The sequence below is a fragment of the Hemicordylus capensis genome, chromosome 1 (assembly GCF_027244095.1).
Source record: "Hemicordylus capensis ecotype Gifberg chromosome 1, rHemCap1.1.pri, whole genome shotgun sequence".
Taxonomy (NCBI): Eukaryota; Metazoa; Chordata; class Lepidosauria; order Squamata; family Cordylidae; genus Hemicordylus; species Hemicordylus capensis.
This window is the reverse complement of record NC_069657.1, coordinates 215,647,032-215,719,120: the sequence shown is the minus strand read 5'-3', so window position 1 is coordinate 215,719,120 and position 72,089 is coordinate 215,647,032. Positions and strand designations below refer to the sequence as shown.

The 72,089-nt window shown below is 44.0% G+C and overlaps 1 long non-coding RNA gene across 6 annotated transcripts; it reads left to right on the top strand.

Annotated features, from left to right (window-relative positions):
* The first annotated feature begins 33,793 nt into the window (after positions 1-33,793).
* On the top strand, positions 33,794-62,496 carry LOC128342138 (uncharacterized). Of its 6 annotated transcripts, none has more exons than XR_008314799.1 (3): positions 33,794-34,237; positions 61,625-61,696; positions 62,255-62,496. It is a non-coding gene; the product is annotated as an uncharacterized LOC128342138 (long non-coding RNA). The 6 variants fall into 6 exon arrangements; XR_008314802.1 differs by lacking the exon at positions 33,794-34,237 and adding an exon at positions 35,626-35,699; XR_008314796.1 differs by lacking the exon at positions 33,794-34,237 and adding an exon at positions 57,182-57,502.
* The last annotated feature ends 9,593 nt before the right edge of the window (positions 62,497-72,089 follow it).

Here is a 72,089-nt window from a genome sequence, read left to right as displayed (position 1 = left end):
TATCTACATCACTGCGGGGGTGCAGAGCATGATTGATGGTCATGATTTTCCTGGTCTTACGATCTAGCGTCTCTAGCTCTGCCTGGGTCCAGTCTATTATTCTTGCAGTGTATCTGATAATAGGTATAGCCCAGGTGTTTATGGCTTGTATGGTGCTCCCACCATTGAGTTTGGACTTGAGGATTTTTCTAACTCTCCTGATGTATTCACTTCCAATTTTTCTTTTAACTTCAATCTGTGCGATGTTGTCAGCCTGGAGAATGCCCAAGTATTTGTAATGTTCTTTCTCTTCCAGGTTCTTGATCTTGCTTCCATTGGGCAGTTCTATTCCTTCTGTTTTTCTTATTTTTCCTCTCTTCATTTATTAATGCAGCACACTTGTCTAGTCCAAACTCCATTGCTATATCGCTACTGAATATACGGATAGTGTTTAGAAGTGATTCGATTTCTGACTGGCACTTTCCATACAACTTCAGATCGTCCATGTACAGCAGATGGTTTATTTTACTTGATGTTTTAGATGTTTGATATCTGAGGCCAGTTTTGTTTAGTATTTGTGAAAGTGGAATAATGGCGATTACAAATTCGCAGTCTGGGAGTACTTCTGGATCAACGTATCTCCTTGGTTTCTCAGGTTGAGGTGGTGGCCAGGGGTGCTTTTTATCAGCTCTGGCTGATACGCCAGCTGTGTCCATATCTCGAGATCAATGACCTCAAAACAGTGGTATATTTGTTGGTAACCTCCAGACTAGACTTCTGTAATGTGCTCTACGTGGGGCTGCCTTTGTACGTAGTCCAGAAACTTCAATTGGTTCAGAATGCGGCAGCCAGGTTGGTCTCTAGGTCATCTCGGAGAGACCACATTACTCCTTTGTTGATGGAGTTACACTGGCTGCCAATAGGTTTCCGGGCAAAATACAAAGTGCTAGTTATAACTTATAAAGCCCTAAACGGCTTAGGCTCTGGGTATTTAAGAGAGCGTCTTCTTTGCTAAGAGCCCCACCGCCCATTGAGGTCACTTGAGGAGGTCCGTCTCCAGTTACCGCCAACTCGTTTGGTGGCTACACAGAGACAGGCCTTCTCGGCTGCTGCCCTGAGATTGTGGAATGCGCTCCCTGCTGAGATTCGAGCCTCCCCATTTCTTGCAATTTTCAAAAAACGGCTGAAAACACATCTCTTCAACCAGGCTTTCTCAGCTTTTAAAAACTTGTTTTTAAATTCTTCTGATTATTTAATTGTTGTTTTACGATGTTTTTAATTTTTAATTATTGTTTTTATGCTTTATAATTTTAGTTTTTATTATTAACTGATTTTAATGGTGTTTTAATGTAAACTGCCCTGAGCCTTTTGGAAGGGCGGTATAAAAGTTTTAATAATAAATAAATAGATAAATAAATAAATAAATAACAGAGGGGATAGTGATAAGGGATGATGATGATTTTACATTTTATATCCCACTCTTTCTCCAAGGAGCCCAGAGTACTATATACTTAAGTTTCTCCTCACAGCAACCCTGTGAAGTAGGTTAGGCTGAGAGAAAAGTGACTGGCCCAGAGTCACCCAGCAAGTCTCATGGCTGAATGGGGATTTGAACTCGAGTCTCCCCGGTCCTAGTCCAACACTCTAACCACTATACCACACTGGCTCTGTTAGTTTCTGCGAGACTGCTCCCCCTGCAGTTTATGTTTCAAATGCAACTTGCCTGAATGGAGGCATTTTGCTGCTGTTGAGCAACTAGACTGGAAAGTGCCCTGTCCCCTAAGGGCTCACAGTTGAAAAACTGTGAAAAACTGTTTTCAGGAGCGACTGCTGTGTGGTCACACACCAGTTCACACAAACCTAATTAGGTGGGACAAGTGTCTGCTCATATGTGAGTTAAAAACAAAGTTGGCGGCACCAGCAGTAATCGTGTGCTAAGCAGCAGCTGGGCCTGTCCTATCCAAGAGCTGTATCCAGCCCTTTAATGAGGTAGAAGGAAAGCCCTCTGACTCCGCTGCTACCTAGGACACAGTCACTGATGGTGCCTCCAACCTTGTTTTTAACTTACAGATTATTCGAAAACAGGAGCATGCGCAGTTCAAGAGCCCTACCCTAATTACGACTGTGTGGACTACCTTACCATCTCTGGTCTTTCACCCCACCCACAGCTATTTATGTTGGTAGTCCTTTAGTGTCAGTTGGGGTTCTTCATTGGTCTATTCAACACTGATCATCATTTAGCACTTGAGATCTGATGTAGTGCAGTGGCTAAGAGACTGAGCTACAAAGCTGCGCGAACTTCATCTCTTGCCACGAACTCACTCGCTAGGTGGCCTTAGAAAACCACTCCTTCCTAGCCCCAGCAGCAGTATGACTGCCACCAAGTTGGCAAGTCAGGAACTAGACATTTCTGGCGAGCATGTGTTGTGCGAAGCTGCCAGCTGCTGGTTCCCATGTCACGTTATCGTGATTCTCTCGATGTTATCTACCCCAATTTCAAACCTTAATTACACAATTTGAGTGGAAGTTAGAGCATCCCAGTAATGTGGCATGGAAACCAGTGATTGGCGGCTTTACATGGCACGCCCATCACACTGCATGGGAACATTCGCTTGCTGGGAACTCCCTTTCCCCTGCTTATCGACTTGATGGTAATAGTGTGAACACACCCATTAATTTGCTTACGGGATTTTTGTAAGGATTACAGCAATTTAATTTATGGGAAGTACTTTGAATCCTCAAAAGCACTATAAAAATCTTAAGAATTATCCTAATGAAGTTTTAATTATGCCAAAACATTTAAGAGCTACAGCATATACAGATGAAATACTTATATTTTTTCTGCAGGTAGAATTAATAGATAACTTGTACTTGCTCTCTTCAACCCAATAATAACCTCCGTAATTCAAAAAAGTCAGTTGCACAAGTCCCACTGAAATCCACAAGGCCACAACTAATTTGGGACTGAAGTGTGATTTAGGTAGACTACAGTCAGGAGTCTATTCAATCAACAATGAGTAGTCATTCTAGGGGAAAAAAATGAACCAACCATCTGAATCGCAAGTGTAACATCAGGTATTTAATGTGTAGGGAAATGTTTTCTGGATAATGCACATTAGGGGCCAGTTTACGCAACCGAATAGCCACAGTGGGAATATGAATTGAGTGGATCTGAGCTGAGTTGTGGTTATTTCACCATAACATGTAAGCCAGCCTATGTCTTCCATCTCACTGCCATGTTATTGCAGGTAGACTGAGTGAGTACTTGTGTGGTAAGTGTGATTTTAGTTGTGAATTGTACTTGCAGTGAATCAGTCACAACACCACTTTTCAACAGGCACAATGAAGCCCAGAAATATTCATCTGTGTTCTTGACAAGATGGTGATATAAAGAGTTCCAAATTGGCTGTGTTTTTGCTGAAAAGGTCAGAGCCAGAGCTGGGTACACTTGTTGGATTTCTTCATGGTAGTCTTGTCTGAAATTGTGCTATTTGCAGTGACGGGGCAGAGCCACCATTGAGCGAATGGGTTCAAAGAACCCGGGCTGCTGCCCATCAGGGGCTGTGCTTGGCGCCCCAGCCACACCCCCTGCATCTGACATCAGATGCAGGGTGCACAGCTTCACTTGCAAATTGGGCTGCACCCCCTGTTTTGGATCAAATACCGGCCAGTGCTGCATTCGCTGCGTGGCCGGGAGCTGCTCTCCGTACCTTTAAAGGCAGGGAGAGCATACCTGGCCGTGCTGTGAATGCAACGTTGGCTGGTCAGGGTGAACCTTTAAGGGCAAACCTGAACCTTTAAGGGCGGGGGAGGGTGCACTTACCCCCCCCGCCACATTTCCCCTGCTGGCGCTCTCTTAAAAACTGGCCCAGCGGGGTGGTAGCGTATCTCCCTTCTGTCCCTTTCCCTCCTCAGTCTGGAAGTGACCGGAAGTGACCTTCATTATAACTATGTTACTAGAAAAGTATAATTATGACTTGATTTAAGGTTACTGTGATACATTCTGAGAATTGGTATTGCAATAAAAGATCCAATATCTTGTCAAACTAAGTTCTAATAGAAGGAGGCTTTTTGTTCTTCCAGATCCTTGCTATAAAAGGTTTTGTTGCTGTTATTAGTTGCATAAATAAGCATTAAACAGTACCAACCAATTTCAAATTGTCTAAATAATTTAATAAAATTAACTTTAAATCTAGTTGTAATTGAATATAGGTTATAGATTTTATATATTTCAAAACTCAGAGCCAGAATTTAATATTTACTAAACAATGTTTATTTGTGCAGCCATGCTTTGATTTCCTCCTGTATTGGTTTCTGAGGCTTCTTGTGGATAGATTCTCCAAAGAGAAGAAATTTTAATCATGTCTGAAGTGATTTCATTTTAGCAAACATTTGTAGCTGTTGTGTTGACTTACAGTATGTAACAATTATGCAGTTGCATGTTGGAATGGATTCTCTACAGAGGAATCTAATCTAACTTTAGTGGACATTTGTGAAACCAAATGCAGGTCAGTTCCTTATGCTAGGAACTTGTGCAGAAGAATGTAGCCATTATATGACTCTGGTGGGGGGCACTCAAGAGCGATAGCCATCAGGAGACCATTCCATGATTCTGGTATCAGAAGATTCTCTGACACCAGATCCCTATGCTAATGAACTTCCAGACGATTTGCTCACAATTTGTGGATGTAAAACATGCATTGGAGGACAGTGCCAATGCCGTAGACATGGCTTCAACTGTGGGGTATTTTTTGTAAATGTGGAGCAGTTTGTGAAAACAGTAAAGAAACTGAATGACAAGTTACTGAGATTTTTTAATATAAAATTAAGTATAATTTGAGAATTTATCAAAAAATTGTGCTAACACTTTTATAAAGTATACGAATGTAACACCAATTACTAATTTTTATATTAATAACTAGAATTTGAAAGAGATACTTTTGTCCCTGACTCTGACTTACTCACTTAATTCCAGCATAGAAAATCGCATTAGTTGACCAAAGATTCAGATAAAAGAATGAAACTAATTCCCATTGATAGAAGATTTTATGAAGAATTAAATGAACACATTATTTTTGGTATCGCTTTAATGGGAAATTTTTTTAAAAACTGTAGTATGGTTCAATATGTGTTGGTCAAAACCATTATGGTGTTGTAGCAAACCTTCGCACCAATTGCCAGATGTCCAACCAATTCCCCCCCTTCATTTAGGCACGTCCTTACAGGATCCAGTGAGAAACCTTGTCCACTCTGAAATTCCTACAGGACCTATGGCCAGGGACTTGACTATTAGTCAAACATCATGAGGAACTATTGAGACTTGACTATTGATATTTGACAGGGACTTGACACTTGGTCAAACATGAGGAAACATCAGACTGATCATTTTGGGTTGGCAACCAGTAATTCAACAGTTTTGCCAGAACCACAATTGTGAGCCTTCTTCATTGATTCCAGATGCTGCTACCATCAAATTGACAGGCAGTGCTCCCTAGGTCTGACTGATATGTGGCACACATTAACCCAAAGCTGTCAAAGGACAATGAAAGATTAACTTGTTCCTGACATTAATACTAGCAGTATTAATGCCATAAAGCCTTCAGATTTTGCCCCCAAAGTAACTTCGTGGTATTCGCCATGCAGAGGTGTAACTATAGGGGGGGCAGGGGGGGCACGTGCCCCGGGCGCCATCTTTTCTGGTCACATGGGGGGCGCCGTCATGACCAATTTTTTAAAAAAAATTTTCTAAAAATTTGTTAATACAAATGTTTCCTGTTCAGTGCAGCAGTGCTGCAGCAGTCAAGGGAGCGCGTCGGTGCCCCCTTCCCCACAAGCGGTCCCTTCCGCGCTGCCTGCGCCCCCCCCATTGCTTTGCTGGCGCCTAGCGGCCAGTCAGTGGCCTGGCTTGGCGGCGGGCGCTTGTGAGGAAAAACCTAAGTATAATGTAGTATGTTGGGGGGACCGCGGGCGGGGTGGGGGGGCAACATTTCAGTGCTTGCCCCGGGCGCCGTTTTCCCTAGTTACGCCTCTGTCGCCATGTCTTCCAGTTTTTAATTGAATGTACAAATGTTTTCCAGCTACAAGCACATTGGATGTAAATCATTTTAGATTACAATATTGTGACATAGCATTCACTTTCACAACCTGGGGAAAAAATGTCTGCAAGAGCTGAAGGCAAACCTACCCAAATAAAGGATTTACAAAAATGTTGCAGAAAGACCTAAATTAATCTTCAAGCTTTATGAAGCTCTTCTTAAAATACAGCAGAATGCACAATTGGTTTCCCTGGCTATAGAAATGAGACTTCAGCAAATATGCGATTTCACAAGGGAGCTTCAGCAAGGATGCTTTTAAACGTTTAAAAATAGCAATTTAGATTTAGTTCTGGTGCTGACACACAACAGTACTTTAGCAAACTTAACTTTCCTGCTAACTCTGTCAGTTCAGTTGTACAGAGCACAGAGTACTGAGTAACAGTGAAATATATACTTACAAATTTAATTAGATAGAAAAGGATATCATACCTGAGGGCTTGGGATCCATCCCATGGCATTTAATATGGGATTTGCTTTTAGAAACCTCCTCATTCAACCTGGGTGATAGAACTACATAAGCTTGTTGAAAACTAGTAAACCTTCTTGGTTATAACATTAAGGGTGTGCATGTAGTCTTTGAATAAAACCTGAATGGGGCCGATTCAGGTATCAGACAGAAATATTTTAATCTATCTACTGGTTCATACTGCCATGTTCCTGGACTGCCTCCCACTACTTCCCAGGATTATCTGCTGCCTGTGTACTGAGCACCTTTTAAATACTGGTGGTCTAGGGAGATGATGGTTGTGTCACCCATGGCAAGGCCAAAGGATCCTGGGATTATGGCAACACAGTGGTATATGCATAAGTGGTGAGACTAGGACTGGTGATGAGATGGAATTGAGGTTGGGGGCCAGGAGCACTATTTAAGGGAACAGGAGGGACAGTCCTCCCTCCGTCCCCCACAAACTACTTCAAGCCACATGTAATTATTCCTGAAGGGCATCTACATCTCTGGCTGTTATACATAATAAAAAGTAATCCCAACAAATGGTCTTAAAATACATTGCTTAGGAAAATGTTATTCAATATTCTAAAATCATACATTACCACATAGAAAACTCCCTATTCCTCTAATTCAGGATATTTATTGTTGTTATTCCAGTATGTGTATGAGAGAAGAGGGCCTCTTTGCTTGCTAAACTGGGACTGGAGTTATGAGGTCAAGTGAGATGAGCACTGACAGCCTCATCTCTCATGCTGGAAAGTCGGTGGTAAGGTTTCCTAGGGAGCAGGCTTTATCGCGGGTTTACTGCGAGTCTGAAGTTGCCCCCAAAACCCGAAGCAAAAAGTAGATTTTAAAAACTCCAGATATAAATCAGGCTACACTCTAACACTCAATGAAAAACCCGAATCGTGTGTTAAGTACTCCCTGATAGCCCGCAAGGATTTTGGGGTAAATTTGGCCGATATGTGAATGCACCCCCTCCATTCTAGAGGAGATGCAAACTAAAAGCTGGGTATGAAAAACTTCCTGGGATGAGAGGCTACCTCCACATCCACGGCTTAATCTGAGCTCTTGCCTGGAACTCGTTTCCAACAGTAGGTTTAGGGTGTACCTGAGCATATGAAAAGCACCTTTTCTTCATGGCAGATTCCGTTACAGTTTTTAGAAAGCAAGTAAAATCATGGCTTTTTAACCAGGCTTTTATATGGGCTTTTTCTTGCTGCCTCTGCTGCTTCTGTGTGTTTTATGGTTTTATTGTGTATATGTGTTTCATATATTCCAATTTAACATTTGTATTTTTTAAACTGTTGAATACTTTTACTATTTTTAAAATTTATTGTAAACCACCTTGAGATTATGTTAATGAAAGGCAGTATATAAATCTAACATTTTTTTTTAAAAAGTGTCAAAAGGCACCCACCTTAGTAACACGTCTTTCCTATTACCAATTCTATTTTATAGTACTACGAGTACCATTATCTATAGCAGCATCAAATAATATGTTCTTAAATCAAACAGCAGTACAGAAAGGATCACTTGATTTCCACTTCTGTGTAAAAGGTTAAAAAGTTGTTAAAAATGGCCAGCTTGCCCATTTCATTTGTGGGTTAGGTAGCACACATCATGCCCTACCACCCAACCCACTTTTCTGTCCATAAGACTTGTTACTCATGGGAACAATGGGGTGATATGAGTTCCCCATTTTCCCTATGGCCAAACAAGCAGAGTGCACAAATTTTGCAATCCTGTCTTGAAAAACACTGCGGAACAGGAGCACACAGTCCCTCCCAACACAGAACACCACGTTTTCCCACACACACAGTCCAAAAAAGGCCAAAAAAGAATAACTAATTCAAAATCCACTGCCAGCCACAGTGCCTGTGCTGCAGTAACATCACGGACACAAGTTGCTCTCTCACACAAAATTTTTAATTTTTATTTGCAGTATTTACATAATAACATAGAACAGTATCACATAATAAAACAGTACATTTAACAATCACATTTTCCAAATATCACAAGAAAAATCTAAAATCAGATCTAGTACTGTTAATATGATAAATACAATCTGCCCAAATATGATGGAACTGTGATTCTACTCTCACAGCCTGCATTAATCTAATCTTATCAGTGATCTTTTCTAAGAGCACAATTGACCACACCTTATTATACCACTGCTCAATTGTTAATTGATCCAAATATTTCCATTGTTGAACAATTAGTGTTTTCGCTGCCAAGATTAAAAAAGTTACAGGTTCCTTATTTTTTAACTTGACATTATTTCCTACAAATATATGTAATAAACCTAATTCCGGAGAACACTCCACATTTTGTCTCATTAGGAACGTAGGAAAATAGGAACATAGGAAGCTGCCATATACTGAGTCAAACCATTGGTCTATCTAGCTCAGTATTGTCTTTGAAGACTAGCAGCAGCTTCTCCAAGGTGGCAGGCAGGAATCTCTCTCAGCCCGATCTTGGAGAAGCCAGGCAGGGAACTTGGAACCTTCTGCTCTTCCCAGAGCGGCTCCATCCCCTGAGAGGAATATCTTACAGTGCTCACACTTCTAGTCTCCCATTCATATGCAACCAGGGTGGACCCTGCTTCGCTAAGGGGATAAGTCATGCTTGCTACCACAAGACCAGTTCTCCTCTCCTCATTACCATTCTTATTTCTCCAAATATTTTTTGCCAAAAACATATCACCTTTTCACAAGACTATCATGTGTGATAAAATGCTCTCTTTTGCTTACACCCCCTCCAACACTGAGCAGAATAATTATGATAAATATATGCTAATTTTACTGGAGTTAAATGCCACTGATGTAAAATCTTCCATTGTAGCTCTTGTATGGAAGCTGATAGGAATCCCCCAGATTTCCCAATTCCATTTCCCAGATATCCTTCAAAGCCTTTGACCACTCCCCCCACCCCCGCATTTCTAGTTGTAACAGTAGTATATACATTTTGGAAAGTATCCCTTTGGGCTGATCCTGATAAGACAGAATTAATTTTTCAAAATGTGTAAGTGATCGAGTTACTGAATTTGATTGATTAAGTGCTGTCAAGTCGGTGTCGACTCTTAGCGACCACATAGATAGATTCTCTTCAGGATGATCTGTCTTTAACTTGGCCTTTAATGTCTCTCAGTGGTCTATTCATTGCTGTCGTGATCGAGTCCATCCACCTTGCTGCTGGTCGTCCTCTTCTTCTCTTGCCTTCAACTTTTCCCAGCATTACGGACTTCTCAAGGGAGCTGTGTTAGAAGTATGATAGTTTGAGCCTGGTCATTTGCGCCTCGAGTGAAAATTCTGGACTGATTTGTTCTAGGATCCATTTGTTTGTTTTCCTGGCTGTCCATGGTATACTCAAAAGTCTTCTCCAACTGAACCTACCAAGCAGGCAACTTCTCTTGCTTGGGAGCAGGAACAGGTGCCTTGCTGCTAGTCAAGGACACTCCAGGCCTATTACTGCCAGTAGGAGCAGGGACCCCTGGGTAATACCATCACAGGTGCTGCAGAATTGTTGTCTTTCCAAGATGCTTGGGGTTCTTACCCTTGCTGGCTTGTGTCCTGAAGTGGATGCAGACACCGTGGTGTGGGTCACCAGGGCAGAGTTCAAAGTGGCCCCACACCATACTCAACAGACTCTTGGTCCTGGGGGACTTCAATGTTCATTTCGGGACCAATCTGTCTGGGGTAGCTCAGGAGTTCATAGCAGCCATGACAACTATGAGCCTATCCCAAGTGGTCTCTGGACCAACGCATATTGCAGGTCACATGCTTGATTTGGTATTTTACTCTGATCAGGGTGGTGTTCCATGGGTGGGGACTCCTGTGATTTCCCCATTGTCATGGACGGTTAAGGCTGGACTTACAACCACTTCCCACCTCTGCAGGGGTGAGGGGCCCATTAGAATGGTCCACCCGAAGAGGTTATTGGATCCACTAAGATTCCAAGAAGCCTTGGAGGGATTTAATGTTGGCTTTGCTGGTGATCCTGTTGATTCCCTGGCTGATAATTGGAACAACATGTTCACCAGGGCAGTAGACACGACCCGCTTCAAATTTGGCCCCTTGGTATACGGAAGATCTACGGGGGCTGAAACAGCAAGGTAGGCGACTGGAGCACAAGTGGAGGAAGACTTGACTCGAATCTGACAGATTGCGACATAGAGCACATCTAAAGATCTATGCTCAGGCAATACGTGCGGCAAAGAGGCGGTTCTTTTCTGCCTGTATTGCCTCTGGGAGTTCACGTCCGGAGTTGTTCAAGGTTGTGAGGCAACTAGTATCTGCCCCCAATCCCTTGAACCAGAATTTGGAGTCATCAGTTACGCGCTGTGATGTGTTTAAAGAGTTTTTCACAGATAAAATCTCTCTGATTCGGGCCAACCTAGATGGAGACTCCACAATTAATTTGATGTCTGAACTGGAGGTGCCCAACGACTCCTCTTATGTGATTCAACTGGATTGGTTTCAGTTTGTGACTCCTGGGGATGTGGACAAGCTGCGTGGAGAGGTGAGACCTACCACTTGTTCTCTTGACCCTTGTCCAACATGGCTTGTTCGATCTAGCAGGGAAGTTGTTGTAAACAGCCTGGTGGAAAATCATAAATGCTTCTCTGAGGGAGGGCAGGATGCCTCCTTGTCTTAAGAAAGCAATCATTAGACCTCTTCTAAAGAAGCCTGCATTAGATCCCTCAGAGTTGAGCAATTATAGGCCTGTTTCCAATCTCCCATGGCTGGGTAAGGTAATTGAGAGGGTGGTGGCGTCTCAGCTCCAGGCGGTCTTGGATGAAACTGATTATCTAGACCCAATTCAAACTGGTTTTTGGGCGGGCTATGGGGTGTAGACTGTTTTGATCGGCCTGATGGATAATCTCCAATTGGCAATTGACAGAGGAAGTGTGACTCTGTTGGCCCTTTTGGATCTTTCAGCGGCTTTCGATACTATCGACCATAGTATCCTTCTGGAATGTCTGAGGGTGTTGGGGGTGGGAGGCACTGTTTTACAGTGGTTCCGCTCCTACCTCTTGGATAGATTCCAGATGGTGTCAATTGGAGACTGTTGCTCTTCAAATCTAAGTATGGTGTCCCTCAAGGCTCCGTACTCTCTCCAATGCTTTTTAACATCTACAAGAAAACGCTGGGAGAGATCATCAGGGGATTTGGTGCTGGGTGTTACCAGTACGCTGATGACATCCAGATCTACTTCTCCATGTCAACTTCTTCAGGAGCTGGCATATCCTCCCTAAATGCCTTCCTGCAAGCAATAATGGGCTGGATGAGGGAGAATAAACTGAAGCTGAATCCAGATAAGGCGGAGGTACTTATTGTGAGGGGTCAGAACTCTAGAGACGATTTTGATCTCCCTGTTCTAGATGGGGTCACACTTCCCCAAAAGGAACAGGTTTGCAGTCTGGGAGTACTTCTGGATTCACACCTCTCCCTGGTTTCTCAGGTTGAGGCGGTGTCCAGGGGTGCTTTCTATCAGCTTCAGCGGATATGCCAGCTGTGCCCGTTTCTCAAGATCCATGACCTCAAAACAGTGGTACATCTGTTGGTGACCTCCAGACTTGACTTTTGTAATGCGCTGTACGTGGGGCTGCCTTTGTACGTTGTTCGGAAACTTCGGTTGGTTCAGAACGCGGCAGCCAGGTTGGTCTCTGGGTCATCTCAGAGAGACCATGTTACTCCTTTACTGATGGAGTTACACTGGCTGCCAATAGGTTTCCGGACAAAATACAAAGTGCTAGTTATAACTTACAAAGCCCTAAACGGCTTAGTCCCTGGGTATCTAAGAGAGCATCTTCTTTATTATGAGCCCCACCGTCCATTGAGGGCATCTGGGGAGGTCCATCTCCGGTTGCTGCTGACTCGTTTGGTGGCTACACAGAGACGGGCCTTCTCAGTCGCTGCCCCGAGATTGTGGAATGCACTCCCTGCTGAGATACGATCTTCCCCATCTCTGGCAATTTTCAAAAAACACCTAAAAACTCATCTTTTCACCTAAGCTTTCTCAGCTTCCTAAATTGTGGGAGTTTTAATTTCTGGTTTATTTTAAAATTCAAAACCCGATTTCGGGGGTTATAATCACTGTAATTGTTTAATTGTTGTTTTAAAATGTTTTTAAATTGTTAATTATGTTGTTTTTTAATTTGTTTTATCTCTTTACTGTTTTAGTGGTTTGTTTTAATTGTAAACCGCCCTGAGCCATTTTGGACGGTCGGAATAAAAATCAAATAAATAAATAATAAATAATAATACTGGTCTTGGTCAGAGACTATTTTGGTGGTGGTACCGGGGTTGCTGGCTCCTTTGGACTCCCCCCTCGCTGCTCCCTCTCCCTAGCCATTGGGAGCACTGTTGCTCATGTCAACACTTGATTTGAATGAGAGCAAGCTAACCAAGAAGCAAGGATATCTTAAGCCAATCAGGAAAACAAAACCATAGACACAAAGCGGCACCTGCAACGCGAATCAATTGAATCAATTTACATTGAATTGGGGCTGATTCAATTCAGCCTCAAATCAGCCCCTTCATTTAAGGGGCAATTCAATTCGTGGTTGAATATGTGAATCACCCCCGATTCAGTGCAAATAAAATTGCATCTCTCTACTATTTATCCATTGGGAGATTATATAGTTATTTAGTGTTTTTTGACATTTTGTATTTTACATAAATATTTCCCCATTTTCCCCATCCCTCCCCCCTGCCCCCGGGCCCATCCTTCCCTCCTCTAGCCAGCCTTTGTGCACTGCGCTGGCTGGGGGGAGGTCAGAAAAGAAAGGAGATATAGAGGGAAAGAGAAAGAAGGAGAAGGGGAGCAGAAGGGGAGGGAGATGAGAGGGAGATACACCAATAGATGTGGGTAAATCCAAAAGGTTTTTTTTTTAAATTCTAAGAATAATTCAATAAAGTTATCCCAGATTTCTGACCATTTATCCAGTTTATTTACTTTTATGAGGGTCCATTTTTCATGTGCTGCTAATGCGAGCAGATCATGCACCCATTCCTGACTCCTAGGGGGAGTGGGAGATTTCCATTGCCGCAGTATTAATTTCTTGGCTACCTGTAAGCTTCTCCATAGCCATTGTTTAGGACCTGATTTTAGTCCCCACTCAGGGGATATACCCCAGTACTTCAAACAGATCCTTCAGTGCAAGGGATAAATTCATCTCTAAATTAATACACGTAATAACGTCCCTCCGGAATCCTCGCACTATGGGACAGTCCCAGAACATATGATTAAGTTGGCGTGAGGATTATTGCATCTCCAACAATTACTATTTGAGGCCATATTTAATCGCTTATGGTGTAGAGGGGTCCAATATGCCCTGAAAATAATCTTCTGTTGGATAAGGCTCAGTATAAGATCCACTGAGCTACATTTCACACTACCTAACATATCTTGCCACTGTGCTGGTGTCAGTTTATGTGTAAGTTCCAGGTTCCATTTGTCCCTAAGTATATCTAAGCTAGGGTCCATGTCTCCATACATGAAGGCATACAGATATTTATTTAGTTTTGAAAGAGGGGGCATCTTAATGGCATGCACTAATATATCTGGAGTTGCTGGGGCCACCAGGATGTCGGGTCCGAATTGAGCAGATATACTATGTTTCAGTTGCATAAACTGCCAGGCAGTGAATGGGGGTAAGTGGAACTCCTCTTGCAGGGAAGCGAAGGGTGTGTAGTTCTCCTCCTCATTTATCAACTGTGATAGCCGACTGATTCCCTTTTCCATCCAATGCTTCCATAAAATTGGCTTTTACCTATCAATATGTGTGGGTTTCCCCACAGTGTCATTTCCATGTGGGTGTCATTGTCTTGCCAGTTCCTTCCAGGCATAATGAGCTACTTGCATTGTAGGAGGTTGGTAATAGGGATGTTTAAGATAACTGGAGCCCAGTGCTTCCCAGCCTTCGAAGGGTTGCAGTTCTGCTAGCTCCTCTTCTGCCCATTCTGGCCTTTCCCCTTCCATGCTGGATTGCCAATGTTCAGCTTGTGCAATTAAAAATGTGTTATGATACAATATAAGGGTCACCAGGTTAAAGCCCCCTGTGTTTGCAGCAGGGGCGTAGCAAGGTTGGAGTGGGCTCAGGGATAAGATTTTAAAATGGGCCCCCCTCACTGAAGTAAAAGTGTAAATTGTGGACGATGCAAGTCATTTAATGGTACTAGAGAAAGACCTGCTGTTCTGGTAGCTCCAGGTCTTAACACTCACATCAATTTCAGAGGATGAATACAACTGAAGGAAGCCAGGGTGTGTGTGTGCATGGCTGGGGGAGTCAGTCATGTGACTTGCCTCTGGGGGGCCTCCCAAGGCAGTTGGCCCCCAGACAACTGTCTCTCTTTGCCCTATTATAGTTACGCCTGTGGTTTGCAGCTAGCTGGAGTTTGGTATAAGCAATCTGAGGTCTGTTGTTTAAACCTCATCATGACTCTGTCGATTTCTCTGAAGTATCTTTGAGGAATAAGCAGTGGAAGTCCTCTTAGAGTATAAATACATCTGGGCATAACATTCAGCTATCACATTTATCTTACCCCACAAACTCAGAGGGAGGTCAGCCCAGCAGAGGAGATCAATCTTAATCTGTGTGAGTATTTTATCTAAATTAGTTTTGGCTACCAGATTAGGTTGCTTAGTAATCAGAATTCCTAGGTATTTCAGGGAGTCTGCTTTCCATGTAAAGGGCCATGGCATTGCCCTGCTACAAAGAGGTAATTTCCTTATGGACATAGACTCAGATTTGCACCAGTTAACATTATATCCAGATAAGTCTCCAAACTGGTGTAACAATTCCATACGTTTAGGAACAGATTTCTGCAGTTTTGCAAGGAACAGGAGGCTACCATCAGCGTTTAGCACAATATTATGTTCTTGTCCCTCCGCCTCAATCCCCTTAATACTTCCATCTTGCCTCACTGCGCAGGCCTAGGGTTCGAGGGCCAAGTTAAAGAGCAGAGGAGAGAGGGGGCAGCCCTGTCTTATCCCACACTTTAGAGAAATGGGTCTTGTTCGCTGGCCATTGGTATTCACACTTGTTGTTGACACTGATTTGACAGCACTTAATCAATCAATCAATGTACCCAGTTTAGAAAATTAGTTGGGAACCTAAATTTCTCAAGGGTTGCCAGGAGAAAGTTCCTTTGTACCTTATCAAAGGCCTTCTCTGTGTCAAGGGACAGCAGGAGGGCCTGTCCGTCCCTCTGGGATGTAAAATTAATAAGATTGTGTTCCAAATGTATGTTGTCCGCCCCCTGCCACCTAGGTATAAAGCCAGCCTGTCCTGGGTGTACAATATTATGTACATAGCTATTAAGATGGGTTGTCAAAACTGTAGCAAAAATTTTGACATCAACATTTAATAATGATATTTGTCTGCAGTTTTCACATTGGTGTGTAGATCCCTTTGTGGCTTTGGTATAAGAGACACGTTTGCCTCATACATTGTTGGAGGCAACTCATGTATTCATGGCTTCTGTAGCCACCTCTGCCAACAGTGGGGCTAGTTTGTCAGAGAATGTTTTGTACCAATCCAGCCTGCCTGGCTTGTATCAGATTTACTTCATACTGTAGCTTCAGGAGGCTAGTATGAGGGGATGGGTTGGCATTATACTCCAGCCAAGCCGCTTTGAGTTTCTCTTCACATTCCATGTTTCTCTTGAGCTGTTCTTTTTAAAAAATATGAGGCAAAGGCAATAATCCTGCCTCGTATATATGCTTTGAGAGTATCCCAAAGGAGCACATAGCTAATTCCTGGGGTCATATTAGACTGCAAGAATTCTTGAAATTCACACCCAATCATTGTAATAAATTTGGGGTCCTTTAACAGGGTTATATTTAGTTTCCATTGTCTCTGCTTCTGGTTTCCAGTATCTGTCAATAGTATTTTTTAATACTACTGGCTCTAATGATCTGAGATAATAAGCAGGCCAATTTCACATGCAATTACATGTTCCCCCCAAATTGGTGACAGAAGCCAAAAGTCAATCCTTGAGCTTGTTTTATGGGTTTCCAATAAGAAAGTGTAATCCCTGACTTTGGGATGTAACAGTCTCCATTGTAGAGGCCAAGGTCCTCCATTATACCATTTTTAAAAACCCGATATTTTGATAGCATGGATTGTCCCGTGCTTCTATCAATTAGAGGGTTCAGGACCTCGTTAAAGTCTCCCTCATAGATTAGATTTTTGTTCTCTCTTGTAAGAAGCTTAGAGGGTAGTGCTGCAAAGAAGGAAGGGCAATCCTCATTGGCATATACAATGATGGCATATACATTAGCTAATAGGAAGATTTTGGGTCCAATCTGGGCTTCCACAATAATGTATCTTCCTTGGGGATCTGCTTCTACATTAAGGGGGTTAAATGTGATACTTTTATGTACTAAAATTGCTACCCCTCTTGATTTGGAAGAGGACCCAGCGCCTATTACATGGCCCACCCAGCTCCGTTTGAGTCTGTAAATATCTTTTTCTAACATGTGTTTCTTGTAAAAAGACCATGTCTACTTTTGTCTCTTTAAATATCTGAGAATTTGGGTCCGTTTTTGCAGAATTCCCAATGCCTTAATATTTCAGGTAACAAAACGCATATGCCCTGCCATGTGGAAATTGTAAAGATATAAATTGACAATCAATAAATTGACAATTCACAATCCTGGGCAAACACTGAGAATCAGAACAGTTTTCCACACAATGTGGAAGACATACTGTACTATGGCAAGACTTGAAGGATAGACAGTCCTTATTGACTCATCAGCTTACAAACCTGGGATAAATGGAGATATGAGCTTGCTCCACCTCCTTCCCCAATAGCCACAATTTTGGGCCAAGCTCTTTCCCACCTAGAAGACATATTAAAGCCTTTCAAATCTGGAAAATATCCAGTTTATTATTAAAATATTATTAAATATCCAGTATCTTATTATGTGACTTGTTTATTAACATGTAGATGCCATGTGCATGCTGGCGCTGCACAGGGATACCTGGACCAAGCGCTGCCCCAGCAGGAAGTGGCATGGGGTGGTAGAGAGCAGGTCCTAACCTTAAAGCTCCCGCTCCCCACTCCCCTCCCGCAGCACCAAATAGTTCAGACCATGTTCAACTGGTATGGCGCTGAACTGATGCTCAAACCAGGGTTCGTGCACAGCCCTAAATTGGAACTGTATGGAGAAAAAGGGGTCACATCTCTCTCAGAGACTGGTTTGTAAAAACCTGAAGCATTATTATAATGAATAAAGTCTCCTCATCTTAAAAACCTGACAGCCATCATAATCAAGATACCCTGTTTTATATGAGTTGGGAACTCTTTTGGAACTACATAGCATCACTTATGTCTATTGCTGGTGATATATCTATTTTTAAATTGGTAATTGGCAAAGGCTGATGTTAGTTCAGGGGATTAACTTTAGTATTTTATGTTGAAATCGTATCTATTACAATCATATGCTTGCCACTTATATTGAAGTTCTTTCTTCATCCTTTTTGTAGCATATGTGAAAACAGAAAATCAGAATAGCTGGCACTGGCTTCGAGAAGACTCATTCTCACTGACATGCCAATTTTCTATTTGCAGGGAGCTTTTTTATGTGGGATTACTTTAAAACTGGGCCCACCCACCTGCAGTCTGCTGTGGTGAGATCCATTCTAGCCTTCTCTACCACTATTCTCCTGTATGCATAGGCCAGGCAGTTACTGGCTGCACTGCAACAATGCCATGTTTACTTTTTTGAATCACTATGTAAGAAGGAGTCTAATGAGGGTGTGGTTAAAATATAAAAAATTGTTGGAACCTAAAACTCCGTTATGGGTATCTCCGATTGAAGCTCTAACACGTAAAGAAGTAAATATGCAATCGCAATTGTTCTACTTACAGGGATCTGTTATATTTTCAAGAAAAGGATTGTAAGTTAAAAAGTTTAACTGAAGTACAAAATTTGGTTAGAGATTGGTTTCACTACCACCAGTTAAACGAAATATATAAGAAGGATCTTAAAGTTGGATTTAAGGACCAGATGTCGAGATTTGAGAAGGAATTATGTGAAAATGATGAAAAATTAGTTTCTAAAATGTATAAGCTTTTACTTTTGGAGGAGACAAGAGATGAAGTGGTTAAAACGACCATGGTAAAGTGGGCTCAAGATGTGGGGTGTAATATAGAAATGGCAGCCTGGGAGAAATTATGGAAAACTGATTTAAAAATTACTGCATGTTATGCTTTAAAAGAAAATTATTATAAAATGAGGTATAGATGGTATTTGACTCCAAAAAATTGGCATTAATGTATAAAAATGTTTCAAACAAATGTTGGAAATGTGGACACTCTGAAGGTACTTTTTTTTCATATGTGGTGGACCTGTAGGAAGGCCAAGGCCTATTGGGACAATATATATGATGAATTAAAGAAAATATTTAAAATGACATTCCCTAAGAAGCCAGAATCCTTCCTGCTGGGAATAACACAAGGAGTAATTTCTACAACTAATTTAACATTTTTCATGTATGCTTCTACGGTGGTCAGAATAATATATGCACAGAAATGGAAGAGTAATGAACTGCCTTCAAAAGAAGATTGGCTGATAAAAATTTTGGAATATGCGGAGATGGCAAAACTTACAATATTGATAAGAGACCAAAATTTAGAATGCTTTAAAGAAGATTGGAAACCATTCTTGTTGTATCTGAAGAACTATTTTCCTACTATGGATCTTACAGCAGGGTTTGAAATCTAGTAATAATTGCAGGTTGGGTAGATTAAAATCGTGTTTGTAAGGTTTAAATTTATGTTTTGAATTATTATTATAGCAAGGGTAAATTTTATAGCTGTTGATTCACGAAGAGGTGTGAGCGGGAAGTCCATATTTGTTTATCTGTTGTGAATGTTAATTTTAAGATTATTGTTAAAATTAATAAAAATTGAAAAAAAATGTTTACTTTTGGCAAGCCTCCTCTGCACACACCCATCCCATTGTCTTAAGTCAGCTGAGCAAGAGGTTTCTTGTTTGCTGACGTCACTTCACTCCCAGTGATGTCATAAATAAGGGTGTAACCTCAACGCCCTTGTTTCCAGAGGCCTGGAGGCTTTTCACAAAGCTAAGGAGGAGAGAGCAGTGGTGCACAAGGGCTTCTCCTGAGTGTAGAAATTTTAAAAAGCATCAAAGCTTGGAAGATTAGTCCCTTTGAGGACGAATCCTTTCATAAAGGAGCTCCTAAAGAACAAGGGTGTGGAGAGCTATGAGCCTGTTCCTCAGACTAGTCGAGTCAGGAGGCTCACCAAACCACAGGCTTTCAATGATCATCAAGTTTCCAAGAACCAGCCAACCAGGGAACATCCCAGATCTTGCCAATCTTGCTCAAACCTCTTGTGCCAGCATCTGCTGAGCTCGGGGAGAGGTCCCAGTCAGTAGCCCTCCCCAAACTGGTGCAGCCTCAACCCTCCAAGTCTGGTCTAGGGGCTAATAGGACAGATGAGAGGGATCCATGTCGAGTCCCAGGCAAGACTTCTAAGGAACAGGTTGCTTTGCCAAAGCTGCCTACAGCAAAGGCAAAGACAAGCAGAGGCGTAACTAGGGAAAATAGCGCCTAGGGCAAGCACTGAAATTGCACCCCTGTCCAAACAGGAATGATGGGACTTGCAGTCAACAATATCTGGAAATCCTTGTTAAAAGGAACACCGTACCATCTAGACATGGTTGTTGATCAAAACCTGAAAACATGAGCCATCTCTGTAAAAGACTTAGAACAACAGTCAGGAGTTATGCGAGGATTCCAAGTGTCATTTTCTCTGTCTCATCTCATTCTTTTTAAAAAACATGACTTTGTCCTAGAGGATCACCTGCCCAAATAGCCACTAGCAAAATAGGGGAAGAAAAAGGTGGTTATGGTGGTTGTGGGTGGGGTGTGTGTCTATAAACCAGTGAATGATTCCTGCCAGCCTTTGTCTTATGATGACTGTTGGCTCATGATGGGGTATATGTGCATTCACCACACTAGTGCTTGCTTTGACACCAGGAGGGAGGAGGATACATTAGTTTGCCACACTAGATAGAGGAATTTTCAACAGGAGCAGACAGCCAAGTTCTGCCAGGGCCAAAACCAGCCCCTGACAGACTAAGAAATCATTGTAATTTGCCCCTTCCTGTCACAAGCAGTGTGCTGTTCTTTTATTATTGACTCTAACTCTCAAATATCCCAGTCATGGATGAAAAATTCAGGGTCAATTTACAAGAGACACATTTTCTACATGGAAGTTTCTTCTGTGCAGGTGTTGTGCAGAAAACCATGTGTAGTGGGTATAGCCAGGGGCATAGCAAGGTTGGAATGGGCCAAGATGAGATTTTAAAATGGGCCCCCAGCCCCTCAAAGTCCAGGGCCTCCACACATCCCAGGCCCCCAAGGATTTAAGTCTGATATTTCAAAATAAGTATGCTGCCTGGAAATACATTTCACTGAATACTCACATGCACACTTCACAGTATATAGTGATATACATTGAGTACTATATATTTGTGCTACTTTTAATGCCTAGAACACACTAGCAACGCTAATGATTAAAATGGCCCCCTCGCTGCAGATTAGCAAAGGAGACTTTCAACCATGCAGGGTGAGCCTATGTTTGTTTTCTCAGAATTCTGAACAAATTCAGTAAAGTTTGATTCCAGGAGGTTTTTCACATGAGGCTTTTAAAGCCCTTTAACACACATCTCCTCTGGAATGGAGGTGCTACATTCACATGTTGGCCAGATTTACCCTGAAGTCCTGTGAGTTATTGGAGAGCAGTTCACACACAAGAAAAATAAAATACAATAAAAGCACAACACATGCTTCACAGTTCTCACTCAGACCTTCTGGGTTGCAAAACAACTTGAACATGAGTGCATTTATAAATGAACTAGTATTTTGAAGCCCGTTATAATAACGGGCGCTAGCCTTTTCCTCTCCCCTTTACTGTTGTTTTTTTAAAAAAAATTCTGACGATGACGCTGCCGCCGAAGTCCCACCCTCCCTCCCTCCCAACTTCCGAAACCACCTTACCCCTCCCGTGACAGTTGAGAAAAGAAAGACCTAAATTGAAGAGGGAGAGCGGAGCTCGCAAGCAGCGCTCCTCCCTCTGCAAAGGCTCTGCCCGAACTGGCGCTTGGGGCGGAAAGGACGCCTCTTGCGTCCTTTCGGCCCCAAGCGCCAGTTCAGGCAGAGCCTTTGCAGAGGGAGGAGCGCTGCTTGCGAGCTCCGCTCTCCCTCTTCAATTTAGGTCTTTCTTTTCTCAACTGTCACGGGAGGGGTAAGGTGGTTTCGGAAGTTGGAAGGGAGGGAGGGTGGGACTTCGGCGGCAGCAGCATTTTTCTTTGGCCACCACCCACCGCGGCCCGTGTCTCCGGCCGGGCCGGCCACCCAGGGCTCTGGCGGGCCCGCCACCCACCGCCGCTGCGGCTCCAGCAGGCCCGCCGCCGCCGCCCACGGCTCCGGCAGGGCCCTCCGCTGCCCGGGGCCTCTCCCTTGTCGCCGCGGCGTGTCCTCTGGCCAAGGCGGCGGCGGCCAGTGTCCCCCGGCGCTGCTCACCCGGCTTCTTCGGGGCGGCGGCTTCTGGCCGCCCAAGATGGCCACCGGGTGCCGGTGGCGTGTTTCCCTTGCTCTGTTCTGCGCAAGCGCTCCGCGCATGCGCAGAACAGGCCAGGGAGGCACGGACACACGCTTGGTGTCCGTCCACGGACGGACACCAAGCATTTTATTATAGAGGATGAAAGAATGAATGAATAAATAAATATTTGTTCCAGAAGTTTTTGTAATTTTCTGACATAAAACAAGCCACTTATAGGCCTTAGATAGTTTTTGTTTTTAAAGCCAGCACATTTTTCAGTCTGTTTTAAATTAAATATTCAGAGACTTCTCAGTCTCGCCCCACCACCCATATCAAAGCCCTATGGCAAGCAGATCCCTATATACGGGGGTAACCACAAAAAGGAATTCACAGCCTACCTTGCAAAAGCTGTGCTGGATGGTCTGGTCTGCTGCAGGGAGCTCTGCCAGCCTCCTTCCTGGCTTGCTGGGGTCTGCCGAGTTCAGGCTTCAGGGAGGCCTACTCCGAGGCCTCTCTGGAAGCCCCGCCCACCCGCCAATCAGCTGAGAGGCGGGGAGAGAAGAGCTCTGCAGTTTTCAGGCCTTGCGGACCCTAGGCCTCGCCGATCCTAGGCCGGAGCTGGAGGCAAGTGGCTGAGGGGCCCTGGGGCTGGGCAGGTGGGCAATGGGGTGGGGGTGGCAGGAACTGGCATGGCACCCCCACCTCAGTAGCGCCTAGGGCACGTGCCCTGCCTGCCCCCCCCCCCAGTTCCGCCTATGAAGACAAGTGACAAGCTAATGCCAAAAAAGAAACCATCAGAGGGTGGAGCATCTTTATTGCCAGAATGCTGTGATGAGAATTTCAGATATCTGTGGGACAACAAGAAGCTGCAGAAAGGGAAGACTGTTCAGGAAGCAGTGCAGATGATGGATGAGAGAGAGGTCTTAACCATCCTGGCTCACCTCCAGCAGTCTTTCCAGAGGACTCCTGCTACAGACTCCAGGTAAGCTACAAGGAGATTGACAGCAGCAGGCATCTTCGCTGGACCCCCAAAGGGCCCACAAACACCTAGCCAAGATAAGACTGCCCTTTATAACTACTATGGGGTGAAACTGTGGGAGTCAAGAAATAAAGATTTGGTCTGCAAACATTTGCATATACTCCTGCAATTAGCAGGACAAGAAGAGGACAGAGAGGCAGTCTCTGAAGCAGTTGGCCTGGTGGCTTCTTGCCATTTGCCTGAGATACTGGCCATACTTGGGGATTATGGTCACTCAGTTCGTAAAAGGAAATCTTTACAAAAACCTGGCTTTGAGAGATGGATGCGTGCTACTCTGATGCTGTGCTACGGTTACGCAGCTGTTGGGGCAAAGGCAGAGGACATGTTTCCACAAGCAGAACTTTTTGTAGCAGAGATCCTCTTTCAGATGCAAGGCATTGATAAAGATGAGGGAATGAAGCGATGCTTCTTGCGGTCTGTGGTTATGATAACCAAAGCACTTCAGCACTGCGGGAAGGAAGATTTCTGTGTCCCCCATAAAACTGAACTGGCCACAGGCATTATAGAAGTGCTTGATGAAGAGCCACTGGGATCATGCTCCATTCAAGTTCTGCACCAGGCCATCATCACCATCTCCTGTCTGACTGCCTGGAAGCCCCCATTGGACTCAGACATTAGATCTGGCCTAGTGTGCAAAAGTGTGGAGAAGGTCTTCTCTCTGCCCTCTCTGGAAATAACAAAGCTGAGAGTTGGCAGCACCGCACCCCTGCAACAGCATGCTCACTGGCTTGCTGTCTGAGACCCCTAATATTGAAACATTAAGGGATATATTGATGCATACAAATGGCTGGATTGAATCCCCCCCAAAATACGAGCGGGAAAGGGCAGTTAGTAGCACCAACTATATACTGAAGTTTGTCTCTAAATGCCCGGATTTTGATTTCACCCAGGAGTTCTCCTTGCTTGGACATCTGGTGGCAATGCTGTCCCTTCGCACTGCTGACAGCATGAAGGACGCTCGCATGCAGGCTGCAGAGGCTTTATACTATCTCCACGGTATCATCATGGGCAAGCAGGATAGGGAGATGGAGAAGAAACCGAAGAATAAGAAAGGGAACATTGTGAAATGGTTCTGAGAGGATTTTTTGGTTTCTGGCCCCTCCGTCTTCTTCAAGAATCCCATAAAGACTGCAAAGGCTTTTGGAGAGCACCTAGCTCCCAGCCAGATCTCAGAGCTTGTGCTCAAAGCCATAGTCAATCTCAAGCATGAAGAGGTGGCCATCTCTTGGGGGGCAGGTGTGCTGCTGAGCTCCTTCCTGGAGGAATGTGGGGTGGATGTGGATGACCCCCCACGATTGTCAAGGACATTTACCAAAATCTTCCTGCTATTACTGACCCTGTCACCAAAGAGGAGACCCTGAAAGCTCTGTGCAACTTAGCTTTGAAACGCCTGAATGGTGTTTTAGACAGCCTTCTTGAATGCTCCCTGGAATGCAATAAGAGCATAGCAGAGATGTGGAAGGCCCTGGCCTGCGAGCCACATTTGTGCATGAGGCTAATAAGACCACTGCTCAAGAGGCTGAAGGATAAAGAGTCTCTTTCAGACATTGACCAGAGGCGTCACAGCACATCTCTCGTGCCTATCGCAGCTACCAACGCTTTGTGTTTGATCCTCTCCTCAACTGAGCCTGTGGATGAGATCCAGGGCACATTGCCCACTTGCTCATTGCCCTGGTTACTCAGATCTATATGGTCATCGGAACAGGAAGGAGAGGATCCAACAGCTCAAGTAATGCTGAGTTCCCTGACACCCCACTGGGCTCTGCCATCCAGGCTCTGAAAAACCTGATTACATGTGCTGGCTATGGAAAGGAGTACAACATTCTGGGGACGCAAGGCTGTTGGGACATGCTGGCCACCCCAGAGAATTTCTTTGAAGGTCTTTTTCAGCTTATGAGGGTTTTGTTTGAATATAACAAAATGCACCTCAACCTGACTTTCAAACTAGCGAATGCATACTTGCGCCATCCGCACATTAAGGAGAGGACGATTGGGATGGCCTGCTTCACCGAGCTTCTTTTCCACAGAGAGATTGGCCCATTGTTTGTCAAGCAAGACTTCCTGGATGTCCTCTGAGAATGGATGGGGCAGCCCTGCCCACTCATGCAGATCCTCAGTATCTGGGGGCTGGGGTACTTTCTGCAGCATTCCTTCAAGGAGGAGGTTCTGGACCCCTTCATTTCTCTCCTGCATCTTAGATTCCGACAGGAACATTGCTAAAGAGTCCATTAAGACCCTCTGGAGTATGTTCCAGTACTTGGACACAGAGGACTTTGCACCCATGGGGAAGACCCTTATCCCTCACCTCCTGTGGTACTTTAATGCTGATGATAATGAATTGCAAGGTGCCTCCATTGGTCTTTTTGGGATACTGTTGGTATTCTACCAAAGAAAACCACAGGGGTCTGTGGGCATAAGGAGTCGAAACAGACTTGATGGCACACTTTACCTTTACCCTTATCCATTAAGGATATGGACAGTTAGATTGCTGTCTGTTTATAATGTAATTTGTTTAGATTTAATAAAAAGTATTTCTCATAAAAGCGAGGCTTGGCTATGAGAAAATGACTTGTACTTTTACTTGCTATTTCTTATATGGATTCTATTGAGAGGAGGTGTATAGATCAAGATATAATATTGTACAAGAGGTTTATTGATGATACCTTGATTATTACTAGAACTAAAGATTATGCTGATATTAATTAATTAATTTATTTGATTTTTATCCTGCTCTTCCAAAATGGCTCAGGAACAGATAGAATGTTTGGGGAGCTCAATGGGAGCTCATTTTTATTTATTTATTTTATTTTTATTTTTTATTGTTAAATTTGTATACTGCCTTTCATTAAAACAATCCCAAGGAGGTTCACATAAAAATTAAAAACAAGACTATAAAAATGACACAATTAAAATATTAAGCTAAAATATAAAAACAAATCTGACTAAAAAGATTTCAAATACAAGCATAAGAACTGTACAAAATACAAAGAAGCAGCAGTAGAAAAAAATCATATAAAAGCCTGGGTAAAAAGCCAAGATTTAACACACTTTCTAAGAACTGTGATGGAGACCGAGGAGTGAATAGCCACCGGGAGAACATTCCAGAGTCTGGGGGCAGCAACAGAGAAGGCCCTGTCCCGCGTGCTCGACAACTGAGTCTCCCTTATTGTCGGCACCTGGAGCAGAGTCCCCTCAGATGACCTCATCAAGTGGGCAGCAACCCTTGCGAGCAGGCGGTCCCTCAGATATCCAGGGCCCAAACCGTTAAGGGCTTTAAAGGTCAAAACCAGCACCTTGAATTGGACCCAGAAACACACTGGTAACCAGTGCAGGTCTTTCAAAATGGGTGTGATGTGCTCCCAGCGGGCAGCTCCAGATAAAATCCTAGCTGCTGCATTTTGCACTAGCTGCAGTTTCCAAATACCCTTCAATGGTAGCTCCATGTAGAGTGTGTTAAAGTAATCCAGCTGTGACATGACTAAGGCATGGGTTACTGTGGCCAGATCTGCCTTCTCGAAAAAGGCATGCAACTGGCACACTAGCCTAAGCAGTGCAAAGGCACCCCTGGCCACCGCCTCCACCTGAGCTTCCAAAAGCAGAACTGGGTCCAGTAGTACCCCCAAGCTGCGTAATTGCTCCTTCAAGGGGAGTGCAACCCCATCCAGAACCGGTAAAATCTCCTCATCGTGATTGTCTCTCCTACTGACCAGCATTACCTCCGTCTTGTCTGGATTCAGTCTCAGTTTATTAACCCACTTCCAACCCATCATAGCCTCCAGACCCCGATTCAGGATATCCACCACCTCCCTAGGATCAGGTGACAAGGAGAGATATAGCTGAGAGTCATCTGCATATTGCTGACAACTCAGTCCAAGTCCCCGGATGACTTCTCCCAGAGGTTTCATGTAGATGTTAAACAGCACGGGGGACAAAACCTAACCCTGCTGCACCACACAGGCCAATGGCCATGGAGCCAAGTAACAATCCCCCAGCACCACCTTCTGGACCTCACCCCAAGAAAGGACCGGAACCATTCCAAAGCAGTACGTCCGATTCCCATACTCGAGAGGTGGTCCAGAAGGATATTATGGTTGATGGTATCAAACGCTGCTGAGAGATCTAGCAGAACCAACAGGGATCCACTCTTCCTGTCTAGTTCCCGGCATAGGTCATTCACTAGAGCGACCAAGGCAGTTTCAGTCCCATGAATCCGGGACTGAAAGATCTGGGGCGGAAGCCAGATCGAAAATGGTCCAGATCTGTATCATCCAAGACACTCTGCAGCTGAGATGCCACCACACACTCTTATCACCTTGCCCCAAAAGGGAAGGTTAGAAACAGGTCTATAGTTGTCCGGGTTGGAGGGATGGCTTTTTTAATAATGGCCTTACCATTGCCTCCTTGAGGCACGATGGTATACTGTCCTCCCTTAATGAAGCATTAATGATCACCTCCAACCATCTGCCTGTACCCTCCCTGGCAGCTTTTATTAGCCATGAAGAGCAAGGGTCAAGAGTGCATGATGTCACCCACACACTGCACAGGATCTTGTCCACATCTTCAGGCTGCACCAACCGAAAATAATCCAACACAATAGGACCAGATGGTACAAGAGGCATGTCTGCTGGAACTGCTAAAACTCTGGAGTCCAAATCAGTATGGATGCGAGAGACTTTATCTGCAAAGTGACAGGCAAACTGGTCACAACGGGCTGTAGATGATTCCTCCCCCATTACCTGGGGGGATGTGTGGAGCAATGTCTTTACTACATGAAACAGCTCCGCTGGTTTGCACTGAGCAGATGCAATGGAAGTGGAGAAAAAGCATTTCTTTGTTGCCCCCAAGACCACGGAGTAGTCCCTAAAATGGGCTATAGCCCATGTTTGGTTGGATTCATCACGACTCTTTCTCTAGCGTCGTTCCAGCTGTTGCCTGAGTTGTTTCATCACCCTAAGCTCTGAGGAAAACCAAGGAGCAGAATGGGCTCCACCAAGCCGGAGAGGGCGTTTAGGAGCAACTGTATCAACAGCCCAGGCAGTCTCTCGTTTCCAGAGATTCACCAGGATCTTGACAGAGTCACCAGCTCTGGGCACTGGAAACTCCCCGAGGGCCATCTGGAAATCAAGCAGATCCATAAGCTTCCAGGGGCGGACCATTCTAATCGGTCCACCACCCCTGCAGAGGGCAGATGGAGCAGTCAAACTAAACCCCACCAGATGATGATCTGTCCATGACAAGGGAGTTATCTCAAACTCCCCCATCTCCAGATCATTTATTCCCTGGTCAGCAAAAACCAGATCCAGAGTATGTCCTGCCATGTGGGTAGGGCCCGATACCAGCTGAGATAGGCTCATGGTTGCCATGAAATCCTGAGCTGCACCTACTGGGGTTGGGGTAGGGCTCAGCATGGACATTGAAATCTCCCAAGACAATAAGTTTGGGGGAATCCAAGGCCACCTCTGAGACCACCCCCGCCAGCTCAGATAGGGAGACTGAAGTACAGTGGGGTGGTCAGTATACCAGCAGAATCCCCAGCCTATCTTGGAGGCCCATCCTCAAGGACAAACACTTGAAATTCTGGGATTGCCTGGCTGGGCACCTGGAAATGGGAAAGATCTCTCAATAGATGACTGCAGTGCCCCCTCCCAGTCCTCTAGGTGGGGCTGCTGCATGATCAGGAAACCTGGGGGACAGAGCTGAGAGAGACCAACCCTACTCAGCTCATCCAACCAGGTCTCTGTCACACATACCAGGGCAGCATGCTCATCCACTATCAAATCATGGATGGGAGATGTTTTAGTGTTAACTGACCTGGCATTCAACAGCAGCACCCTAATCCTTCAGGGAATGTTCTCAGAGCTCCCTGGGGCCACAGGGTTGGGAGAAGAGCTGGAAAACGGAACAGGCCTCAGTTGCCTGGACTGTTTTCCCCTGTAATGGCCTGCCGAACTCCTACCACCATACCGCCCTCTGCCCGCTACCTGTGATATTGCTGTCCCAAGACCATCCCCACTTTTCTGCTCTCCCAGCCACATCTCCTCAGCCCAGCCAGCCACAGCTCCTCTGTTTGATAAAAACCAGGTCCAGCTCTCATGCAGTCAAACTCTCGTACTGCTGGCTTCTTGATGGAAAAACAAAAGCAAGGTCTTCTAAGGCCCCAGGCTACTCACCTCAAGACTGAGAGCCACAAGGATGAGAGCCCTTTTGCTCTCACCCTTCAGCTTGCGCCCTTGGCCCAGCCTGTTCTTGGTAGCAGTAGCAGCCTCAAAGTCGACACACCTGGAGGGAGGTGGGGCAGAGGCAACACAACAGTCAGTGCCCCACCCAAGCTGTACTCTCTTCCTTTCCCCACACCCTTGGCTCAGCCTGCTCTTTGTAGCAGTAGCACCAGCCCCAAAGTCGACACACCTGGAGGGAGGTGGGGCAGAGGCAACTCAACAGTTAGTGCCTCTCCCAGGCTGCTCTCTCTTCCTTCCCCGTTTTCCGCCCAAGCTGTTCTCTCCAAGCTGCTGCCCCACCCAAACTGTTCTCTCTTCCTTTCCCCAAATTTGAAGTTTGCCAAAGTTCCTACCCATCTCCCCCATCCACACCAGCAGACTTCTGTTATGCTAGGAGATAAGGTTGTCCTTTATTAAGAAGAAGTTACTCTGCCGTGCCCCCGCCCCCCATGTGTCACTGTTTTCATTCAGATTGTAAAAATTTGGCTTTGGTAAGAGTATAACAGAAAGTGAATGGACAGTCTGATAACCTCTACTCTGTGATGTCAACAAGGGGCCAGTTGGGATAATACCATCCCCACCTACGCAATTAGGAAGCGGAGATGCCAAGAGTGTGAACATTCCAAAGCCTTCTTGACACATCTGTTTATCGTGTGGGCAGGGGAGCTGTTCATCTGAATGACAATGAGGGATATAGTGCAACATTTTGTTGTGGTTCCACACTTGTACATGCCTTGTTTCAATGATTCTTAGGCTGGCATGATCATCTCCATATTGTAGGTGGAGTGCTGACATGGAGAGTGTGTGCACTGCATAAGCCAGCTAGTGAGTTCGGAACCTTAGCTTCATACTACATTGCACCAGTTCTGACATAAATGATGTAGGTTATATCCAGTAAATTTCTGAGAGCAGCACTAGTCCTTGCTAACCTTCCACCCACTAAAAAAAATAAAATTGTCACTTTAAATGTGCACTTTACCCTGATTTTTAAAAGTCTGTCTAGTACCAATCACACAAATTACTGAAACTTTCATGCATCATATTCCACTTTGCTAGGGTCAACAGAGAGCTTATCAAATAGGTACAGAAGCAATTGGACTTCCTTACACACAACATAGAAGGCAAGGGGGAGAAAAAAAAATCTTCTAGTCTAAAGACTGCTTGATGGCACTCTAAAATTTCATGGTTACTCAGTCACACCTGATTAGATGGGCACATCTTGGCAGATGAGTGAATATTAAACAGTCCTTGGCCTTTTCACTATGCAGGAGAGAGAGATACCAAAATGCTTGTCATTGATTTAGTCCCTGGTTCATTTTTTGTATTTTAATAGATTCAGCAGCTGTCAGAAAATAATTCCAAAGTATCTTGTAGGTGAAAACAGCTTTTGCAAAATGGCGAATTCAGCATTCACAGTGCAGCAGTCCATTTTAAAAATCCCAGGGTATGTAGTCTGAGGAACCCAGATATAGGCACCTTGCTGAAGCTAAGCAAGTCTAGGTCCGGTTGGTGCCTGGATGGGAGATTTCCATCATGGGAATTTCATGAGAGAGGAAAGTTCCATGACGGAGGAAAGGCAGGATATAAATGTAAAAAATAAAGGTGCCCATAAGTCCTAACATCTGTAACACTCTTTGCTTTTCCAGTGTCCTGGATTGTACAGGGAGAGCCCTGTATAACAGCTGTACATGCATAGGCTCCCTGTGGGGGTGAAGGGAGCTTGCTACTGTGAGGTCACTCCCCCGTCTGTGTGCATACACTCACTATGCTCATGTTGAAGAGTGCTATCTTAAAACTGGTGTTCTGTTTTATATTTTGCATACCTCTTGAAACTGGGGAAAAATCCCAAATGATTTTTATCTCCCTACTTATTCCTTGGTGCTGGATAACCATGTTATCAAGCAGGCTTACAAACTATTGTATGTGAACATATTGTGGATGGAATTTATCACCAAAGGCTAACGGGTGATAATTGTGAAGAATACCCTCAAAAAACAAACTGCATTTGCCCAGGTCAGAATTTTCCAAATAGTGCAGAATTTCTTTCTTTTTTATTGCAAGCTATGTCTTTTGCTTCGGTTTCATGATTCTTTACTTCAGGTGTAAATAATTCTAACAGTTAAAGTAAGGGGACTCCATGTTTATGTGGAAAATCAGTAACCTTCATAGGAAAATCAATTATGTTGTCCGTATAGGTATTTCTGTAGCTGAAGTTCTGTAGCTAGAGTTCCTGCTGTCGTTGCTGATTTAAAAGAACGATGACTGCACTTGGTTTTAAAAAACATGGGCATAGTGTCTGTTGCAAGAAGAGTAAATCTATTTAAAAACTGGCAAGAACGGTGGCACAAATATTCTGAGGAATTTGCTCTGATCTGGAACTCTGAGCAAGGAATCTGATTAGCAGAGGGCTGCTATCACTTTCTCAAACTGAACCATTCGAAAAGGGTCTTCTGTGCTCAGTCAATTTGGTTAATTTCTTTTGCCATTACCCCATAATCCTCTGCAAAATTGGACACAGGTTGACTTCAGAACTGTACTGGATTCACATAGGTTTTGTAGAATTCCGAACTGGATCCAAACAATCCAAATTGGATGTTGACATAATATCTCACATGTCACTAGATATCTTATACCAAACTATGGGTGCATGATAGTGGGGCTGTTCTCATGACCAGCTGGGTTGTAGAGAGGAAACCCAGCTTTTCAAGGTCTTCCACCCACAGGACTACCCCACACCCACCGTGTTCAGACCTGGGTAACCAGACTTTGTTACTGTGGTCCAAACCAATGCAAGAGAAAACAGCTCCTCTCCTGCTTTGGTGTTTGGTCATCTTTGTGTGTAATGGGTTTAAGAAGCAGCTCCAGCTGCTGGTGGCCATCAGGACCATAGAGTGCTGTGTAAAGCAGAGCCAGACAGAGCAGAGCTGCTGCAGTACTGGGGAACACCTCTCCACTCTTCCTGCAATGCATTGTGGAATACTAGAGGACCCACCTTATTTCTTCCCCTCTCCTGGAGTGCACAGCAGCCCAATCGTGTGGGGGCTGGGTAAGTAAAACCAACCCAGGGCTTGGTTCATCTGGGAGGCATGGAGTTGGAGCATGTCTCCCTCTATGCCCATACGCGCCTGTGAACATCAGATTATGAGCCAAGAAAACTTTAAACACTGGCCACATTTGCACACAATACAGAACCACAGTTGAATGGGCCAGCGGTTCCACGGAAGTTATATCCAAATGTGGGCAAATGGGGTTTGGCATGGCAACAAAACCAAGGGTTCAGATTTGGAACTCCAATTTGAACCCTCGAGTTGTAGTGAGTTTTGTCGCCACAACCCGAGGTTCCACACAGCCTGTGGTACGTCCAAATTTGGAATAGCAGGCTGCATCCCCTGGAACCAGAGTTGAGGGAGGAAGCTCCTCCCCATATTCCAGCGTGATTGGTTGTGCGGGCTGGCCTTCAGTCAGGAAGGAAACCTGTACAGCCAGATCCCGCTCCCCTCTGCAATCTCGCTGACTACAGAGAGGACTTCCTCCGTTACATCCAAATTTGGATGGGAGAGCAGGGGAACGGGGTGGGGGAGGGGACCGCAGATCCAGTGGCCTCATTACATGCAAATAATGTGAATGTAATTGAATTACATTCAATTCAGACAACTCTGCTTTTAATCTTTTATAAATTCTTGTTTTAGTCTTTTCCATTGTGCATTGCCTTGGGTGTTTTGGCAAAAATATGGCATATCATTTCAATTCGATTTGTAAATAAGCTAGTGTTGCACTCTGAAATTATTAGGTCATGCTTCTTCACCTGCTTCCCTGCATGCATTTTCAAAGTATGAGCAGGTCAAAATAACATGGGCTTTAGCACCGAAACTCCCCAGACTGTATATTTGTAAGATAGAGCTGTGTGACCAACTTGATTTTTTTTAATAAGGTGGGATAAAACTAGACAATTGGCAATCAGCAATACCACATGGATCCCTCTTCTAGTATACTATTAACACTTCATTAATACAACAGTCACTTTTGACTCCTTTTCTCAAAAAAGAAAGTATGGAGGAGTTGCATGTCTCCTAGCAACAGTCTGTCTCTTTGCTTTAGAACCACAAACTAATAGCAATAGATCCTCTCTTCTCCTTATGAAATATGTCTTTTTAAAATCAAAGCTCTGCTGCTATGAGTCTGTAAAGAGTAATTGAGCTTGAAAGGTTGGGTTCCTTCCACCACAAAAACAATTATTTAGGAAGCCCCAATGAATGTGGATGGCACTTTTACTTCATAAAAAGCAGAGCCCTGCTAAAAAGACAGAATATAGATAGGACCAACTGCTTGACTCCTAGACAATAACTGAATGTCTCCCAAATTACAGTGCCTATAGCCAACTTGGGGCAGAGATGCCAACAGTACAGAAAATGACCCAGGGCAGGCCATCTGTAACACATGCTGTAAGGACTTAATCTGAGCTGGGGCTCAGCCATAGAATCAGTTAAATATAGGTTCCCAGAAAGCCAGCACAGTGTAGAGATTAGAGGGTTGGACTAGGACCAGGGAGACCTGGGTTCAAATTCCCATTCAGCCATGTACTAACTGGGTGACTCTGGGACAGTCATTTATCTCTCTGCCTAACCTATCTCACAGGGTTGTTGTGAGAATAAACGTAAACATGTACACTGCTCTGGCTCCCTGGAGAAAGAACAGGCTATAAATGAAATAAATAAATCAATTGAACCAAATCTGACTGGCCACTATTGAAAACTAGATAACCCCTTGGTATAATTCAACCCTTATATTCTCTTCTGTAAGGCAATTCTTATATTTTCGATTGAGGCATGCTATGACGGTGCAGAGAGAAGGCCTGAGGTGCAAAATGGTGGCCGGTAAGTAACAATGAATATTTACTTGTGTCCTGGAGCCTTCAGATATGTGAAGGTCTTGGCATGCTGCTCCCCTGGCTAGGAAGTTTGGTTGCCCTGTCCCACAGTATTGGAAGGTTAACTTTTCACGGTTGCTATAGCAACAGCACCACAATTCTAATGGTCAAAGTCAGCCACGGCTGCATTCTACAAAACAAACATTTTGCTTCAAGAGCAGGGAGTAGGCCTGAAGTCCCAACAAAATACAGAAGCTTGTAGCAATTGTTTTGGTTCAGGCAGCCAATGTGAGACTTTAAATTAGCACCTAGGACAAATCCTTGTTTGCAAATTAATTAAAGTGGAATGATTAGAGGGTTTTTTGTTTTTGTTTTTTTGAAGTTTAGAATGGAAGCCAAGCAATACGGCTGAGAATTCACCTAGGAATATGATTTCTTACCACTTGGTGTCTCTCTTTATCCACATTTGATCATAACTGATTTGTTTCTATGACAGCAGGAAATGTATGTCTGTAATAAAGAAACCTGACAGGTTTGAAAGGATTCCACCACCCTTATTTTGGAGACAAATTTTGGATGTTCTTGGATTAAAATAGGCTAACTTAGCCAATCTCCAAAGAAGAGCCCCAGAGATAAGCACAAATGCCATTTACCATCCCTTACCTGGGAGCCTACAAGAAGAACCTGGAAAATACTATAAGCAGAATCATTTGATATGTCCATGGCTCTTTTCAGATTGCTTTCTGATTGTTCTATGGATCTGATTTTCAAGTTACATGAGAAACAGAAGAACCTTTCGCTATTAACTGAGCATTTAGGTCACTGCCCTACACCTGGGGCAGAGCTACCAACGTTCCAACGTGCTCAAAAAACATGGGCTGGTAGTGGGGATGAGGCCCCTAAGGGCCCACCAGTGGTCTCCATACCCTCTCCACACTTGCCACTGGGGCCTCTCTGTGGCTTTTTGCAACCCATCAAGGTACCTGCCACCCTTCACCTACTGCTCACTGCTCCTCTTCACTGCCTTCCACTCTCACTGTGACTGATGTCCACTGCTGAGAAACAAGGTGGCCTTGTTGAGTTTCTCTCTCCAGAGAGGAATGGAACGGGGGCCTCCCTGCTCCTCAATGGTGGATATTGTCACTATTGTTCCTGCAGGCTGCTGCCTGCTGCCACTGATTTATACCACTGAGAAGCAGGGACGCCCCCATTTTCCCCATCACCCCCAATAATGATTCTATAAGTTTTTTGAAGTATCTAATCTATATATTTAATCCTCCTGGGTGTGCCTTTAGAATGTGCATCCCGGCACCCAGCTGATTGGCTGGGCGGCAGAGGTGCCTGATAGGCTGAGGCGCACCAGGAGGATTGGTCGCCGGGGTGGCAGCGGGCCCAGCCGTGGCGACCAGAGGCAGTGGCGGGGAGCCCGGCAGCAGAGGCAAGTGGCGGCAGCGGGCCCAGCCGCGGAGGTCAGGCCCAAGAGGGGGGAAAGAAAGTGGGGGAGGCAGAAGCGGCGGTGGGGAGGAGAAGTGGCTTGGTCGGGCATGGGCTGGCCGTGGTCAGGAAGTAGAGACTGGGGCAGAAGGTGTGGGGGGGAGAGCTAACCACCGGCCTCAAAGATCGCACAGATGCTCTGTGTGGGGTCGGCTAGTATTATTATAATACAGCACCTATGAAGGTGGAAGCAGCAGAGAGTTAGGTGAGGCTAGGAGCTCCTTCCCAGGTTCTGTGCAGGTGCCTCCACTAGTGCACTTCTTTTCTGGAAGAGGTCATGGAGGAGGGAGGCGGCTGATGAGATTTGCGGTTCTAAGCAATTCATTGGGGGCCCGTGCCCCAAGGGCCACCCCCTAATGATGTCCCTGCTCTTTAGTGTGGAAGAAAAATATCTAATGGGAAACATGATAGAGGTTTATAAAATTATGCATGGGGTAGAGAAAGTGGATAGGGAGAGGTTTTCCTTCCTCTGTCATAACACTAAAACTCAGAATCATCTGATAAAACTGATTGGCAGGAAATTCAGGACCAGACGGGAAATGTACTTCTTTACAATATAAAATCAATGAATGGAATTTGTTGCCATGAAATGTGATGACGGTCAACTAGCTTACATAGCTTCTAAAGGAGAGTATTACTGTATGTTTGCATTTGTTACTTTTCCAAGCTTAGCTGTAATTTTTTTTAAAGTTGTTTTCTCTTAAATTATTATAGTTTATATATCTTGCTTTTGGAAGAAGAAAGTGGCGGACATGATGCATAAGCCTTATGAAGACAGTAGGGCTTTTGGAAGCAGTGATGAGGCTGGAGATATTAAGCGCTAGTGCTAGAAACGTTACTGTATTTCTTCCCATTATTGCAACTGGGTACATAGGGACACAGGAAGCTGCCTTCTACGGAGTCAGACCCTTGGTCCATCTAGCTCAGTATTGTCAACCCAGACTGTCAGTGGCTTCTCCAAGTTTGCAGGAGGACTCAGCCCTATCTTGGAGATGCTGCCAGGGAGGGAATATGGGACCCTCTGCATGCCAGCATGCAGGTGCTCTTCCCAGAGCAGCCCCATCCCCGATGAAGAATATCTTACATTGCTCACATGGAGACTCAACATGCATTCAAATGCAAACCAGAGCAGTCCCTGCTTAGCAAAGAGGACAATGCAAGCTTGCTACCACAAGACCAGCTCTCCTCTGTGCAATGTTTCTAGCACTACTGCCTAGTCTCTCCAGCCTAACTGCTGCTTCCAGATCTATAGCCATGGTGCCGCAAGCCCTCATCTATGTAGGTAACCCGCTTGAGAACCCCTGCTAAAAAGCAGGTTTGTGGAGCGAGCGCTCCTGCAAACCTGCTTTTTGCAATTGTTAGTAGCCACGGCGCGTCTTTGCGGCATGCCTACTCATGAGTAGACCCCCGGCCGGGGTTCTCCCCAGTATGCCCTGCGCAGTCGTGCAGGGCATACTGGGGCTTGCGGGGGTCGCGCAGCCCCTGCTCCCCCCACCCCCCGCCGGCTCCGTCATTGAGCCGGCCATCGTGTGGGCGGCCAATCCGGCCACCCAGGGCTCCCTGCTCACCCGTTAAAACCGGGTCTCCCTGATTGTGAGACCCGGTCCAGTGTGTTTAATAAACTTCATGTTAAAAAGTGGTCTGGGAGTGGGGATTAGGGAAGGGCTACTGAGTGACTTCATGCTCTGCTTGTGGGCTTCCCCGATGCATTTCCCAACAGAATGTGGGACTTGTCAGACATTTTGGGCTGATCCAGCAGTGCCCTTCTTATGTTCTAACTGGATTTGGCAAATCTTCCAGGATCTTCCAGGATGTCCTCACCCCTCTAGATACAGAAACAAGATTGCATAAACATTATTAAGCATGTACAATTCAGACTCATAGTAATGGATCTTTAGCTTGGGCCAGGCCCACCTGGTAAAGTTTACCTGTCCTCTTCCCAATGCCTGGGCCCTGGTAGCAGGCAGGCAAGGAGAAGCAACAAAAGGCCAGCTGGTGTATAACGTAAGGTACCAGACCCAGGTTTGGGCTAGGTTGTTGCTGAAACCAAACAGCAGCAGAAGTTATGGTTGATGGACAGGCTGTGCATAGGACCAACCCTTCTATGACCAAGGGTGAAGCGGGCCATTTCAGGTGACACAGGTTGTGGGCCAGTTCTTAGGGGTGGCATGGCAGTGCGCCCAGTACCTGCCTCCGTGAATGACTTGCAGAGGAAGAAAGGCTAAATGACGCTTCACTGCTTTTCTCCTTCCCTTCCTAATTAAAAAGGAAGGAAGAGAGAGAGATTTGAAAGAAGAAAGGAATTGTGGGTGCAGTTGTCATTGGAAAAAAGAGGGAGAGAAGGAAGGGGCACTATTTGGTGCTGTGCTGCAGGCAGGACAATGTCAAGTCAGCCCTGAATGCACATTAACTTGGAGTTTCTTAGCTAAGATTTGGGTGCCCGGACCTGTTCCTTTCCTGTATGAGGGAGTACAGTTTTGTATCTATGATGTATGTTATGTTCCTGCCTCTGTGTGTCATATTTGGTGGTCTATGCATTATATCTTTGTGCATGGAAAAATGGGTGTACAAAAGTGTACAAAATCTGTTTTGTGTCCTGTCTGTGATGTGTGGCAGAAGGTACGTCTCCTGGCCATGTGGAATAGTAAGAGAGGTTTTCAGGCTTCCTGACTGCAGGGAGTGGGCCCTCTGTATGTACAGTTGAACATGACCAACAGAGAAAGAAAAGGTGTTTGTGTTTGAGTTATCTGCCACCAGATGATTGATTGTCCTTGAAACTTGTCTTGGTCTCAGAGTTCCTTACCTGTAAATGGGCAACTACTTTCTAAATGTTTAATTCCTTAATAATATACTTAACATATAAGCATTATACTGGTGACAATGTGTTTCTGTGGCTGGGTGGCTCACCTGCTGGAGGGATCTAATCTGCATGCACTTCAGTTCTTGTGACACAGTTCTTGTCTGGACTAGTAGAAGGTACAGTAGTAGATAAGACATTTTGTAAATGTGGGAGAACATTCAGATGAGCAGCTGTCTGAAGTGGTACAATCGATTGTACCAGCTCTGGATTCTGCCATCTCATTCCTACCTCATTTAACTGCGTGTGCAGATCAGGACTATCAATGGAAATAATAAAATCTAAAACAAAGGCTAGCCAACTAGCTTCAAAGGTGCCCATGCATTAATTGCTGATGAAAGTGCAACCTTGTGTGTTCCAAAGCTACAGAAGTCTAGCCTTCCAGGAACTAATTAATTGATTAAATTGGTATACAGCAGGAATTACTCCCCTTCTCCCCTGTCATTGGTTTGTAATCTGAAGTTCCTGGTTATTAAGAGCCACTGTGTACTCCCTGTTCAGCTTTGTGGCAAAGTAAATAGAATAAGCAGGGACAACCTGATCTTCTGTGCAGGAGGATATTAGCCAAACAAAGCAGACAGAAGAGGGTCATCAAATCCTTAAACATTTAACTGTGAAAGACAGCACTATTTTCAGGTGGATTGGAAACTAGCCAGTCAACACTGCACAATGAGAGCAAGCCAGTGAAAATTAGATGCGTCTAAATCCATCTGAAATAAATGGGATCTTTAAAAGCAAATGTCCCATTTATTTCAATGGGGTTTTAGGAAGCTGCTTTATACCGAGTCAGACCCTTGGTCTATCTAGCTCAGTTTTGTCTGCACAGACTGGCAGAGGCTTCTTCAAGGTTGCAGGCAAGAGTCTCTCTCAGCCCTATCTGGATATGCCATGGAGGGAACTTGGAACCTTCTGCGTGCAAGTATGCAGATGCTCTTCCCAGAGCTGCCCCACCCCTTAAGGGGAATATCTTACAGTGTTCACATGTGCTCTCCCATTCAAATGCACAGCAGGATGGACCCTGCTTAGCACATTAATGCCTGCCGCCAAAAGACCAGCTCTCCTCCCATAGACTATCTCTCCACATTCTGCTGGAATGTGTTTGAACTGAAATGGTTTGTCTTCCTGACAGACTTGAATGGTTTGTTCTCTTGTTGTATTTTGAAAATGATCTTTTGCTTTTGTCTTAACGGAAATAATAAATGTCTGATTTAGTATCCTCTCCTGACACTGAGTGGGAGCCCATGAAGCAAAAGACAGTTCTGGAGGTGTGTATGTGTGTGTGTGTCCCAGTCATGAAGAATTCATCAGTCATGGTAGCAGGTAAGGTTGGGCTAGAGTTGCAGGACCTTGGATAGATGCAAGCGGTTGGCACGGAAAGCTCCCGCTGGCATCCCGCATGGTGGAGGCGCATCTCCAGATCTCACCTGGCCGCTTTGAATGTGCAGAGGCCATTTGTGTGGTCAGAAACATATTGCTGACCAAGCAAATGGCCTTGCAACATGCACGGGGGTCAGGTGAGATCTGAAGGCGTGTCGCTGAGGTGCAGGAAGCCAGAGGGAAAGCCGCAGCAGCTTTCAGTCCTGGCAGTACCACTGGTAAGAAACTATGTTTAATTTAATGTTACAGTAACCTCTCACCCCCCACCCCCCCGCACCACCCTCACTATATTAAGTGTTTAAAAAAACATGGAACATTCAGAACGTTCCGAGCGGAACGGTTCTATTCCATTCTGAGCTCAGAACAGGCCCCCTATTTTAGGGGTGTTATGTTCTGAGCTTGGAACACTCAAAATGCCCAATTCGAGTCAGAATGTTCTGTATTCTGAACATTCTGCACATCCCTTCTCCTTACAACATCAGATCTGCACCTGCAGCCTTCAGACATCCACCCTCGAATTGCCATAAATAGATACTTCACTGCAAAAGGGGAAATGTGTGTATCACAAAAAGAGTCTCAATGTTGGATTGGAAGCATCAGAAAGCTCTATGGATAGTCTTGGACCCAAATAGCACAGAACCAGTATTACAGATGATGGGGAATCCATATGCTGATATGATGGCTGATTTTGTGGATGTTTTTGCTGATACTCCTAGCACTGCCATACATTTCAAACATAAGATTCAGGTGAAGGCAAATGCAATACCTGTACAACAGAAAGTGAGGAACATACCCATAGCACTGTGCCAACCGTTTAAAGAGGAGACTACAGCATGCTGACATCACAGAGCCTCTTGATTCATCAGAATGGGTCTTTCCCATTGTTGTATGGAAATCAAATGGTACACTTTGAATGTTCATAGATTTAAGAGATGTGAACTCCAACATGGTAGTGGATTCTCATCCATTACCAAATATCAACAAAATGCTGCTTACTCTGAAAGAGGCCTCAGTGTTTACAACTTTGGACATCTTTGCCTGATCATCAGTTTCTCTGCTCAAAGGTTCTCACAAATACACAGCCTTCATTACCCAAGAGGATCTTTTTCAATTCAGAAGGTTTAAACCTAAAAGTTTTAAAGACTTTGTCACTACATTTGAAATCAATTCAATTCTTATTTTTATAAAGGGGAGGGATCTGTTGTATTCTATCTAGTTATCTTTTACATTTTCTTATTTAGAAGTTTGGCCCAGTGGGCATCCTGTAGAGAGTGTAGGGGGTGGAGTCAGAAGGAAAAGAGGAGAGAAAGAAGGAGGAGGAAAGGCAGTTGTTTCTGAATAAGGTCTTAGTTAAACCTACATAAGATTGCGTTTATGGAGAAAGCAGCTATAAAACACTGCCCCGACAGTTTTCTAAGGCCAGAGCTTGTTCCTTCAGAAGAAGAAGAAGCTTGCTTCTTTGGCCTGGCTTTCTTCTTCTTCAAATACGTGCAGTCTGCAGTATTCTTTTAAGGCAGGCAAAACCAACTCAGCTGCAATCCTGCCAATATAATCCAAGCCTGCTAATAGCCCCCCTCCCCACCCCCCAGGCCCATTCTCAAAAAAAGATGCCCAGATTGTTGAAAGGGAGAGGTAAATGTTATGGAATGGAGCATATGGGGGCAAAGGATCACGGTGAAGATTTGTTCAGGAAACACTGGGCTAATGGGAAGAACAAGTTGGTCTTGTGATACTTTACAGCTTCTCAGCATGACTTGATAGATGTTCCAGAGGCCTCTGGGGGCAAGCTTTCTCTGCTGCCCTCCACACTAAAAATAGTGCCCAAGACTTGTGTGTGATGCTTTCATTTTGCCATTTGCCATTGGAACATGTGAGAAGCATGTTCAGTAGTCCCTTGCTGGCAGCTGCTTCTGGCCTTTGGCCCCAGCTTCTAGTCTGGGATGGGTTTTGCAGCTTTCACTTGTTAAATGGACACTGCAGGTCAACCAGGTAGAGTCCCACTAAACCTTAAAATTTAAGAGAGACAATGATCCAAAGACTGACTGCATCTAAAGCTCACCCTACTGAATAGCTGATGCCATCAGCTTTGACAGCTATACCCCTAGGGCAAGGGTGCACAACTCAAATGGACTGGTGGGCCAGATCCAAATATGACTTAGTGTGGGGGCCATGGCCAATTTTCAGCACATTAATTATTAGATTAAAATTAATTAACAATATTAATGAAAGCAATTGTTAGCTACTTGTGGATCTTTTTGCCCTATCTAAGGACTTATAATTTTAACCAAGGATAGTGGCTAGAAAATCATATCTGTCTCTGTTCAGTCAGTGGGGCACCTGGAGTGCATGCCAGCCCCAAATAAATGCCAAGTCCTCTTCTCTCCCTAAATCACTGCTGCTTTCAGAATGCAATCCTAGGCTTGTTTACTGCAGAGTAAACCTTCCTAGGTACACTGTGAGATAGCTTTCCAAGTAAACATGCATAAAACGAAGTTGTAAGGCAGTTTCCAGAGAGGACAGAAGCTGAGCCACCTTGGAAAAGAGGGAAATTATCGAAAAGGTGACCCCCGGCCTTACTGGGGTGTGCTCTGCCTGTGCCCACCTGATGCTGCCAACACCCTTTTCCAGTCTACTCTATCCATCATTGTTACTGCTGCTCAAGCAATTGCAGCAGCAGCTGGCCCATTCACTTGTTGGTCCATTGCTGCCACATGCATCTCATCTGATCTCAAGCTGCCAGCTGTACTGAGCTGCTGCTCATCAGCAGGATAAGCAAAAAGCTCTTCATGGCTCCTGCTGTTGCTGCTGGAAATTTCTACCTGGGGGCCAGCGATAAGGTCCCTGTGGGCCGGATCCAGCCCTGTGCCTTATGTTGTGCAGGCTTGCCCTAGGGGGAGAAAAGGGTGATGGAAATTAAGAGTCTGACTTTTATTTTTGATTTCTTGTCTTCTATAAATTGTTTGTTTGTTTGTTCGATTTCTATACCGCCCTTCCAAAAAATGGCTCAGGGCGGTTTACACAGAAAAATAATAAATAAATAAGATGGATCTCTGTCCCCAAAGGGCTCACAATCTAAAAAGAAACATAGGATAGACACCAGCAACAGTCACTGGAGGTACTGTGCTGGGGGTGGATAGGGCAAGTTATTCTCCCCCTGCTAAATAAAGAGAATCACCACGTTAAAAAGGTGCCTCTTTACCCAGTTAGCAGGGGTCCCTAGAAATGTGGATATTTAAGAATTGATTCAGACAGGATGTGGGCCACAAGGATAGCCCTTACACAAGTAAGCATTCCACGTGTGCCTGGTCTAATTTAAACGTACTTCCCACATGCACCAGCCAATTTGTGAATTAACATTAGCATACTAGTGATTGATAAACCAGGTGGGTGCACTACTAGTATGCTAATGTTACACACAAATAAGTCAGTGCACAAGGTAAATGCACTTGGACATGACTAGGTGTGTGTGAAAAGCTTCCATGGGCAAAGGCCATGACCCACATCTCATAGTTCAAATTTTATTTATGGTCTTAGACCAAAACAATCTCATATAAATCAGGCCTGATTTGAATGGCCTGGCACCAGTGTTCCCTTTAACAGGGATTCCCAGATGATATTGACTACAACTCCCACAATCCCCAAGCAAAAGCCACTGCAGGTGGGGTTTCTGGGAGTTGTAGTCAACAACAAACGGGAATCCCTGTTAGAGGGAACACTGCCTGGCACATATGAATTACCTTCCACTGCAAACAGATGCTGCCCATATATCTCACTAGCATCCACAAAACACTATTTTACTAGCCCACCTGCCCATACTAGTGCCTGTGTTAGTAATTTGCAACCTAAGAAAGGGAAAAAGGGAGGGATGCCATTTTAAAAAAAGTTTCTTTGCTCAGGGTTATTTTTCATTTGCCACAGAGTGTTATGAATCCCAGTCCCCCATAGCTCTTGCTCCCTGATCACTGCCGTGATATTCTGTACTATTCCTACTGCCATAACTCTCTGTGTGCTTCTTCACCTACTTTTATTCCAACATTGTTTATGCCAAAAGGAGGAAGATGGTTCAAGAAAACAGAACACAAGATTCATTGAAAGGATTACAAGTAACCTTGTGAGATACCTGCTGTGGCTTCAGAGAGATTAGAATAGAAACACACACACACACACACACACACACACACACACACACACACACACACACTGCCCTTCCCCTCTAGGTCCATCTAGTGTAGAAGAAAGTCAGTTACCATGTGATGTATTCTTATGTTGCAAATTGTCAAGGCCACAGCAGACACCCTGTGTATATGGGAGGACCTTTATGATTGCCTTTCGCCCTATCCTCTTCTCTTCTCCCCACCCCCCACATCAGTGATGACGGTAACTGAAATTTGCCAGTGGGCTAGGAGGAACAACGAACAACCTTATGGACATTTATTGCTCATCAATTAAGGCCAAAGACCATGAAGGATGACAGCACCCATCGGAAATATCCTGCATCAGCAGTGGGGTGCAAAAGATAAGGGCACACAGTAGCTGATTGGTGAAGCCCTGTCAGTCTCTTATTTTCATTCATTCATTCATTTATCCTATTTGTACACCTCCCCAAACTTTCGTCTTAGGTCTGGGCAGAACCTCCCCAGTAGGGAGTAGCAGCCCTCGTGTCCAAAGAGCCAGGAGCTATAGGCTGTATTGGCAGCAGTTCCACATATCCCAGTTTTGTTTGGCCTAGGACCGTAAATAAAACTTGACTTGACTTGATCCCAGTTGGCCAGGCAGAACCACCTTTATTGGTGAAGTCCCTTTAGGCCGGGCAGAACCTCCCCAGTTGTAAGCAGTACCTCATGAGCCTTGAGGAAGGGACTATAGTCCAATAGGTTGAGTGCAGCACTCGGTGAGTCTTGGGACCGAGGACCCCAACCCAAAGTTCATAACAAGGTGACTGGTTGAGTGGCAATTTTGAAGCTTCTAGCTTGGTCTGCCATCTTTGAAGTGAAGTATGTGAACAGTATCTTAAAACTTAATAGACAGTGAATATTCTTAATCTTATTTTTATTATATGATATCCCCTACTAACTTCACAAAGGGGCACCATTCATAGTGGTGAGTCTCTTCTAATTAGCAGCGGGAGAGCAAAGCGGAGAATGTGTCCTGGCTCCTTAAGTCTGCAAAGGCGGTCAATACTGCTGACAAACACACAGTCGCCATAGTTCCTAAGGACTGTGCCACTCCTGTAACAACTCTGCTCCCATTATTCCCACTAGAAGCAATATTGCTATAGTGGTGACATGATCCATAGGAGCCATGGAGAATCTGCATATTTGCAGACTTGTGGAGCCTGCACACATGCTCTGCTCTTCTTTTGGCAAGACGCTGCACAATATGTAAGTCAGTGTCCCTCCAGTGACTGTTGCTGGTGTCGACTTTGTGTTTTATTATAGAACGCCAGCCCTTTGGCGACAAGGACTGCTATTCTTCTTAAGTTTCTATGTATACTACTTGAAGAACTTTTTGTGTTGAAAAGCAGAAAAATAATAATACGTAATTAACAAATCCCTTATCTCCAGAGATTGTGCCCGTGTCATGTGGGAGAGGTTGAATCTACTGAACATGTGTTGTTGAATTGTTGTTTCTATAAGGAGTTAAGAACACAATTATTTCCCCCCCTTTTAAGAGATCGCAGATTGACCTCAGGTCAGGAGAGTTTTTACTTGCAGACTTGGATGATTTCATTTCGACAAAAGTAGCCAAGTTTCTTTGTATTGCAAGTAAACTCCGCAGAAGACATGTTGAGAGGTTAGATGTGGGCATAGTATAGTAGGAGGGTGAACAGATTTTATCTAGACAAAACTCTTCATGTATGATACTCTTACTGTACTGTTTCTATTGCAGTTTCTTTTGATGTTTCTGTAGTGACGTGTAGTTTTGTGTGTGGTTTTGTTGTATTGAGAGGCCGTTGGCTGTAATAAAGTAGTACTACTACATACGTAATTAACAATAAACAGGCGCAGTGGTTTTTGACAAGCTCAGGCGACTGTACTCACTCCAATGTAGAAGGAAGCTCCATCTGTGTGCTCCTTTGCGTGCACGGAAGTGCCCCTTCATTAAAGTGAATGGGAAAGTCCTTATGGGCAGGTGTGCTCTGTGTGCCCAGTGAAGCTCCTGCACATGCCCAGAACTCCTGTGAAGGATGAATAACTTTCTATTCATTTTCAGTATCATTCTGCAATTAGCACTTGAAATTGGAGGAGGTGTCATTTATTATCTGCACTTCGTTAATGCCATTCCTTTGATCAGAAGCTTCTTCTATATAGTGTGAAGAGTACTAATGCTCCTTGCTTCCAGTAAATAAGAGGATCCAATATTACTTTATATTGGATTGGGTTATTTCCCCTCTCATGTAATATGAAAGACATCTTTAAATGGAGGAGTTAGTTAATTGGAAAAGTAAATCACCGGAATAAAAGATTTAATTGGTGTACAGTGAATCCTGATGACTCTCTGGCCAATATTTTAACTTTTTAAAAGAACCATTAATTTTGCTCTTAGCAAATCCTTAATATTCAGCCAGCAGGAGCAATAGAGAAGTTCTGTACATTAAATGCTTTGGCCATGGCAGTCTCAGCAGTGCAGGCGCTGTTTATTTCTTCCTGTGTAAGTAATTCTAAAACAAAGCAAGATAACAAGATTTATCATGGGGCTGAAAGTGCAGTGAACGAACGGCATTACCTATTAACATGGTCAACCATTTGCAGAAGGAAAGATGGACTGATAAAAGCTATTAAAAACAGGAATTAATGCATATTTTATGCACTCAGCAGCATTAGGAGGAAGATGAAACTTAAAGGTGGCCATTTCAGGCTTTACACGGCACTTTATAATTTTATTTCATCCTTTGGAGTAACGTGAGTGTAATGCCAGCAGACCAATTATGCCACCCGGATGAAATAACTATCAGAAGCAGCAGCAGTAGTTGTTCTGCAATCAGGAAGCCATTGTCTGAGAATCTCCCTAGTGCTGAAGATGAAAAAGTACAAACACCTGCAGTTGGCTAGGACTGGAATTCAGTGTGTTGATATTGTACACAGGTTTCCTGAGAGGTGGTTGGGTAGGTGGGAAGCCATTCTTTCCTCTTTGGGATACTGAGTGAAATACACATTTTGGAGTTGCTTAAATAAAACATGCCAAACATTCCATTAGACTGTATTTTTAATCATCATCATCATCAACATCATCATCATCATCAACACCAATGAAAGAAAGCAGGCCTACAAGAAAGAACAAGTCAAGAACCGAGCAGAAAAATGGAGGAATAAGCCCCTGCATGGTCAATATTTGCACAATATAAGTGGAAAATCAGACATCACCAAGACCTGGAAATGGCTTAAGAATGGCAACTTGAAGAAAGAAACAGAGGGTTTAACACTAAGAACAAATGCAATAAGAGCAAGGGTCAAAAAATCCACAACAAACAGCAAGTGCCGCCTTTGTAAAGAAGCAGATGAAACAGTGGACCACCTGATCAGCTGTTGTAAGAAGATCGCACAGACTGACTACAAACAAAGGCATGACAAGGTAGCAGGAATGATACACTGGAACATCTGCAAAAAATACAAGCTACCTGTAGCCAAGAATTGGTGGGACCATAAAATTGAAAAAGTTGAAGAAAATGAAGATGTAAAAATATTATGGGACTTCCGACTACAAACAGACAAACATCTGCCACACAATACACCAGATATAACTGTAGTCGAGAAGAAAGAAAAACAAGTCAAAATAATCGACATAGCAATACCAGGGGATAGCAGAATAGAAGAAAAAGAAATAGAAAAAATCACCAAATACAAAGATCTACAAATTGAAATTGAAAGGCTGTGGCAGAAAAAGACCAAAATAATCCCAGTGGTAATTGGCGCCCTGGGTGCAGTCCCAAAAGACCTTGAAGAGCACCTCAACACCATAGGGGCCACAGAAATCACCATCAGCCAATTACAAAAAGCAGCTTTACTGGGAACAGCCTATATTCTGCGACGATATCTATAACAATTGACAATAAAATTCTGGCATCCCAGGTCCTTGGGAAGGACTCGATGTCTGGATAAAATAAACCAGTCAATAACACCTGTCTGACTGTGTAAACAAGAAATAATAATAAAGCTTTAACTGAGAACCTATCAAAGACAAAATGCAAAGTTGTTTCCGTGAATCCAAAATGCATTTCCAGAATAAATGCTTAATATATTCGTTCACTTATGCATGTTATTAATGCACGGATGACAATTTCAGTTGTACTTAAGTTCATTTAGGCTTTTACAAGGACCTAGAAGTGGCAGACGTAAGGCATATTTATTAATAAATGTGTTTGTTTGTTTATTATTTCTCTATTTAAACTGCTTTGGAAACTTTTGTTGAAAAGCGGTATATAAATATTTGTTGTTGTTGTTGATATTATTATTGGCTCACATGCTGCACAAAGATCCATGCAGGTTGCAATGCAATGCAAGAGTGCTGTTGAGCATAGATTATGCAAATGGGTTTGTTTGACAGTGAGGACACAGAGATAGCTTGGTCACAGTTATTCATGCTCTAGTAACCTCTCGCTTAGATTACTGCAATGCATTGTGTGTGGGGCTGCCTTTGAAAACAGTTCGGAAACTGCAGCTGGTACAAAAAAGGCCTGCAAGCTTATTAACTGGGACTGGACATTTTGATCATATTAATTACACCAGTGTTTCATCAGCTGCACTGGCTCCCAGTCCATTTCCGGGCTCAATTCAAAGAGCTGGTTTTAACTTTTAAAGCCCTAAATGGCTTGGGACCAGGTTGCCTGAGAGAGTGCCTTGCCCCATATGTTCCTACTTATACCTTAAGATCTTCTTCGGAGGCCCTCCTCTGGGTGTCCCTGCCAGAGGTGAGGTGGGTGGCTACCAGGGAGAGGGCCTTTTTGGTGGTTACGCCCTGTTTATGGAATAGCCATCCCAGTGAGGTTTGCCTGGCTTCATCACTTGGTTATTTTAGACATCAGGTAAAGACCTTTTTGTTCACCCAGGCCTTTTAAATTCAGGTTTTCAGATTTATTCTGATTTTTAAATAATTTTAAAATGAATTTTTAAGCTGCTTTGTATTATATTTTTCTTTTCACCATTTTTTGTCTGTTATGATTTATTGTGTTACGTGATTTTATTGTATGTTTTAATCCTTTGTTGTGAGCTGCCCAGATAACAATTAGCAAATAAAGTTTTGATGATGATGATGATATAAGGCCCTCACAATTGTAAGCAAAAGGTCATTTTTGTAGGTTCAGCACATTGTATTGCTTTCATTCATACCAGCTGGAGGATTACTGTGACCCTTGAACAGCCTTTCAGTGAATTGCTCCATGTCAGTTTCTGTTCCCATAGGGGTGGGCCAAGTCGGTGGTGGAAGTATTTAATTATTGATGTTTGGTAATTTATTTTTATTTTTCTAAAGAAAAAAGTGTGATTTTGCTTTCACTAGGGAAAAAAGGAAATCAGTACCTAAAGAGTTCTACCTTCTACCTCCACTTCTGCAAGGACAGAAACTCGCATAGGGCAATTCACAGAGCGGCTATTATCATCCAGGCAGGATCAATAGAAGTAGTAGTGTGCACGGATCGGTTCGGAGGCCATTCTACTGGCCTCCGAACCGGTCCGGACAAGGGGTGGTTTTGGTTCGGGAGGGTTAGGGTGGGGGGTTCCATTAAGGGCGGGGGGGGCTTTACTCACCCCTCCCGCGCTTTGCTGCTTTGGCGCCATAATTAGTTTAAAAAATGCGCCGCAGAATCGCTCGCCGCTCTGGGGCTCCTTCTTGACTTCAAAATCGGGCGGCAGGATACTTCCCTGCCGCCCCCGAAGCCCCCTCAAGCCATTTTAGCTCTTTAAATCTCGCCCCGGACCGAGTGCTAAAGTGCTCGGGCGGGCGGCGGGGAGATGTCCGTCCGTCCGCCCGCCCCCTTCCCTGCCCTCTGCGAAGTGCAGGGAGCCTTCTGCGCGCGCGTGCGCAGAAGGCTCCCTGCTTCTGCGCACGCGCGCGCAGAAGGCTCCCTGCACTTCGCAGAAGGCAGGGAAGGGGGCGGGCGGACGGATGGACATCTCCCCGCCGCCCGCCCGAGCGCTTTAGCACTCGGTCCGGGGCGAGATTTAAAGAGCTAAAATGGCTTGAGGGGGCTTCGGGGGCGGCAGGGAAGTATCCTGCCACCCGATTTTGAAGTCAAGAAGGAGCCCCGGAGCGGCGAGCGATTCTGCGGCGCATTTTTTAAACTAATTATGGCGCCAAAGCAGCAAAGCGTGGGAGGGGTGAGTAAAGCCCCCCCTGCCCTTAATGGAACCCCCCACCCCAGTGCCGAGCCGCAGGTTCGCGGTCCGGTGCACACCCCTAAATAGAAGCAATAAAATAGAATGAACTTGCAAAGAAGAACTGTTTAATTTAAAGGCACAGGAATCTGGAAAGCTGTAAAGTGCTTTGTCCTGACAGGCTGGAACTGTAATTACATTTTATTACCTCCCACCATCCCTCTCCACCACAAGCCCCCAAACAGGTCTGATAAAACATGAGGGCGGGGGGACGTAAAAAACATTGAAAACCAACAATTATACTACTTGGCTCTGTATGGTGTAAGACCTTCTTTATTAGAATGCTTTGTCACATTCAATATCTCTGTGATATCATAAAGATACTCTTTCAGCATAATATAAAAAGCTTCAGCACCCCGGAAAATCTGCGGGTTGGGGGATCCCCAGGCATGTGGTGCTGCTGATAGCCTAGGTGGGGAGTTGGAAGAAATCTTGCCCCCCCCACCTTGTGCAAGCAGAAATGCTGCTCCAGTCACACTAATGCTAAGAGCCAATTTACTGTAGTGATTAAGGGCATGCATCAATTCACAAAGCAGCTAAGCAAATCCCTAAGTACTTGGATTTAAACCATATGTATCCCTGTTTAGTTCCCTGTCTGAGATTTATCATTGAAAATCCAAGTATTTTGCCTTAAGTAGTCTGAGTCAGCCTGTTAAATGGAAATGTATAAGCCACCTATTCTAGAGTTGCACTCACTGAGTATTCCCAAAGATTTCAATGGTTCTTTTCACAGGGTGTGCAAAACTGGATCAGCTATTTCAATATCCCCCCACCCCACCCCGTTAACTTGGTGTTATCACTCTGAATCGTGGACTTCAACTCAGGTTTATTAACATATGGGCAGCTCTTGCATAATTCCTTTTCATTTCAATGGAGCTTCTGCAGGAGAACTAAATGAAACTCAAAAAGCCAATGTGGCATCCTCTATGGCCACTGGAAACCCCCCCCCCCGGGTGCATTTGAATTAAATAAGATCTCCTTGGGCGATAGCATGACAAGTAGTTCTAATTCCTCAGTTTGACTTTGAGCGAAGGTCCTTGAACTTATTTGACTTTTAATTAGGAAGTGCTTTTACAATTTCAGTGCTCACACCAACGTTCTTTCTGGACTTGCCCCAGTTTTTGAAATTCATCATGACTCATTAGATAACGACACACTCTAGTAATTTATAAAAGAACAATTTGTCATAATTGCTTGGGGACCTATTAATTTAGTACATCATTCCTAAAATCCAAATCCAAAACCATAAAATGTTTTAAGCTGAAAAACTACAGCTGGGTTTATGTATTTAAAACATGCAATTTTACGACTAATATGTAATGTTCTCTTTTGTTTATTAGTTTTTATTAGTCATTTAACCTTTCCTCCTCATCACCCCTGCCCCTAGAATTGGGTCAGGTAATATCTTAAATTGATGTCTAAAATATGCAGTTATTTAATATACAATGTTTATGGCTATAAGTTGAAACATTTGATCATGCACACAGGTTGCTTAATTCTCATTGACTTGAGTGGACTCCCAACAATTAAACTGTACACAGGATTGCACAGTTAGTTGACAGATTGGTTGCTGTTTTCATTTTATTAAACTCACACTTCCTTCAGTATGTCAGAAAGGCATCTAAGAAAGTACTGGCAGAATCATGATTGCTGGAAGTTACTATTGTGTTGTATTTTTGTCTGGTCGATGACTGAAATAAAGATCTCATTCCATTCCAAAAAGGCATCTATGTTGTTGAGGTTTTGAGAATGTGCAAAGTTATTTAATTAACACATATCATTAATTAACAAAAACTTTCAATCAGTTGCCAGCTCTAGATATATATCACCATGTTTATTATAAAGTTTGATCTTTATTTTTGTAGAGTTGACTTTTAGAATGATGATTGTAACTGAGACTAGTTTATACATTCCCATTAAAAAAGGACCCGGAGATTCACCTTCAAAGGATTTCAAATTCTCTGAGTAGAATTAATTACTTAATTGCAATCACTGTGGCTGACATACCATGCAGCAAGTAGCCCATTCAAGAGAGACAGGAACCTAGGAAGTTGCCATATACTGAGTCAGACCTTTGGTCTATCTAGCTCAGTATTGTCTTCACAGACTGGCAGTGGTTTCTCCAAGGCTGCAGGCAGGAATCTCTCTCAGCTATATCTTGGAGATGCCAGGGAGGGAACTTGGAACCTAGATGCTCTTCCCAGAGCAGCTCCATCCCCTGAGGGGAAGATCTTACAGTGCTCACACTTCTAGTCTCCCATTCATATGGAAGCAGGGCACACCCTGCTTAGCTAAGGGGACAAATCATGCTTGCGCGTGCAGGCGCATCCGCTACTTCTGGGTACTTCCGGAAAATGTAGCAAAGTGGGTGGCAGGGAGGTACGCTGCCACCCCTATGGATGTTTAAGAAACCAAGCACCAGCAGAGGAAACGTGGCAGTGGTGGTGGTGGGGGGGGGTAAGTGCATCCTCCCCACCCTTAAAGCTGCACCCACCCCCCATCAAACCAGCTCCCACCAGTTCTGTGCATATCCCTACTACATTTTTGGGTCTGACCTAACAGTTGATGAACAGCTGTTAAGTTTCTGAGAGATGCTGTCCCTTCTGGCAACACATGCCAAGCAAGCCAACAAAGTACAGTTTGAAAATATGGTGGAGTTGTGATGCAGAAACATTCTACCCACTGACAAGAGATGTGTACCTTGGGAAGCAAGCTGGAGGGCTGCAGCAAAAGATAAGTAGGCCTGCAAGTTGTGCAGCAATGTGTACAGCCATGGAAGAGCACTTGGGACTGCTTATTGATGCATGTAGAGGGGTGATTCAGATTAGCACCCCTCTCTCACATGATTAAAGGACATGTTTAGAGTGCATCAGCACATCCATCGTGCCATCAAGACAGGTGCATTCTTGCCATAGACCTGTTCTCATGTGTGCAGGGCAATGTTCATCTGTCCTCAGAGAATTGTGGTGAGGGATAACTCCCCCCCCCCAGTATAAAGGCAGGGGCTCTCCTGAGCAAGGAGTTGACCTGTGTAGGCACTATGAGACATAAGAAGCCAGACATATCCTCAGATATGCAACCACATTCACAGAGGGAAGCACTGTCATCTGTGTTTGGCTCAGAGGGACAGTATTGTGTGTACCCAGGAAATCTGTGCCCAGGACAGCTGACAAGAAACCAATTTAAAAATGTGGTGATTATAGGTGACTGGCCTGTAGAATGCACTTGACAAGTTCCCAGATTGTATTAGGTCAGTCACAATGTGTCCTTTCAGCTGAAATGCTGAGAACTGAACTGTTGAAGTATGGATCCTCAGTGTGGGATTTGAAAAGTTTATTTTTATTTACTTAAAGCTCATATTCTCAGTGAGTCATGCACTCACACAGGTCACCATGCTTGGGATATATGAGTCCCTATCAACTTTTCAATGCCTGAACCGATTTGAACCAAACTTGGAACAGTTGTAGGGACACATAGGGATGCCTCAGTGGCATAGTTTGACATAATGTTACCCACCCCAATTCAAGTTGGCGGACACATGAAGGTTTGAGGCATAAATGGCTAACTTGTGAAGATGGTACTATGGGCACATACCAACCACAATTACATACTTAAAAACCCTACTGGTTTCAATGGGAGAACTAAGTGCATGCTTAAATTTCACCCACACAAGTCACTGGGATTCAAACATTGTTAACTTTAGCAGAATTGTGAGCTATGCCTTCCATGCTCACCTGCTAAGCTGACATTTCTTCTGTTTGGCCAGCAAAAAGAAATTTCATATTTTTTATGTTTAGAGATTATTTCTTATTTCTGTATTAAGCCAATTCCATATCTTCCCATTTATAGCTTTATATCTGGATCATTTTCAGTAGCTTCTACCAATCTGCATATGTTTTCTAGAGTTGGCTGAATATATACTTCTACATTCTTCTCAGTGACCTAATGACAGTCTTCTTTGACGTACTGTGATATGAAACAGTGCTTCACCAGTCTCAGAAGACATACCTAGTTGTTGGGTTGTCACTCTCTTGCCAGTCTCTGTGTGAAATACTGCCATATGAAATGTGCATTGCATTTCTGCTTTGATACGTTTTCTCAGTCTCCGTTGAGTCCTTTGCTGGAGTACCCTCAGCCAAGCCTAAATAAAGTCACTTTCTCTGTAAATTCACGGTGTGAACTTGATTAACACAATGTACATTTTGCCTGGGTACAACGTGTATAATTGATAGCTGGTGTAATGCAGTGGCTCCAGTTATGAGCTGTCAGGCTCAGGCAGGCAGTCCCTGGTTCAAATCTTACCTGTGTCATTAATTCATTGTGTCCTTAGGCAAGCCACTATCTCTTTCCATTATGCTGACCTATGTCACAGTATTGCTCGAGGGGTGATTGAGACAGCATGTGTGAAGCTCTTTGAAAACTCAGGGAAAGTGCTATATAAATGACAAGTCATGTTAAGTAGTACTACTCAGACTGGGATTTATCTGCAGCATTGGAGAAGTCTGATGTTCTCTGTAATATTTTATATTACAAAATGTAATATTGTGTAATATATGCTACAATGCCATATACATTCTATGTAGAATATGTATATGTATATTCTGCATGTACACATGGAGTGTAAACAGAGGCAAGTAGCATGTGTGTGGCAACAAGGCAGCCCATTTGCTACCTCACATCCGATTCCCAGAGACAGAGGCATCCTGCGCCTCACAAAGTGCCTTTTGCTTTCTATGCTCTCTCTGTGTGCTTCTGATCCTGCACTGAAATACCCCAAACACTTTTCTTCAAGTACTCATACCTGCCCCCTCTCTTTAGCTGGAGGGGATGGGGATGTGTTACCTTCCACAAACTCTGATGGCTTTCCCATGCCAAACATTCCAGAGACAACCTCTGTATCAAGAAACCATCTTCTCACCCAGGGGTTCCCAGCTTTGGGTCACCAGATGTTGTTGGACTACAGCTCCCATCACCTCCAACTGCCTTTGGTTTTGGCCATTGGTTTTTTGGCCTTTGGTTTTGGCCATTGCAGCTAGAGATGTTGGGGGTGGTAGTACAACAATACTTGGCAATCCAAAGTTGAGAATTCATGTTCTAACCCAGGGATTCTCAAACTTGGGTCCTCAGGTGTTATTGGACTTCAACTCCCATAATCCCCAGCCTCAGTGGCCTTTGGTTGGGGATTATGGGAGTTGAAGTCCAATAACACCTGAGGACCCAAGTTTGAGAATCACTGTTCTAACCATTACTTAGAACACCTACTGACATTTGTTAGAACATTTAATTCTAACTTCACCACTAAGGAACCTTAACAACATTCTTTTGTCAAATTTGACTCTGAACAGGTATTGCTTTAAAGCAGAACTGAAGCAACAGGCCTCTTCATAGTATTCAGTTAGCAAACCCCTAATGATATACAGAGAATGACACCCTATTGTTGATATTTATATAGCAATCAAAATGGGAGCTGACTGCCCTACAATTTAATGGAAGGACCACTCCAACATTTAATCTAGCCTTAGGCTCCACCCTAAATTTTGTTTCTGAAAGCCATTTCATCTCTTCCTGCCTCTATACTTCTTTTGCTGTGACTATTTAGACTGAAATGAAGGGCAGGATATGGGAGGGCAGACTCAGATACTTGTATTTTAAGACTTAAAAAACCACAGAAAAAGTTCAGTAAGTATCAACATTCTTTCAACAGAAAGCGCAGAATCCCTCCAGGTTTCAGGTTGGGGCACTCTTCAGCAAGGGATATTAGGACATTTATCTGCTCAAAACCCAGGCTTCTATAGTAGGTAACTAGCTTGGTTAGGTTTCTGTATTAGATATTGACCTCTGGAACCATTTTTTACACAGTTCTTTAGCAGAGAGAGGTTTTCCCCTCCAGTGTTCAGATTTCTTATAACTAGCCAGCCTTTATTAGGTTTCCATAGTTTGATTTCTTAAGAACAATTTTGACACAGTTATGTGATAGTGAGATCTTGGGGGAAAACCCCTTTCTGCAAGAAAGCTGTGTTAAAAATTGCTTCAGAGAAGTCATGTTCAACTGCAAAAGCCCAGTCAGGCTAGCTAGTTGCCACATAAGCCTGGATAAGCAAGTTGCCCAAACCAGATGATACACTACAGCCTCCAGACCTTCAGTTTGGTAAGTGTACCCTAATTCAAACCGAGGGTTCATCCAGAGGTTGGAGGGAGGAATTGGAACTGTGGTTGGGTCCTGCAACTGTGGTCCCGATAATTCGGATGTCACGCGGACATGGTGACATCCTGCAGTGGTTTTCCTCAGGTTTCATGTGATGTCCAAGGGTGGCCCCAGTAACGTGAATAACTGTACCTGTGTACATGGCAAAAAGATGGTACAAGCTTTGAAGCAGGGGCATAGCTAGGGTAGAGGGGGCCTGTGTTCACCTTTCTACCTGGTGACCCCTCATAGTGAGAGAGATAATGAAGAAAATAGGAAGGGGGTAGAGCTGGGAGGCTTCTGGAGCTTGGGGCCCTGGGTTCTTTGAACCCATCTGGTCAAATATAGCTATGCCCCTGTTTTGAACATAACATGTGAATAACGCTAAGCTTTCTGTTCACCATTGTTCTTAATATTCCCTACTGAAAAGGACCCTGGTCAAAATGCATTGGGACTTGGGGCTTTCCATTAAAAGAATGTCGATACCCACTAGCTGGACATTTAATTGGTTTTAATAATACTCTTCTGGCTCCTCAAGATTAAAGTTAGCCATTTGTTGATTTGTTTTTAGATGTTTCTGTCCTCCTGAAAGCAACACAGGGGATTTGTGGGATGTAAGGAGAGGAGGAGGAGGAGGAGGAGGAGGAGGAGGATGGCATCAACCAACAACTGAAATGTCTCTGTCTCTTCTAGCACAGGACTCCAGAACCAGCAGCTTATTGCTCTTCAAGCCTGGGCTTGCGAAACATAACCAGCAAATAATGCAAATGAGTCCTAATGAAATAAGTTCATTCATCACCCATGATTAGGAGAGCATTTGGTCCCATCTGCTAAGCGCACACTATATGGCATGCAAGTGCAGCAAATATATATTTGTAAATATCTTTGCTGCTGAAGTACATCATCCAACTGAGGAAGACGCAGCTCAGTTGCCAAAACACTTCAGATCCTCCACAGCTGAACTTGCAGGGGGTTCAGCTCATGAAGCAGGTGCCTATATTCATGTTTTGCAATTTAAATAAATCAGCAAAAGTATTCATCTTTGCTTCTGGTGTGGAGAAAAAGAAGGGCATCACATTTTTTCCTTCCATTATTAACTCAAACTCAATCAGCAAAACATGCCGCCATCTGACTTGCAAAATGTGGCACTCCATTAATGAATACAACTCCAATTAGGAAACAGAAGGAGGTGGGCCATTAAATTATACATCTCAATTGTCATGGCAGATAAGATGGCAATTTGATGACTGGCATATGATATGAAGAATGGTATGATGAGAATGAAACTTGTTCCTAGAATGAACTTGTGTGCATTTCGCAGTAACCTTATATAAGCAGGCTGTGAACCACAGAGCATTTATATTGGCATGACTGCATTGAATAAAGTCAAATTACACTGAGATTCCACAAAACACGCAGGAGAAGATCTTCAAAAATGCATGGAGCAGTATATTACCATGAGTTCATTCACACCATCAAAAACTGTGTTCTACCTGAGTTTGGGAGCTGTGTTTGCTCCCAATTTTTGATCGCGTGGAAGCAAGGTAAGAGGAAAACCTGGGTAGAAGTGATTGTGTGGAAGCAAGGTAGGAGGAAAAGCTGCCCAGGTTTTCCTCCTACCTTGCTTCCACACAACTGAAAATTGGGAGCACACACAGTACCCAAACTTGGGTAGAGTTTTTGACAGGCGCGGCCCATGAACGCACCTCGGCGGGGGCATCTTTAAGTGTAAACTGAACTGGTGCTCCATGCTGCCCAGCCGCCACCGCGGAGGGGAATTGCCTCCGCCACTCACCTGGCTCCCACGGAGGCAAGCCCCGGCCAGCAGCCAGGTGAGTGGCAGAGGCGATTCCTCGCCACGGGGCTGCTGGGTGGCATGGAGCACTGGCTCCATTTACATTTAAAAATACCGCCCGTCGCCCGCCCAGATGCGGGTTCACGGGCTGCGCCTGTTTTTTGATTGTGTGAATGACCTCAGGTTTTGATTGTCTGAATGACCCCTGTATGTAGGGATTCTCAGACTTGGGTCCCAAGATGTTGTTGGACTACAACTCCCATCATTCCCAGCCATAATGTCCAAACACTACTTTTACCAGCCGCTGAACATGGATTTTTTGGTCAAAACCAAGGATATTACACAGTCCCACAACGCCCTATCCCTTTGTATAATTGTATGAGATACACAGTGGCTAACATGATATGCAGCATTACAGCTCTGCAATGCTGTGCCCCACCAGAGCTACTGTGGACTTCTAGGACAGCCACAACACTGTTCAGAAGCAGCAGTTGTGGAAGCAGCTTCCCAAGGTTTCCCTGTTGCCACAAATGGGGATCTGCTTCTGAACAGCGGCGGGGCTGCCTTAGGAATCTAAGGGGCAAAGAATTACAGAGCTGTTGCGTTGTGTATCATGTGAGTTATTATGTATAATTATGTATTAATCTATTTCCCCATGAGTATTATCTCATGTAAAATTTCATATATAATATACACAAATGTTTCATTTGTAGTGTATACAAATTAATGGCATACATATTATTAATACCAATATGCATATACCTTTCTCTCTTCTGAAACACAGGATCCAGCTTAATAGTAACTCTTTCTTTCTCAAAGCAGGAGGGGAGGGGTTCTGGGTATACTTTAAAAAATATATTAGCAGATCCTACCCTCTAATCCCATGGGATGCTGTGGTGGATGCCAGACTGTTATGAGTACTGTGGGTGTCTCTGTGTGTGTGTGTGTGTGTGTGTGCAGGGTGGGGTGAGCCCCTCCTTTTTAACTCATAGTTTCATTATCTACCTCCCCATATTTTTAAAAGGGAACTTTCCATTATTCTCCCCACTTCCATCATTACAGGGAATGTTCCATTTTCCCCATCCCTCCCCACCCCCCCTTAAAAAAAAATTCATTATTCCTTCCCTGCTTTTAACTGGGGCCAGTCCACTAGTCTGCCCTCTTTTTTAATGGAATTGTATCATTTTATCTCCCCCTCCATTTAAAAAAAAGTGTTTCCATTATTCCCCTTGTTTTTACAGGAAACTTTCCATTACTTTCCTCCATCTCATTGACAGGAGGAGTTACTCTGGAGGTTGTTGGTTGCTCTTGAAGAAGTCTTAGAACTCCAAACACATTGGGTCTTATTATATTGCTATATAACAACTATTTGCATCAATTAGTTCTCCAAGTCTGTTGGAATAATTTTTTTCTCTGAAGTGTGTGTGAACATCTCAATATTATTTTGCATGCCGAGGGTCACTCATTTTGTCATTTTGCAAACCAACTGTTAAAGTAAGAATTCCAAAAGCCTACTACACTTTTCCGCATAGCCTCCCCACATGCTGGAGCACAGGTGGGCATTTTTTGGATGTGGTTTTACCCTGTGAATTGGTAAACTAAATTCATCTGAAGTGCCCGCAAATTGCCTGCCACATTTTAGTGCCTGCCACATTTTCATTCCTGAGAGAGGCTCCTCTGCCTTTAGCAGTTGTGTGATGGCAGGAAATCCAACAAGTACAGATTTTTCCATCATGGAGCTGCAGCAGCAGCAACAACAGGAAAAATACATAGGAACATAGGAAGCTGCCTTCTACCGACTCAGACAATTGGTCCATCTAGCTCTGTATTATCTACTTCGTTGGCTAGACAAAATAAAATAGTTGCTGCTTAAATGTTCATGACAAAGTAGGGTGCCTGCATTTGAAAACCATTATGTGTTTCCAACGGTTAGTGGGCATTACCTATAAATTTCCTAAGTACAGAATCCAACCCCTGCGAAGAGATTTGAACAATTTTTCAAGTTCCTGAGAGGTTTAAGGCTGAACCTGAATAGCACTCCATTCTGATTGCTGCAATCCTTCTTTTCTTCCCCTAGATTATTCAGTGAAGATTAATGCTCAAATAAACTGTATTCATTTGCTATCTCAGAAGAGGAAAAAATTCTACTTTTCAAGAAGGCTGATTTCATTACTTGCTAAGGACCAGAGTCTGCCACCCATGGCTTGTAAAGAGCAACACTTTTTCTTGGAAGATCTCACTGTCAGACCGATGAACTGTTAGAGAGTCCATGGAAATATTTTGAAAAGAAATTGCTGACCAAGGATCATATAATCTGTGCAACTTCATTCTAAATAATGTTATTCAATCAGAGAGGAATATCAGAAAGTTTAGCAAACAGGAGGAGAAAAACCTGATCTGAATAATCTATGCGTGAAAATCCTAATTGAGAGTGAGGAGAATGGCAAAGATGGTTCTATCTGCAAGAAGTGTTGCAACATCATTTGCCTTTACTGTACAATTAACAGAGTAATGGGGAGTAACTCCTAAAAATTTTTTAATTGTTCAGTTCTCAGCACAAAATGATTACATGTCATCTGGGTTTTCATGTTGTTGTTTTTGGCTGAAATCTGCGCATCTGCAGCTGAAATCAAGGCTTGAACTTCCTGTTTGGTCATGCCCCCACCAACAGACTGTGCTGTGACATCGTAGCTTCTGTCTGCCTTTGAGGTGTGCTCATATTGGTTATAGAGAGTGAAGTTTCCTCTAATAATCTAACCCAACACCACCACAATTTTGAAAAATCCAGAAAGTACAAATAGTGGAAAGTACCTCTGGGCAAGAGCACAACAAAAAGCATACTGGAAAAAATAGCTGAGCATGTACCTACTGAAAACAAGTGATGGAAAGCTTGGGTGTATGCAATGAAACAAGTAAACCAAGTGAGGAATCTCTGTTCAGTGAGGAATCCCTGTTGATTGTGTAGCAAGACCATTTCAATGTTAGTTTGGAAGTAACTTGCCTAAGGAGCAAGAGGTTTCTGGTTCAAATCCCCGCGGGTATGTTTCCAAGACTATGGGAAACATCTATATTGGGCAGCAGTGATACAGGAAGATGCTGAAAGGCATCATCTCATACTCCGTGGGAGGAGGCAATGGTAAACTCCTCCTGTATTCTACTAAAGTCAACCACAGGGGTCTGTGGGCGCCAGGAGTCAACACCAACTCGACGGCACAACTAACTTTACAAATAAGTTATAAAATGTTTATCCTCTAAAACTGTATTTCTATGCATATTTTTCTTTGATTATCCTGTTCCTTTTTTTTTTTTTTTTTAAGGGAGCAACTGTGCGTCGAAGGGGAGTTGAACTGGTTCATAGACATGGAGATGAGGGAAGTGAAGATGATAAGGTGAGTATTAGAGCTGGTTCTATAACTCAAAAAAATATCCCACCCCGCACAAATTGCTCTCTTATATGGCATAATGGTATAAGGGGAAAATAGTTTAAACCAGGGTTTCTTAACCTTGGGCCCCCAGATGTTTTTGGACTACAATTCCCATCATCCTCAGCCACAAAGGCCATATCTTGGGATGATGGGAGTTGTTGTCCAACAGCATCTGGGGGCCCAAGGAACCCTGGTTTAAACTGATTTTTCTCAGCCTTTAAGAAAGGGGGGGGGCAACTTTGCGGAGAGGTATGTGAGCAGTGCTGGTTCCCTGCTTTTGGGGGGCCTTTTTACTCTAGAAACAGCTGAGAATAATTTCTGTCAGGGCTGGTGAAATCTGCCCCTTCCCCCACTGGGAAGGACAAAAATAAAGGGCAGCTCTTATTACTGAATGGTTTATCTCCTGTCTCTGAGGTAGACTGGGCCTGTCCTATCACACAGGCCTTAACTGCTTAGTAGTGGTATGTTGCTGCTTCCATATGGCAGTGGCATCTCCCTTCATTTTGCTTCATTTTACCTCAGAACTGCTAGGCCTCAATACTTCGATTCGGCTTTTACAACCCTCCAACTCTGTACCTTGTAAGCGGAAGATGCTGCTGCTGAGTTCCTTGTAAGGGCCAGAGGGTGCAAGACTTCTAACAGTTTCATGACAGGCTGACATTTAACAGGTGCAACTTTACTACTACAACAAATATTTATATATTGCTTTTCTATAAAGGTTCCCAAAGCAGTTTACACGGATATAAATAAATACAAGTTTCTAGTAAGAACTAATCTGCTTGCTTTTCTTTCACTCTCTCTACAACAGGACTAAATTTGGTTCAAATTGGTTAAGTGGTTCACCAGTTAGCCCACTTGTGCCTCAAACGTTTACGTGCCCACCATATTGAATCGGGATGGATGACATCATTACAAACTGCACCAAACTATACCCTGCGTGTTGCTCACTACACCTGTACCAAATTTGGTTCCAATCAGTTAGACAGTCCTCAGGTTGAATTGGGATGGATGACATAATCACAAACTACTCTTTTGAGATGTCCCAGTGTGTCACTCACTACAGCTGTACTTAATTTGGTTCAAATCAGTTAGACAGTCCACACATTAGCCCACTTGCACCTTAAATGCTCATGCATCTGCCATCTTGGAGTGGGGTAGATGACATCATCACAAACTATGCCATTGAGGTTTCCCCATGTGCCCCTACAGCTGTAGCAAATTTGGTTCAAATTGGATAGGCAGTTCACATTAGCCTGCTCATTCATTCATTCGATTTCTATACCGCTCTTTGAAAAATGGCTCAGGGCGGTTTACATTAAAACAAAACAATTAAAACCAATTAACAAAACCAGAGACTATACAACACCATAAAACAACAGTTAACACATTCAAACCAGTTTAAAAACCCTGGAAAACCAGGTTACAACAAATTAAAAACCCTGGAAGGCCAGGCCTCCTGAAGGCCAATAATGAACTCAAATTAGGCCAATAATGAATTCAAATTTAATAATTCAAATGAATTCAAAATGCAATAATAAATTCAAATTGTGCAAGCAAATTCAAATGATTTCACTTGTGCCCAAGTGTTTATGTGTCCGCCATCTTGAATTGGGGTGGATAGCATTGTCACAAACTACGGCATTGAGGTGTCCCTGTGTGTCACTCACTGCAACTGTATCTCATTTGGTTCAAAATGTATTATTTAATATTTTGCTTTTAGGGCACTTATCTTTCATTACCATTTCAACAGAAAACGTTTCAGCTTTTCTAAGCAGTGGCTGAGGAAATGCCACTTTTTAAGCCTCAGGGCTGCATGAATGTCCCCCTCTTTCCTCTTCACTACAAATATCTCCAGATTCCTGCCGTCAGTTTCCACACACCACCCTGCTATGTTCTCAAGATGTTAATGTACAGTATTAGGTGTTCTACTGTTAAGTGAGAGGGTCCATATACCTTACCATTTGTGCGTATATCAAAATTGCAAATATATTGTAATTTGGGGTACGGGGAAGGAACTTAAGCCATCTTATATACTACTTGATGTTTTAAACAAATAAACATAAAAAGATCCACATACATAAATAGATATTTTTTAAGTCACTGAACTGAAGGCATTCAAAGCACTGATAGTGAACAACGGGTGGCTGCATCTGAGATCTGCTCAAGGAGTCGTGACTGGATGACTAGTGGTTGTCAGACAGCACCTTCAGTTTAGGTAACTAACCAGCTTGTTTGCTTCAGCTGGTGGGCCACTAGGCTTTCCTCTGGCCAGACATCCATGCTCTGACTGTGTATACATCTACGGAAATATGTTTCTGCATGCCTCTCCTGCTGGATTAGAAGTGCATGGACAAAAGAATGTTGCCTTTGTGGTTCGTGGAACTGCCAATTTTTTTATTTCAAAAAATTCTGGCCAAGGAACAGAGCACAACAGACTTTCCTGGGTCAGAATAAGGCCTGTAGCCAGCCTAAAATTTTTGGGGTGGAATCACAAGGGGGGGGGCGGTCAGGCTGCCCGTATTTATTTATTTAATTAATCATATTTCTGTACTGCCTGATATGTACATCTCTAGGTGGTGTACAAAATTTAAAATTTTTTAAAAGTTACTAATTAAAATACATAATAAAAACACTAGAATAAAATAGATATTAAAACAAGTTTAAAAATTATTAAAATTAATTGTAATTAAATGCCTGTGAAAACAGGAGAGTCTTGAGGTTCTTCCTGAAAACAAACCGAGAAGGAGATGCTCTTCTTTGAATAGGGAGCATCAGGGGCGTAGCAAAGTTGGAGTGGGCCCAGAGAAACAAGATTTTTAAATGGGGCCTCCCTCACTGAAGCTCAGCTCATGAAGTAAAGAAATCTTAAAAGAGGCTGAATAGTGGTAACAAAAAGTATGTGTGTGTGTGTGCGCGCGCGCACCACAATAGAACATCATCCTAAATTATTTTTTTAAAGGTTTTTAAAATTGTGGACGATGCAAGTCATTTAATGGTACTAGAGAAAGACATGCTGTTCTGGTAGCTCCAGGTCTTAACACTCACATCCATTTCGGAGGATGAATACAACTGAAGGAAGTCTGGGCGGGTGTGCGGCTGAGGGAGTCAGTCATGTGACTCCCCCCACAAGGCAGTGGGCCCCCAGACAACTGTCTCCCCTTGCCCTATTATAGTTACGCCCCTGGGGAGAATATTCCAAAACGCTGGGGCAGCCACAGAGAAAGCCTATCCCCTTTGCAGAGCATCAGCCATGCCTATGTACATTAGGGGTGTGCACGGAACCGCCACACTGCGGTCCGGCACTAGGGGGGGTAGCTTTAAGAGCGGCGGGAGGGTTTACTTACCCCTCCTGCCGCTTTCCTGCTCTGGCGCCGTAATGTTACGAGTAATTGGGGTGGCAGGATACCTCCCTGCCACCCCTTCCCCGATGTTGCTCTAAAAAGACTCCCAGTAGTCCTTTGCGCGTGCGTACATTGTGCGTGCGCTTCATGTCTCTGACGTGCGCATAGTAAATGACATAGTAAAAGTTAAAACATTATAATTTAAAATTTTAAAAACATTTTAAAACAATGCTAAAACTGTTAAGACAATATTTAATTAAAAGCCTGGGTCAATAGGTGCATCTTTAAAGACTTTTTAAAAGTTGTCAGAGATGGGGAGGCTCTTATTTCAGCAGGGAGCACATTCCAAAGCTCTGGGGCAGCAGCAGAGAAGGCCCGTTCCCAAGTAGCCACCAAATGAGTTAGTGGCAACTGGAGACGGACCTTTCCTGTGGTGAGGTTCATAACGAAGAAGATGTTCTTTTAAATACCCAGAGCCTAAGCCGATTAGGGCTTTATAGGTTATAAACAGTACCTTGTATTTTGCCTGGAAACTTATCGGCAGCCAGTGTAGATCTTTCAATACAGGAATAATATGGTCTCTCCGAGATATGACTCAGAGACCAACCTGGCTGCCGCACTCTGAACCAGCTGTAGTTTCTGGACTATACACAAGGGCAGCCCCACATAGAGCGCGTTACAGTAATCCAGTCTGGAGGTTACCAGGATACGTACCACTGTTCTGAGGTTATTTATCTCAAGAAACGGACGCAGCTGGCATATCAGCTGAAGCTGATAGAAGGCACTTCTGGCCACCACCTCAACCTGGGACAGCAGGGAGAATTTTGTGTCCAGAAGCACCCCCAGACTGCATACCTGTTCCTTCTGGGGAAGTGTGACACCATCCCGAACAGGCAGATCAATCTCATCTGCTGAGTTTTGACCCCACACAATGAGTACCTCTGTCATCTGGATTCAGTCTCAGTTTGTCATCCCTCATCCAGCCCATTACCTCCTCCAGACAGGCATTTAGGGAGGTTATGCCCCCTCCCGATGATGTTGATATGGAGAAGTAGATTTGGGTGTCATCAGCATACTGATAGCACATTGCACCAAATCTCCTGATGGTCTCTCCTAGTGGTTTCATATAGATGTTAAACAACATCGGAGACAATATGGAGCCCTGAGGGACACCATACAAACGTTCAGATTTTGAAGAAGAGCAGTCTCTAAGGGACACCATCTGGAACCTGCCCGAGAGGTAGGAGCGGAACCACTGCAAAGCAGTGCCTCCCACTCCCAACCCCCTCAGATGCTCCAGAAGGATACTATGGTCGATAGTATTGAAAGCCGCTGAGAGGTCCAAAATGACCAACAGAGTCACCCTTCCTCTGTCACTTCCCAATTGGAGATCATCCATCAGGCTGACCAAGGCAGTCTCCACCCCATAGCCCACCCGAAAGCCAGTATGAAACGGGTCTAGATAATCATTTTCTTCCAAGACTGTCTGGAGGAAAAAATACAAAAAAAATTAAATACAAAAAAATTAAAAATACAATAAGGACTTGGCTGAAGAAGATCTCTACATCTAGCACTCAGGCCTGTGTGCATGGTTCCCAGTACTGGATTGGGAACTGCACATGCAGCACAGATTAGATGACTGGCTTTTTCACTTTTGACAGCGCCAATCTCCTGTTTGGAAAGCCTGATTCAGGATCCCTGCTCCCGCAAACCATCTGTGCTGGGCCACTAACAATATGCAGATCTCCACAAAGTGATGAGCGGCTGTGTGTGCTGATGCTTGTGCCTATCTCTATTTTCATGATGTTTTAATTCTTGCCAAAGCACTGTGATTTTTACAACTGAAACATGTTTATGCAAGAAAATCTGCTTACAGAGCATTAAGACTACAAACTCAATGATGCAGTGTGAATCACAGATGCACAATAAACACTGAATACAGAAGGACAAATGGAACCAGCCAACATTCAGATAGGCATATAGTTTTCCTGGAAGTCTGCTGTTCCTAGTGAAAAAACCAACGGAAAACTGAATTCTTCCATAGGAGTTTTCAGTCAATAGACTTATTTAGCATGGAATGCAAGATCCCTTCTCTAAATGCACAGACTAATGCATATTGTACTTTAAAATGCTCATGGTTAGAGGAAAGGATGCTAATTAAGTTATCAGTCAATAAAGTAGTTCATATATGGTATTATGGTTTTAATTGGTTTTATCATGGTTTGAGAGATTTCTTAGTATGGCAAAATTTCAGAGAAGTCAGATAATGTCAATAGAGACTAAACATCTATTAGACTAATTTGTTAACTTAAGTGATTTATCAATACCCATTTAAATGAGAGTGAGCAGTATATTTAAGTTTCCTAAGCACATGAAGGCCAGATGTTGAAATGCCTGATTAACTTTAATGAACAGAGGAATCACTTTACTTGCAGGTGAAAAGCAGCATCTTTTGGGGATAAAATGTCACATCTAATCAAGCACAATAGTATCTTCACTTGAATTCTGTTGATCTCAGCAGTTTTCAACAATCCCCACTGAAATGTAACTTAGAAACAGATTTACAGGTCAATATCATGGTCCAAGTTACACCAATGACCACTTACACCAGTGCAGCTTAAGTGTGACATAGTCAGGATCCTATGCTCTCCCAGAACAAGACTGGAAGAGAAAACAAGGGCAGTAAACATTCCAGAAAGGTACAATTCTGCCAGCTATCCCCCCCACCCGCTGCACCTGCAGTGTTCATGGCAACACTGCTGGTATGCACCAACCATGGTATGGCTGCATGCCAATGATACCCCTATGTGAGCATGGAAGCAACCATTCTACACATGGCAATGGGGAGATGCTCCATGACATTATCACACACACACACAACGCACAGCCCACAAGGATGCCATGGCACCTGTTGCTGGGTGAGCTACAGTGGTACAGGCAGAAAGAGGTCAAAAACAGAAAGGTGCCAGAGAACCCATATCCAGGAGCTCAAATCCCACTTACACCTCATGCACACACTGTTCATGACCACTGTTTAGAGTGCATTAACATAAAAGAAGAGAAGGGGTGTGGGAGCCATGAAGAGCAAACCCTAAGGCATGGGTTCTAAACTTCTCATCCCCTGGTAAGCAAGAGTCAGAAATTGACCCCTTTTCCAGGGGAGGAACTGGGCTAAGCAACAAGAGGAACCTTAACTGCACTCATGGAAGTTAGTAATTCACAGCATGGAGTTCTGGGTTGGGAACAGGGTTCAATCCCAGCCCAGAGAATGGTAGAATAAAGGCCAAATGCATACCTGGCCAGAAACACCCACGTCAGAAGCAAAAAAGTGCGAGCAGGCAGGTTACAAAACTGTATTGCCCAGAGCAGTTGCCATTTGTATTAGACAAATCTTTATTTGCTTGGTTTGGGTGACCAGTAGCCCTTATCGCTCAATGCGCCTCCTGTACCTAGCCAACTGCCTCGTCCATCATGGCACCGGTTATCTGACTGCTTGTCAGATTCTAGAGGACTCTGACCCTTGCTGGAGCTCTTGGGGTCAAAGAGTCGAGAAGCTGCAGACACTGAGCTCTGATGGCAGAAACAGGGCCAGATTAAGCTAGTGCGGGGCCTGTAGCATATGTTATGAAGGGGCCCCAAATTTTTAAAAATGAACATAAATATTAAAACATAAATTATTTACTTACATAGTAAAGTAATTCATTTTTTTCATTTGCTATACAGCCAGATAATACAGCAAATGTCTTACACTTCAGTAATACTATTATTTACATTTACACGTTGTAGGTATCAATTTCAAATGTCAAAAGTAAGAAAACTACAATTTAGAAGTTACATTTTCTAGATTTAGCATGAGCAAATTTCTTGATGATATCTGAAATGTCTATTTCATGCAGACGTTCATGCTCAATGTTCATTAGAGTGAGATTGTTCAATCTGTTTTTACCCAACATTTGGGAATCCCTGTTAGAGGGAACACTGGGGGTGGCTATGTAGTTATAGGTTGTCAATTATTAGGCCAAGTTTACTGTTTATTGGCAGGCATTTAACCAATTAAGTAATCACAACAACAATTTACAGCAAAAGTTTTTATCCTAACCCACCTCACAGGACTGTAGTAAGAATAAAAGTAGGAAGAAAGAATCATGCACACTGAGCCTCTTAAAGGAAGGGCAGGATGCAAGTGTCATGACAAAACACATATATGCATGATGTGCATACAACATATTCATATTTATGCTGACGTTTAGCCACATGTCTCCAATAAATGCATCCCATTCAATGCCATTTATGCCAAACTGAAAGAGAAGTTGCCTACTAGCCTTAGCCAATATATATGCAACCATTAAAGCCATTTCAAACTAGACAACAGGATGGTATATATGGAGTCATACCAACTTCTTACTAGGATTTAATAATATAAACAAAGCAAACATCAGTCACAGCCACCAGCAGAATCACAGACACACAGAGTGATTTTATGCCAGGTATCTCCCCACTTCACAAAACATCCCCCATATGCATCCCCCTACATTTTTGCTCACTTTTTGAAATATGAATGAATGATTGGAAAACGATGCTTAGTTCGCTTTGAAATGAGATTGTTTGCTCAGCAGACTGAGCAGAACAGCAGCATCCACAGCAGACAGAGAGCAGGGAGAAGGGAGGAAACTTGACAGGGAAGGGAGCCTCCTGCAGAAACTCACTGATTTTCAGCTTCTGCAACTGTAGCGTTGTTTCAATGTCTGCTCAGGAAGCCCCGCATCCCCGCCCCCTCCGCTAATGATAAGCTCAGTCTATTAGCTCTTGCAGAGCCAGATAACTGAGATAAGATAACAAGCTGTGGGGGGCCCTAGAAAATGCGGGGCCCGTAGCATTTGCTACTTTTGCTACTACGTTTATCCGGCCCTGGGCAGAAAAGTCCTTGTTCCCTTCCCATTAAGATAGGCTCTCCACATGAGCAGTGTGGAGAACCTAACCAGGCTCTGCAGGGAGAGTGGGCTTAGCCCCCTCTCCCTGCAGATGAGCAGGGAGCCGTCCCTGGGTGGCTGGATCGGCCGCCCTCATGATTACCAGCTCCATCATGGAGTCGGGGGCTGCCTGGTCCCCAGAAGTCCCAGGATGCCCCGTGCGAGTGTGCAGGGCATCCTGGGGTGACCTCTGAGGCTGGGAGGCTTGTTTTAGCCTCCCGTCAGGGGTCTTCTCATGAGTCGCTGTGGCACGGAGCTGCGCTGCAGTGTCTCACAATCGGGTAAACGAGGTTAGCAGGACGCACGCTCTGTTAACCCCATTTATGGGGAGGAGTATTTTTGCAGGCTTTCTGCCGGAAACCACATGGCTCCCGTTGCAGCAGACGACTGGGAGAAACCGGGCTGGGCTTCCTTAGCCTGATTTCTCCTGGTCGTGGGAATAGACTCAGAGTCTCCTCCCTAGGCCAGCTGAGGCAAGAGACAAAGGTGAAGGGAAGGGATCCCTATCTGCAAACCACTGGAAAGAAAGTAATGGCAACTGTGAGAAAGTGAGAGCTGTTATTGAATAGCATCAAAGATAGAGCAGCAGCTGAAAAAGAGACTCATGAGAGGAGTTGCCAAACAGCTCACTCTTTAGCCTTCCGCTCACAGACTTGTGCACTGCATCTGTTTTATTTCGGGGGGAATGTCCAGCACACACACCTGTGGGTGGAAGGTGCAAACGGAAGCAAAAGAGAAGGAGTCCAGCCACAAAGCTAGCTCTGTTCCTGTCTCCCTTGTTGCTGTCTTGCTGCTGACCTGCAGTTGGGAGACGGGAGCTGGGAGATGGGAAGGATGGTGCGGGCAAAGGAGCTGGGCTGGCGCCATCGTCGGTTGCTGGCCTGAGCATCAAGGGACTGGGTGTGACTGGACACAAGTTGCGGGGACTGGAAGGGAGGATGGCAAGGTGGCCAAGAGCTGGGGAGAGGCAGCAGCAGGCAGGTGAGGTGGCACCTGTAGGTGGTGGGGCAGGTGGTGGGATGCACAAACTTGCCACCCCATGGTTCAGGCACCGCCTGAGGCTATCACCTCACCTCACCTCACGGATAAGCCATCTGCTTCCATCTCTGCATATTTTTGGCTTTTTTGACAGCTAAATTGCACTGTTCGTGGAGTTACACCAATGAAACTTTTCTTCAGTGGAGATACTCTGGTGTATTTCCGGATACAACAATAAAATTGCATACCTTATGCTGTCCCACACAGATGTTTTCTTTTAAGCACAGGATTGTACCCTTAGTGTCTTTATTTTTACAAGAAGTGCCATGAGAGCTCCAGTGATCACGGTTTTGAGGTTCTGGAGTTCTCACATCTGGAGAAAATGTTATATCAGGCTAAGTGAGAACATATTGTGGGAAGTGCAACAACAGACCTGGCTTAGATTTTGTCCAGAGTCCTAAGACACAGATAACATCAAGCCCACCTAGAAACATGAATCTGACAATTTCCTGACAGATTTGTAAGTGGTAAGAGGAGAAAAGCATCAGTCATGTAAGCGCAGCTTTTTTTCTAGCTCCCTTTTCTCCTGCTTTGATGTTATTGTATCTGCTATCATTGAACATCTTAGCTCAGCCAGAGGATTGAAAAAGGGAAAGCAGGCAGGCACTATATAGCCAAAGTTAAAGCACTTTTGACTTCCATTAATTTCAATGGGAAAGGTAACAATTTATTTCGGTCCGTCACGTTGACAGAAGCATGCCTAAAAATGCTTCACTCTGCCTGGAATGTGCTCTCAGATTCAGCCATTCTGTATAAATTAGGGAAGACACAGCAGACAACTTGTATAATTTAGGGTAGACACGGCAAACAACTTTTCACAGCCAGATGTTTCAGCCCAGGGGTGTAGCTAGGGGAGAGGGGGGCTGTGTTTGCCCCTCTCCCTGGCGGCCCCTCTAAGTGAGGGAGATAATGAAAAAAAATAGGGAAGGGTGGAGCTGGGGGGCCCCCAGGAGCTGCCCCCCTGGGTTTTTGAACCCATCCACTCAATTATAGCTATACCCCTGCTTC